This window comes from Stegostoma tigrinum, chromosome 36 (genome assembly GCF_030684315.1).
Source record: "Stegostoma tigrinum isolate sSteTig4 chromosome 36, sSteTig4.hap1, whole genome shotgun sequence".
Taxonomy (NCBI): domain Eukaryota; kingdom Metazoa; phylum Chordata; class Chondrichthyes; order Orectolobiformes; family Stegostomatidae; genus Stegostoma; species Stegostoma tigrinum.
Genome location: NC_081389.1, coordinates 17,945,452 through 18,017,540, shown reverse-complemented (window position 1 = coordinate 18,017,540; position 72,089 = coordinate 17,945,452). Strand labels below are relative to the sequence as shown.

General features: G+C 42.1%; 3 protein-coding genes across 3 annotated transcripts in view; 1 reads left to right on the top strand and 2 right to left on the bottom strand.

The window, feature by feature from the left end:
• LOC125446752 (sorbitol dehydrogenase-like) overlaps window positions 1-18,763 on the bottom strand; it is a 69,728-nt gene extending 50,965 nt beyond the window's left edge. Inside the window, exons 1-2 of the mRNA XM_048520524.2 lie at window positions 18,663-18,763; window positions 18,123-18,147 (exon numbers count right to left, since the gene is read on the bottom strand). Coding sequence (XP_048376481.1) covers window positions 18,123-18,147; window positions 18,663-18,763 — 126 coding nt within the window. The remainder of the gene's footprint in view (window positions 1-18,122; window positions 18,148-18,662) is intronic.
• A 7,746-nt stretch (window positions 18,764-26,509) lies between these two features.
• On the top strand, window positions 26,510-45,970 carry LOC125446829 (dual oxidase maturation factor 1-like). Its single transcript, XM_048520712.2, has 8 exons — window positions 26,510-26,643; window positions 33,353-33,521; window positions 35,758-35,815; window positions 38,918-39,052; window positions 40,076-40,289; window positions 41,091-41,305; window positions 42,784-42,962; window positions 44,596-45,970. Exons 2-8 carry the CDS (start codon window positions 33,375-33,377, stop codon window positions 44,614-44,616), a joined length of 969 nt encoding a protein of 322 aa, XP_048376669.1. The 5' UTR covers window positions 26,510-26,643; window positions 33,353-33,374; the 3' UTR covers window positions 44,617-45,970.
• A 938-nt stretch (window positions 45,971-46,908) lies between these two features.
• On the bottom strand, window positions 46,909-70,570 carry LOC125446852 (complexin-3-like). Its single transcript, XM_048520773.2, has 3 exons — window positions 70,207-70,570; window positions 57,814-57,901; window positions 46,909-52,345 (listed from the first exon to the last, which is right to left on the bottom strand). The coding sequence occupies exons 1-3, from the start codon at window positions 70,362-70,364 to the stop codon at window positions 52,121-52,123; spliced, it is 471 nt and encodes a 156-aa protein (XP_048376730.1). The 5' UTR covers window positions 70,365-70,570; the 3' UTR covers window positions 46,909-52,120.
• Between the last annotated feature and the right edge of the window lie 1,519 nt (window positions 70,571-72,089).

The window sequence follows — 72,089 nt, the reverse complement described above, 5'->3', positions numbered from 1 at the left end:
AATGGTTAGGGAGGCAGGGACTAGCTAGGCTGGTTTTGGGATGAGGTTGGGGGAGGGGAGATTTTGAAGCATATGAAGTCCACATTGATATCCTTGGGCTGTACGGTTCCCAAGCGGAATGAGGCGCTGTTCGTGCAGCTTTCGGGTGGTATCATTGTGGCGATGCAGGAGGCCCAGGATGGATGTAGAGGCTTCCACAACGGGAACAGTGGATACAGTATACAGGCCTCCTGTACATTGGGGAAACCAAGCGGAGGCTTAGGGACCGCTTTGTGGAACACTTACATTCGGTTCGCAACAAACAACTACACCTCCCAGTCACGAACCATTCCAACTCCCCCTCCCACTCCTTGAATGACATGTCCATCCTGGGCCTCCTGGGCTATCAGAGGAACAGGATAGCTGACGTTTTGGGTCGGAACCCTTCTTTAGACCCGAAACGTCAACTTTCCTGCTTCTCTGATGCTGCCTGGCCTGCTGTGTTCTTCCAGTAGTAGAGAGCCCACCAGCAGGTTATCAACACAATGGGAAGTGACAGCTGACAACATTTATACCTCTGAGTCGGAGATTAATTTCAAGTTACACCTTCCTGCACAGTATGCAGAAAATCTATGCTGACAAGCCCTACGCGATTCTGATGGAGCAAAATGAACCATCAACAGGGCCATCTTTTGGATGTTAAACCAAAGCCCCATTTGCTCACAGGTGGATACAGAAAATTTCAAGTTTTCAGTTCAAAGAAAAGCAAGGAAGATGGCTTGACAACCAGCAACACTAAAGTCCAGAGCAAAAACAGAAGTCGCTGGGAAAGCTCAGCAGGTCTGGCAGCATCTGTGAAGAAAAAAAAATCAGAGTTAACGTTTCGGGTCCAGTGACCCATCCTCAGAACTAAAATCCAGCCTACGTCTCTAGATACCAATCCAAAACAATGGAACATCCAGATTAGAGAAGCAGGAAAGCTGATGTTTCGGGTCTGGACCCTTCTTCAGAAAAACAGAAGGGTCCAGACCCGAAATGTCAGCTTTCCTGCTCCTCTGATGCTGCTTGTCCTGTGTGTTCATCCAGCTCTACACCTTGTTATCTCAGATTCTCCAGCATCGGCAGTTCCTGCTATTTCTGAACATTCACATTACTTCTAATTTACTGTTGATCTTGTATCAAGTCAGTATTTAAATTGTGTAATTTATATGCCTCGTTCAACTGCAAAGCCTGATCAAAACTTTTGTAGAAAACACATAAGATTATTGCAATAAAAGCAACATACTGCAGATGCTGGAAATCTGAAACAAACACAGAGAATGCAGTAGAAACTCAGCTGGTTTGGCAGCATCAATGGAGGAGGAAAAGTTAGCATTTCGCGTCTGGTATGACTTCTTCAGAACTTCGATATAAGCTTGTTACTGTGAGTTAAATCGGTATTCTTGTGAATTGTCCTGATGGAAAATCTTAGACAAAATGTGTCCATTTTCCAGCAATACTCACAAAGTTCATTATAAATAAACTTTTCTTAATATCAAAAATTTGTGTTATTCATGGAAAAAACTTTGTATATATAAATTGTTATGATAAGACCATGAGACATAGGAGCAGATATTAGGCCATTTGGCCCATCTAGTCTGCTCCGCCATTCAATCATGGCTGATAAGTTCCTCAACCTCATTCTCCCATGTTCCCCCCGTAACCCTTGATCCCCTTGATAATCAAGAACCTATCTATCTCAGTCTTAAATGTACTCAATGACCTAGCCTCCACAGCCTTCTATGGCAGTGAATTACGAACGTAGTTCGGTGCTGTACAATAGCACATCAAGGAAACAAGCAAGCATTTGAGATTGACTCTATCCAAACAAGCTCAGGACATCACTTGCATACACAAGATTATATTCATATGCATTTGAGGCACTAGGAACGTCCAGTAACTGAATAGATGTAACCTCTTAACTCAAAGTAACCTAATACACAAAGAAGCAGTTAACAACAAATGTCTTCAAGTGCCGCATGTGAAGTTTTAATGAATTTGAAGTACAGTCACCGTTATCATTTAGAAAGAAATGGAAGACATTCTGTATATTGCAAGAATCCACAAACAGAAACCGAATGTATAGCTAGTAATCTGGCATCTTTGGTAGAGTCAACTTATTTACATAAATGTGATGCAACTATTCACAAAGGCTGCTTTACCAGCACCTTCCAAACTCTCAACCTCTACCACATGGAATGGGGATGCCAACTCTTGCCCAAGTTCCCTTAAAAGCCACTAACCATCCTGACAAGGAAATCTATCACCATTCCTTCACTGTCGCTGGGTCAAAATCCTGGAACTCCCTCTTTAACAGTTTTGTGGGCGTCCCTATGTCCCAAAAGCTACAGTGGTTCAAAAGGGGTCTCACCTTCATCTTCTCCAGAGATGACCAATAAAAGCTGATCTAGCAACATTCTATGAATTATGTTTTTTAAAAAAATACGTTATAAAGGATGTGATTACTGGAGCCTTAGAATATAATTGCCTGATTTTTCAGAATCACTATAGATATATGAAAGGAAAATAATGCTTGACAAGTGTGATGGAATTTTTTTGAGGATGTTACTAACAGAATCTATAAGGGGAACCAGTGGATGTGATGTGTTTGGACTTTTGGAAGCTTTTGATGAAATCCACACAGGAGTTTAATAAAATGTTAAGCTGCATGGAATTGAGAAGAGGGTGAATATCCAGCATGGATGGAGGATTGTTTAATTTGCAGAAAGTAGAGATTGATAAAAATGGCCATTCTAAGTTTAGCAGGTTGTGAACAGTGGGATAGCACAAGGATCAGATCTTGGGCCCTTGCCTTCATAACCTGTATCAATGAATATGGGGACCAACTGAAATATTTCCAAGATAGCAGACTATACAAAACTTAGTGGGAATGTCAACTGTGAGGAGGATGCAAAGAGGTCTCGGGGGATTTGGACAGGTTGAGCAAGTGTATGGTACATTGAATATGATTTTGATAAGTGAAATGTCGTCTAGTTTGGCAGGTAGAATGAGGGTGTGAGGATTTCTTGAATAGTAAGTGATTGTATGTAAGTGTTGACATCCAAAGGGACCTAGGTGGGTGTATTCGGAAATCACTGTAAGTGAGCATATAGGTATGGAAGGCAAATGATATGCTAGCCTTTCTCACAAGAGAACTTGATTACAGGGACAAAGAAGTCTTGCTTCGAGTGTATGTAATACCTGTAGTACTTTGTGTAGATGCCTTGTCTAAGGAAGGATATACTTGGCATTGGGTGTGGTGTGCTGGAGATTCACCAGACTGATTGCAGGGGTAGTAGTACTGTCTGTGAGGGGATATGGAGGAGACTGGTCCAGTATTCTGTAGTGTTTAGAAGAATGAGCAATGTTCATACAGAAGCTTACAAAATTCTAAAAAGAGCGACATGTTAGATGCAGAAAGGAAATTCTGAAATTCATTTATTCATATGGTGTGGATATCACTGACCAATAAACACTAGCCAGTATTTATTGCTCAGAGGGCAGTTGAGAGTCAACCAAATTGCCATGGATGGAGTAAGGATTACAGATTTCTCTCCCTAAGAGGCATAAATGGGGTTTTCCTGACAATTGGCGAAGGTTCCATGGTCATTATTAGACTCTTATTGCCGAATTTTTATTGAATTCAAGTTCCACCATCTGCCATCGATGGGATTTCATCCGAGCCTACCCTCAGGACATTACCTGGGCTTGCTAGGTTAATAGTCTAGTGATAATACCATTAGGCCAACACTTCCCTGTGGTGATGTTTCCCTGGCTGTGGAGGTCTAGAACCAGGCAACACTGACTCGGAATAAACTACAGCACATTTGATACTGAGATGAGAAGGACCTTCTTCACGAAGAGGGTCATGAATTTTTGGAATTTTCTACCTCGAGGGCTGTAGAAACAATCATTGAGTGTGCTTAAAATAGAGATCGATAGATTTCTAGTTACTAAGAATATCAGGGAATGTGGGGGCTGTGTGAAAATATGGCATTAAGGTGAATAATCAGCAATAATCCAGAATAGCAGAGCAAGCTTGCAGAGCTGAATGGCCATTTGATTTAAGTTCCTATGTTTCTGGAACCCATTGTGTACTGGCAGTGTTGAATAAACTACAAGCAAATGAACTGTAACAGTTCCAGAGAGTGGCTTTCCACCATCAGCTCAAAGGTGATTAGGGAAAGTCAATAATTGCTGGCATAGCCATGTGGCGCTCACATCAAAGAAATGGGAAAAAAAATTGAGGAGGAGCGTTGGTCAGGTTCCAGAGAAAACTCCCTGCTTCCCTGGAAATAGTGCAAAATTCTTAATGCTAGCCAGATTGTAAAGGGAAAATCAGAATCTCTGTTTAATGTCTCATTTGGAGGCTGGTCCCTTGAACAATGCCACACACAGATCAAACAGGTGCGTGGGCAGATTGATTATTGCACAGATTAGATTAACTGACTCATGTGGAGAAAAGTACTGGTTCAAACATTATTAGCAGAGTGCCTTACTTTTATACTGTAACATTTTCAAAGTACCAGAAACAGAAAGCATTTGTTGAGCCCTCAATTCAAAGTTAACTATATAAACGATATTTAAAAAGCTGAATTAATGTCCTCATTGGTAGCAGATAGAATTTGCATTATTTATTCTCATACATGGCCCAGTGATTACTTCATTAACATCAAGATCAATTCAGTTGTGAAATTGTTCATTCTTACATACAGTATACAAGGATTGCAGTGCAGAAAAAGGCCATTTGGCCTACTGAGTCCACACTGCCCCTCCAAGAAGCACCTCATACAGACCCATCCTTTCCCCATAACCCTACATTTACCATGGCTAATCCACCCAGCTTGCACATCCCTGGACAATATGGACAATTTTAACATGGCCAATACACCTAACCTGCACATCTTTGGACTAGTGGAGGAATCCAGAGCTCCTGGAGGAAACCCACGCAGGCATGGGGAGAATGTGCAAACTTCACACAGACAGTCGCTTGAAACTGGAATGGAAGCTGGGTTCCCAGGACTGTGAGACGAAGGTGCTAATCCCTGAACCATCATGCCAGCCTATTGAGGGTTCGACAGAACCCTTGCTGTCTCTATCTCCATCCCCTCGGAAATGAGGTGGAAAAGTATTTTGGTACACTTTTTTTCATCTTGAACTGACCCAAGAATTAAATGCTGACAATTGTCACTTACGTTCCAGTTTTGGATTTGACAGAAAAGTAGGACCTTAAGTGTTGCTGGCCTAGTTTGGGTAAATTACCCCTCGCAAAACACCACCATCTTAGAGATTTGCATAACAACATCTGGAATGGATGGGATGTCATGTGAGGAAAGCTTGGATAGACTGGGCCTGTTCCCATTTATTTTAGAAGACAGACGGTGTGACTTCATTGAAGTGTATAAGAACCTGAAACTTCTGACAAGTTGGGTATGCATAGAACATAGAACATAGAACATAGAAAAGTACAGCATAGGACAGGCCCTTTGGCCAACGATGTTCTGCCATGGAATAATCCTAATCCAAAAATAAAATAACCTAACCTACATTCCCCTCAATTCATTGCTATCCACGTGCATGTCCGGCAGTCGCTTAAATGTCACTAATGACTCCGCTTCCACGACTACCACTGGTAAACTATTCCATGCGCTCACAACTCTATGGGTGAAGAACCTCCCTCTGACGTCTCCTCTATACCTTCCTCCTAACACCTTAAAACTATGACCCCTCGTGGCAGTCAATCCTGCCCTGGGGAAAAGTCTCTGGCTATCGACTCTATCCATGCCTCTCATTACCTTGTACACCTCGATCAGGTCACCTCTCTTCCTCCTTCTCTCCAGAGAGAAAAGTCCCAGCTCAGTCAATCTCTCCTCGTAAGACAAGCCCTCCAGTCCAGGCAGCATCCTGGTAAACCTCCTTTGCACCCTCTCCAAAGCCTCCACATCTTTCCTATAATAGGGCAACCAGAACTGGACACAATATTCCAAGTGTGGTCTCACCAGGGTTTTGTAGAGCTGCAGCATAACGTCGCTGCTCTTAAACTCAATCCCCCTGTTAATGAGAGCCAAAACACCATATGCTTTCTTAACAACTTTATCCACCTGCGTGGCAACTTTGAGGGAGCTATGCACTTGAAAACCAAGATCCCACTGTTCCTCCACACTGCTGAGAATCCTGCCTTCAATCCTATATCCAGCATTTAAGTTCGACCTTCCAAAATGCACCACTTCGCATTCATCCAGGTTGAACTCCATCTGCCATTTCTCAGCCCAGCTCTGCATTCTGTTAAAGTCTCGCTGAAGCCTGCAACAGCCCTCGATACTATCAACGGCACCTCCAACCTTTGTGTCATCAGCAAACGTACTAACTCACCTCTCAACCTCCTCATCCAAGTCATTTATAAAAACTACAAAGAGCAGAGACCCAAGAACAGAGCCCTGTGGGACACCACTCAGCACTGACCTCCAGGCAGAATACTTACCATCTACAACCACTCTCTGCCTCCTGTCAGCCAACCAATTCTGAATCCAGACAGCCAAATCACCCTGTATCCCATACTACCTGACTTTATGAATGAGCCTGCCGTGGGGAACCTTACCAAATGCCTTGCTGAAGTATGTTTCCTCTTATGAGTAGTTCTTGAACTTGGGGCACAGTAGTAAAATTAGGACGCATTCCTTTAGGGCAGAGATTAAGTGATGCTTTTTTCTCTCAGGCTTTGGAGCTGTGTTGGAAGGTAATGGAGGTTAGGTCATTAAATATTGTTAAGGCAGAGGTAGATAGATTCTTGTTCAGCAAGAGAATCAAAAGTTGTTGGGAGTTGATAGAATTGTGGAATTTGAAACAAACAGGTCATCCATGATTTTATTGAATGGTGGAGCAAACTTGAAAGACGAAGTGGCGTAACTTTTCTCCAAAGTTGTATTTTTGTATGTAGTAGACTGGCTGAGTTTATAGGGGAATGGATCTGGATGGGACGCTCTGTGGGTCAGCGTAGGCTTGTCGGGCCGAAGGGCCTGTTTCCACACTGTTGGGATTCTATGATTTCTATGTCACTTCCCCTTGGCTTCATGTTCTTCCAGATATAAGGCTGCAATAACATCTTATCATCACCTGAACAATTCCTAGCTGCAGATAACAACCAAAGAGAAGAATGTCTATAGTATAGAAGGTCCTGCTATCAGAGGATGCAGCAGAATATACATCAGTTGGAGTCCTGGGAAGAAAAATAGCAGATGAAATTTAATCGGGACAAATGTGAGCTGATGCATTTTGGAAGTCAAGTGCAGTTGGAAATTATACACTAAATGGCAGACCCCTTGGGAGTATTGATGTGCGGAGGGATCTGTGTGTGCAGGTCCACAGATGACTGAAGGTGTCAGCGCAGGTAGATAAGGTAGTAAAAAAGGTCTGTGGCATGCTTGCCTTCATTGGAAGGGGTACTGAATCCAAGGACAGGTAAGTAATGCTGCAGCTTTACAGAACTTTAGTTAGGCCACACTTGGAATATTGCAAACAGTTCTGGTCGCCACATTACCAGAAGGATATGGATGCTTTGGGAGACAGTACAGAAAAGGTTTACCAGGATGTTGCCAGGTAGGGAGGATTTTAGCTATGAAGAGAGGTTGGATTGACTGCGTTTGTTTACACTGAAAAGCAGGAGGTTGAGGTGCAATCTGACAGAAGTTTATAAGATTGTGAATGGCACGGATAGAGTGGAAAGTGTAAGGCTTTTTTCCAGGGTGGAGGGGTCAATTACTATGCGACACAGATTCTACGTTCTAGAGGAGGGCGAGTTTAAAAGAGATATGTGAGGCATATTTTCTATACAAAGTGTGGTGGGTGCCTGGAACACACTGCCTGAGGAGGTGGTGGAAGCAGACTCAATAGCAGCAGTAAGAAGTACCTGGAGAAATATAGGGATATGGATCCTGTCAGTGAAGAGTGTTTTAATATGGAAAAGCAAAATGTATCAGCGCAAGCGTGGAGGGCTGAAGGGGCTGTTCCTGTGCTGTATTGTTCTTGTTCTTTGTTCCAACTATATTTTTATGATTTTGTTTCAACATTCTTGTCCTAAATTGACCAACTCACTTCATTTGTGGTGTTTGCTAATTAGATATTACCAATAGTGTTGGATGGCCAAGCACTGTTCAATTCTTGATCACTATTTCCTAATTTCTCCTTGAATCATAATTTAATCATCTTCTAGTATGCGAAACAAAGGTCACTATGCATTTTCATGAATGCTAAAAGTAACTGAAAACCTTAGGAGTTATTTCTGACCCCAAAGTTCAGCATAGGAGTGGTAAGTGGACTTCCCATTTACAAACTCCTTAGAATCTGGTTTACATTGTAGAAAGGTCCATGTTATGCAAACTGAGGTGGATGCGAAACATCTCATGGGACTGTTTGAAGAAGAGACTCCACAACGAATTGTTTCAACATGGCTTTAGAGTCATACATGGTAGGGATTGGTAGGAATAACACATTGCATCCCATTGCCTCCCCCCAAGTGACCATAAGGAGCAGAATTAGGCCATCCAGCCAATCGAGTTTATTCCACCAATTAATCATGGTTGACGTCTTTCTCAACCCCATTCACATGTCTTATCCACATTATCCTTGATCCCCTTACCAATCAAGAACTTATATCTCCACCTTATGTTCACTCTGTGACTTGGACTCCACAGCTCTCTGCAGCAATGATTCATCACACAGTCACCACTCTGCGGCTGAAGAAATTCCTCTTCACCTCAGTTCTAAAGGGTTGTCCTTTCACTTTGAAGCTGTGCCTTCAAGTCCTAGTCTATCCCACTAGCGGAAACATTTTCTCCACATCCACTCTATCCAATTTCAATGAGATCCCCACTCGCTCTTATAAACTCCATCAAGTACATACACAGAGACTTCAAAAGCTGCTCATACGACAAGCCCTTCATCCCCAGAATCGCCCTTGCAAACTTTCTCTGAACCCACACCAAGGCCAGCACATCCTTCCTTAGATACAGAGCCTAAAACTACTCAAATGAGGTCTGACCAAATCCTTATGCAGCCTCAGCAGTACATCTCTGATCTTCTATTCTAGCCCTCTCAAAATACATGCTAATATTGCATTTGGGTATAGGAAAGTGCTCCTCTGATGTTGCCTGGCCTGCTGTGTGCCTCCAGCTCCACACTAACATTGCATTTACCGTCCTGACTGTCAACTGAAGCTGCATGTTCACCTTAAGAGAACCCTGAACTAGGACTCCCAAGTCCCTTTGTGTTTCAGATTTCTGAAGCTTTTCCCCATTTAGAAAATCATCCACGCTTGTGTTCTTCCTGTCATAATTCCGAACTTCACACTTTCCCACATTGTATTCCACCGGCCAGTTCTTTGCCTACTCACATAGCGTGTTCAAGTCCTTCTGCAGCCTGCTGCTTCCTTAACACTGCTTGGCCCTCCATCTAAAAACCGAAAGAACTGCGGATGCTGTGAATCAGGAACAAAAACAAAGCTGCTGGAAAAGCTCAGCCAGTCTGGTAGGGTCTATAAGGAAAAACAGAGTTAAAGTTTCAGGTGAAGGGTCTAGGCCCGAAACGTCAGCTTTTGTGCTCCTGAGATGCTGTTTGGCCTGCTGTGTTCATCCTGCCTCACATTTTGTTATCTTAAAGTTTCAGGTGTCCTTTTCCAGCAACTTTGTTTTTGCCCCTCCATCTATCTTTGTGTCATCCACAAATTTATCAACAAAGTTCTTTGTTTCTTTGTCCTGATAACAATTATATCATTTTGATCTTTTACTTATAAATTCTCTATCTGATACTACTTCTCTCACTAACACCTGAGGAAGGAGCGAGGCTCCGAAAGCTTGTGTTTTCAAATAGATCTGTTGGATTATAACCTGGGGCCATGTGATTTCTGACCTTGTTCACCCCAAACCAACACACGCATCTCCACTTCATGAGTACAGTTTTAATAATAATTCAACATATTTCTATTGCTGTTAATTTCTTTTTATCCTAGATTCAGTAAACTTGATTAAATACGATGTCTGTCAAATGAATTTAAAACCATCCCTCCAGATTATAAAGTCACTCTCGTCAGGGAGACAATTGGCAGGGCGTTCGACTGAGAGTCGCCATGTGTTAGGCAAGGGATGAAGTTGGGAGGGCAACACCGTCATGGTAATCTCAGTTAGTACAGAAATTGAACCTGCACTTGTGGTGATTGCCTGTATTATAAACCAGCCATTTAAGGTAACCAAACCCTGAACCATGGTCTAGTAATATAATCACTATGGAGCAAAATTAAATTCTTTTTTGGCTAAATTTGAGTTGCATCCTTTTTTTGGAGACTTTGTCGCCATGAGGCCCAGTGAGTTCTCTCGCCATATTTTAACAAATGTGCCTCATTAATTATCCACTACGGTCCTCTGGTTTCTCTCACATTCAAATTCTAACCCACCCTTGCGCCTGCTGGACATAGACTAACTCACCGTTTAGCAGACAGCCATTGAAGGGACTGAGATCCCTTGTGCCCATGGTGGACCTGGACGAGAACCGTCACTCCAGAGCTTGCCCTGAAGGGATGCTGACACATGCCCCCGATGGGGTGGGCAGGGAGATGTTACCGCCCTGCTTTGTGGGCAGGGTCTTGGAGATTCTTCATGATGGGATGGTGCTAACACTGGACCAGCAGGGGAGTCCCTGATACCAGACCGTGCCAGTCATCTGGAGGGCTGCCCAACAATATAGTAGGAAGGTCAATGCCCTCCTCCACTCTGCTGACATAAGCGCCACCATCAGTACCTCACACTCACTCTATCATTACTCATCTACCCACCTCCATCCAAAACTCAAGCCCTAACACTCATCAGTATGTTCCCTGACTCGTTGTCACCCATCCCAACCATTGACTCTGCATGCCCTCTATGCTGCTTCCTCACCCGCTGGGGTCATCTCTCTCTCTCTCTCCCTCCCTGCACCAACAGTAATCACTGTGCCACCCACTTACATCTCCCATAATACACACCTCTGTCTCATTCCCAGAGGCAAACAGCTCACAATAGGGCAGAAAGAATCAAGGTGGTGGTGTGCTACATGTCCATTGGTTCCTCCTTCTTTATAGGGATTGTATCCTGACCCTGGCCACTAGAGCAGATGGTATTGGAGGTTTTACTTGATACAGTCAGCTAGGAACCCCAGAGTCATGGCTGTACGGAATGACTTGGCTAAGGCCTGTCAATAACTATGACAAGATTCCTGGCTTTGTGTTTGCAACATTACTGTTGTGAAGGGAATAACAACCTTGATACACCATAAACCTCATTTAAAGTTTAGTAGAGTAAACGGTGACTTAATTGAAATATAGATCCTCAGGGGTCTTGACAGGGTGAACGTGGAAAGCATGTTCTCTTGTGGTTAAATCTATACCAAGAATCAACGTTAAAAAAAAGAGTTCACTTATTAAAGCCTGAAATAACAAATATATTTTCTCACAAAGGATTGTGTGTTTTTGCACTGCTCTTCCTCAAGAGGTGGTGCACGCAGAGTTTTTGAGTAATTTTTAAGGCAGTGATAGGTAGATTCTAGTTGAACAAGAGGGTGAAAGGCTATTAATAAGGAATGTGGAGTAATCTGAGATAACAAGGTGTAGACCTGGATGAACGCAGCAGGCCAAGCAGCATCAGAGGAGCAGGAAAGATGACATTTTGGGCCTAGACCCTTCTTCAGAAAATTTTCTGATCTGAAGAAGGGTCTAGGCCCGAAATGTCAGCTTTCCTGCTCTTCTGATGCTGCTTGGCCTGCTGTTTTCATCCAGCTCTACACCTTGTTACCCCTGACTCTCCAGCATCTGCAGTTCCTACTATCTCTGTGGAGTAATCAGATCAGTCATGAATAGTGGATCATACTAGAGGGGCTGAATGGCCTAGTCTTGCTCCTTATTTAATGGTTCATTACCAAAGACAGCAATTCAGAGAAACTACATATGAATAAAATAAAGTGAGTCAGCCTTACTTTGGGGTTAAAAAAAGCAAACAAGTGATTTTGCCAAGTATTCTTTAGCACAGATTCCAATTAATGCTGGCCTTTCCAGATGTGTTTATTCATTTCAAACCCCTGAGTCATTTTACTAATGAGTCAACCAAAACCATTCCACCATTGCGGTCAAAGGTAAATTGGTGGATGTAATTATTTCAGGTCAGATTATTTTTCCTGTGGAAAACAATTGTTAATTGTTACGTACCAAGCACACTAGAAGAACCAGTTTAAAACAAACGTGTACAGCGTAGTCACTGTTGCACCATAGTTTCCAAGTTAGTTACCTGCAGCATATTTACACATGATGGAATTTTCTAACCTGCTTTACACCCTTTCCCAGTCAGCACATTCAACAGTTGATTGTGTGTAATCATTTAACCAGAATCAGAAATACATGACTGTGGAAAACACGGCTTCATGCAATAAGGTAGGAGGGAACAAAATACTCACCCTAGATGCCAATCATCTCTGCACCATTAATTTCATCTTGAACTTTTCACACATACCTGACCAGTGGGGGTTATGTTGGCAGGTAGTTAAAATGCTGACAATGACTTAGCCATTGAATTCCAGCGTTCTTGCTCTATACTTGTGCTTCTGAGGTGAGTTTCTATTTGGACAAGCAGCTCAAGATCTATTACTCTCACTCCTCATTCGTCTTTCTTGAGTGGAGAAGATGGCTGAACAGTTGAAGACAACAAAGTATCTTTCCTCCCTATTTAATGACAGCATTGGGGATGTTCGCTGATGGTTGTGTAATGTTCAGTATTATTGACAATCATCAGATGCTGAAGTAGCCCATGAACACAAAATCTGGATGCATGCAGACATCGGTTGGGAGGTGAAAAGTGACATTTTCACCACACAAGTGCTAGGCAGAGACCGTCATCAACACAAAGGAATCTATCCACCTCCATTTGAAATTCAATGTTATTACTATCAGAGAATTCCTCACCATTAACATTCGGGGTTACCATTCACCAGAAATGTAACAGGACTAACTGTATAAATACATTGGTTACAAGAGCAGGTCAGAGGATGGGAATCCTACAGCAAGTAACTCACCCCAGAGCCTCAACACTGTCTAAAAGGCACGATTCAGGAATGTGATGGGATACTGCCCACTTGCCTACCTGAGTGAAAGATGGTTGTGGTTGTTGGAAGTCCATCATCACAGCTTCAAGAAATCTTATCAGGAGTTCCTTAGGGTAGTGTCCTAGACCCAAACATCTTCAGCTGTTTCATCTTTTACCTTCCCCCCATCATAAAGTCAGAAGTGGGGATGTTCACTGATGATTGCATATTGTTCAGCACCGTTTGTGATTGCTTAGAAGCTGAAGCAATCTGTGTTCACATGTAACAAGATCTGGACAATATCCAGGCTTGGGTTGACAAGTGGTGAGTGACATTGGCATCACACAATTGCCAGGCAATGACTATCTCAAATAAGACACAATCTATTCACTGACCCTTGACCTTCAGTGGTGTTACCATCATCAAATTCCTCACTATCAATATCCTTGGGGTTAACAATGACCAGAAACTCAACTGGATTCAACACAGTGATGACAAGAACAGGTCAAAGCCTCGGCATAACGAGAAGAGTAACTCACCTCCTGACTCCCCAAAGCCTGTCCAGCATCTACAAGGCACAAGTCAGGAGTGTGATGGAATACTCCTCACATGCCAGGATGGGTGCAGCTCCAACAACACTAAAGAAGCTTGACACTATCCAGGACAAAGCAGCTTGTTTAATTGGTCCCTTATCTGTCACTGTCAACATCAGTCTGTTCAAATGCGCAATTGCAGAGCTGTGCACAGGTTACATGATACACAGTAGAAAATCATTACAGTTCTTTTGACAGAACCTTCTAAACCTTGAGTCTCTACCACCTAGAAGAGCAAAGGCCAGCAGATACACGGGAACACCACCACATGTAAGTCCCCCAAAAGCCATGCACCATCATGACTTGGAACTCTTTCATCATTCCTTCATTGTTACTGAGCCATCTCTTGGAAATTCCTTCCCAGTAGTACTGTGGGTGGAATATGTCATCAGTGTGGAAGCAGGCCATTCGGCCAATTGAGTCCAAATCAACCCTCTGAATAGCATCCGGCCCAGGCTGACACCGACTTAACCTATCTCTGTAACCCTGCATTTTCCATGATTAATGCACCTAGCCTACACATCTCCGAACTTCACAGGAAATTAGCACAGCCAATCCACCCAAACTGCACATCTTTGAACTGTGGGAGGAAACCAGAACAGTTAGAGAAAACCTACACAGACACAGGGAGAATGTGAAACTCCACACATACAGTTGCCCAAGGATGGAATCAAACCCAGGTCCCCAGTATTGCTAACGCTAAGCTACTGTATGGACTGTAGCAGTGCAACATGGTGATTTCTCAATGGCTTAATTTACTTTAGATAAGAGCATAGAATTATATTTACAAGTTAAGAGAATGGGCACAATTGATTTTTTTATTCATTTATGAGATGTTAATATCACTAGCTAGGCCAGCATTTTATTGCCTGCCCCTTGAAGTCCTTGAGAAGATGGTGATGATCTGCCTTCTTGGACCGCTGCAGTCCATGTGCTCTACGTCGACCCACAATGCCTTTTGGGAGGAAATTGACCCAGGATTTTGACCCAACAACAGTGAAGGATTGGTGATATATTTCCAAGTCAGTGTGCTGAGTGGCTTGGAGGGGGACTTGCAAGCGGTAGTAGAAACTGAAAGAACTGTGGATGCTGTAAATCAGGAGCAAAAACGATGTTGCTGGGACAGTTCAGCAGGTCAAGCAGCATCTGAGAACAAAAAATCAGAGTTAACGTTTCAGGTCTGATGACCTTTCCTCAGAACTGGTTTTAAGGAAGATGCTGCCTAAGCAGTTTTGGGAAATTTCTGCAATGCATCTTGGAAATGGTATACATTGCTTATACTGAGCATTGATGGTGGAGTGAGTGAAGGTTTGTGGATGTCGTGCCAATCAAGTGGTCTGCTTTGTTCTAGATGGTGTCAAGCTTCTTGAGCGTTGTTGGAGCTGCATTCATCCAGGCAAGCGGGGAGTATTGCGTTATATCCTGACTTGTGGCTTGTAGGTGGTGGACAAGCTTCGGGGAGCTACTCACTTAGGAGAAGGTGAGTTACTCACTGTAGGATTCTCAGCCTCTGGCCTGCCTTTGTAGCCATTTTATTTGTATGAGCAGTCAATATAGTTAAGTGTGAGGTCATGTATTTTTACTCTGAAAAGGATAAAGTTGAATATTTTTAATTGGTGAAAGCTGGAAACTGCAGTGGTTCTTCGGGAGAGTTCACTAAATCAAAGTAATCAACTATAAAATAATGAAAAAGGCCAATGGAAACACAATCTTCAAGATACGACAAAAGTGTTCAATTATAAAGAGGAGGGAATGTTTCTGTAACTATTGAAGCCCTTCCCAAATCATATCAGGTGTCTTGTGTAAAGTTCTATGTACCGCACCTTGGAAATGATTTGTTGGCCTTAGAAGGAATGCAGTGTAGATTATTCAGAATGCACCAAAGATTTAAAGAATATTCCAACAGGCAAGGTTACGTAAACTACTAGGAACAAAGAAAGTGAAGGTTGATTCAGTTGAATTTTATTAAAGAATTGAAAAGAATTTGAAGGGTGGATAGAGAGAAAAAAACTTTCTCCAGTAAAGACATCCAAGACAAAGGGACATAACCTCAAAGTCAGAGCCAGACCACACAAAAGGGAAGTTCAGAAATGTTCTTTCAGAGGGTGGTAGAGTTAAGAATTCTGAAACTACAGAAAAACAGTTTGTGATCAATTTTAGTTCTGGAGTCAGTAGATTTTAGTTACACAAAGATACAGAAGGATGTGACATCAAGGTGGATGGATGGCGTTCACATACAGATTAACCACCATCCCAAAGAGTGATAGAAGATCGAAATGATTCAGAAAAGATTTAGAAGGATGTTGCAGGGCATAGAGGGTTTGAGCTATAGGGAGAGGGAGCTTTTTCACACAGAAGGTGGTGTGTGTATGGAATGAACTGCCAAAGAAGGTGGTGGAAACGAATACAATTACAACATTTAAAAGGCATCTGGATGGATACATGAATGGGAAGTGTTTAGAGGGATATGGGCCAAATGCTGGCAAATGGGACTAGAATAGTTCAGGATACCTGGTCAGCATGGACAAGTTGGACTGAAGAGTCTGTTTCCTGTTGTGAGACTCCATGATGCTAAGAAACTTGAAAGCCTGAATGGTACACTTTTTTCCCCTTATTCTTCTATCTCACACAGGGCACAGCTAATTAGATTGCTTTCTAACACAGTCAATTTTAAAATGCTGTGCATTACAAATTGTAAGAATTGCAAACCAACAAAAATACATCAATACAACTGGGCATCTTGGCCATTACTGCATGATGTGACCAATGGTCTATCTCCATTACAAGGGGGAAAGAAAACAAAAAGAGAAAGTATGGAAGTGTAGAGCTGTCACTGAATCAATAAAAACCAAAAGAATGCTATAAATCAGAAGCAAAAACAGAAATTGCTAGAAAAGCTCAGCAAGTCTGGCAGCATCTGTGGAGAGCAAGCTTGTTTTGGGTCAAGTGATGTTCTGAGGAAGCGTGTCTCGATCCAAAACATTAACTCCAATTTCTCACAACAGATGCTGCCAGACTTGCTGAGCGACCGAATCAAATGAGATTGAGAAAGACAAATGGAGGAAGGAAAGATTGGATTAAGAGAGAAAAAGAGAAAGAAAAGAAATGAATACCAAAAGCACAAACTTATGAAGCTTTTTTTGTAAAATGCCTTTTCATTATCTCAGGGGATGTAGGGATTTGTGGCAAAACCAGGATTAGTTGCCCATCCTGAGATAACAAGATGTGGAACTGGATGAACACAGCAGGCCAAGGAGCATAGACAACAAAGTGTGGAGCTGGATGAACACAGCAGGCCAAGGAGCATAGACAACAAAGTGTGGAGCTGGATGAACACAGCAGGCCAAGGAGCATAGACAACAAAGTGTGGAGCTGGATGAAAACAGCAGGCCAAGGAGCATAGACAACAAAGTGTGAAGCTGGATGAACACAGCAGGCCAAGGAGCATAGACAACAAAGTTTGGAGCTGGATGAACACAGCAGGCCAAGCAGCATAGACAACAAAGTGTGGAGCTGGATGAACACAGCAAGCCAAGGAGCATAGACAACCAAGTGTGGAGCTGGATGAACACAGCAAGCCAAGGAGCATCTCAGGAGCACAAAAGCTGATGTTTTGGGCCTAGGCACAGCAGGCCAAGGAGCACCTCAGGAGCACAAAAGCTGACGTTTCGGGCCTAGGCACAGCAGGCCAAGGAGCATCTCAGGAGCACAAAAGCTGACGTTTCGGGCCTAGGCACAGCAGGCCAAGGAGCATCACGGGAGCAGGAAAGCTGACATTTCAGGCCTAGACCCATCCTATCTGCAGGTGAACTGAATGGTTTACAAGCCGTTTTAAAGAGCAGGTAAAAGTTAACCACGTTGTTGTGGGTCTGGAGTCACATGTTGGCCAGACAAGGTTAGGGCAGTAGATTTACTTCCTTAAAAAACATCAGAGAGCCAAATAGATTCCTTTCCCCTCCCCTGCAACATCTGCACACTCCCATTACTAATATTAATTTTCAATTCCAGGCTTTATTTATTACAGTTAAACTCTTTCTCAGTGCTGTGGTGGGATTAGCCTGGCCTTGTGGATTACTGGCCCAGTACCACAACGCTACTGCACCATTAACTGCTTTCAAGAGGCTTGGTTCTTTTCTGGGAAGGTCAGTCATTGCAGGAATCACTAAATTGAACACTGGCTCTATCTTTCTGCGCTGACCTTAACAGCTTAATTTCTCAAAATGTGAAAGTTGAGGGTGTGCTCCTGCTTTCGGAAGATTGATGGTGGAACTATGCAAATTGCCTAGCAATCTATGGAGACTTGCAGCTCAGAGTACCACCACTAATTGCTGGGCAATTTATGCACTGTTGCACACAGTCTACGCGTTTACATACATGTAAGTACTGAGAGCGGGTTTTAAACTCAATGATACGTACCCAACAAATTCTTGGCAATTTATTTCTTGGCAGCCACTGGCACCTCTCTCAACTTCCTTCTCCAAACAAGACGTGCCTGTCACTAAAGAACCTTGAGAGAACAAAAGTTAGACTCTGGCATGTTTCCCTTACAAAGTTGTTGTTATTCTATTCATGGCTAGAAGTCTCAAAATTTTTATTACTTACCTCATCCCATTTTAATTCTGTTTGGTCTGAATTCTTGCTTGCCCCTGTAACATTTCGGGCAGTTCCGTGGAGGTTCGGCTCAGAGGGCAGGGGTGGGGGGAATGAAATGGGCAGGTGGAATGTCACAATTTGTCTTATGCTCAAGTTTAAAAAGAATTTGAAGGAATGTGTTGGGTGTGGAGGGCAGGACTTTCAGAGTATGAGATACAGAATTGTGTAAACATTCAAAACAAATTACATGTCATACATCCTACAGCATTTTAGGGTGACAGAGTTATTAGGGCTTCGAAGGAGACTGCTTGTTCCATTAAGCTCATACTAGCTCCATGGGGAGCAATCTAATCAGTCCCATACCTCCTCTCTAGCATTCCTTTATCCCATAAGTCTGTAAGTTTCTTTCCCTTGAGCCCAAATTTCTTTGAGGGGAATTTTTTGATTCTGTCTGCTTCTACCATCCTTATGGGCAGCAAATTTCAAATCATTGCCTCTCATGTTAGAAAGCAGTTCTTCCTTTATCCCCCTGTATCTTTTGACAAAAACCTTAAATTCAAAGGAAGGAACAGGCCATTCAGGCCATCGAGCCTGTTCTGCCATTTAATTTGATCCTTATTAATCATCTATCTCATGCACTATCTCTATATTCCTTGATTCTATTATCTCCGGAAGTCTATCGATTTCTGATTTGACTGTGCTCAATGAATCCACAGATTAGAGATTCCAAGGATTCATTATGCCCAGTCTTCCTCATCTCAGATATAAATGGTCTACCCCTTATTCTGAGATTTCAGGACCATAAGACATAGGAACAGAAGTAGATCATTCAGTCCATCGATTGTGCTCTGTCATTCAATGAGATCGTGGCCCATCTAATAACCACCCATCTCTAATTTCTACCTTGATCCCCTGAAAGATTAAAATTTCTCTGTCACAGCCTTGAGTATATTTGATGGCCCGTCCTCTACTGTTCTCTGTGGTGAAGAATTCCACAGATTCACTAGCCCCAGAAAGAAGAAATTCCTCCTGACTGCTGTCTTAAATGCATGAACCTTATTTTGAGTTTACTCATTAGTGATAGAACGTGTCACTAACAGTGCTATCAAGCAGCACCTGCTCAGTGACACTCAGTTTGGGTTCTGTAGTGATTGTTACATGGTCACTCAGCTGGGCCTCATAGAATATGAGTTCCCTGATTGTGGCTGTTAATCTGGTCCAATCAGGGACCCCTGGCTGAAGGATGAAACCAGGAGAGTCAGACATTCTGTTCACTCTGAGACCTGTCTCTGAGGTATCTGGATTGTTGTCAAGGACTTTCCACCCTCTGTGGAGTTATTTCAGATTCAACCAGGGCTACTCGGCTCCTGACCTCATTACATCCTTGGTTCAAACATGGACAAAAGTGCTGAATTCCAGAGATGGTGTGAGAGTGACAGCCCTTGACAACAAGGCCGCAATTGACTAAGTGTAATATCAAGGCGCCATTGCAAAACAAGAATCAATGGGCATCAGAGGGCAAAGTCTCCAGCATTTAGAGTCATACTTGGCATTTCAGAGGATGGTTATGGTTGTTAGTGGATGTACCTATTAGAGAAGGCGCAAAACTTGACCTACTTTTGATAAGGTGACTGAGGTGTCAGTGGGGGAGGGAGGCCCAGTGGTTCGCACTGCTGCCTCACAGCACCAGGGACCTCGGTTCAGTTCCAGTCTCAGGTGACCGCCAATGTAGTGTTTGCACATTCTCTCGATGTCTGCATGGGTTTCTGCCGGGTGTCCCATAGTTCAAAGATGTACAGGTTAGGTGGGTTGACCATGCAAAATTGCCGATAGTGTGCAGGGATGTGTGGTTTGGGTAGACTGGCCATTGGGAGATGGGATGTTCTTCCAGGAGTCGGTGTGGACTTGTTCGGCCAAATGTCCTGTTTCCACACTGTAGATATTCTATGAAGAGGGACATCAGGAGAACAAAAAGGGGACATGAGACAGCTTTAGCAAATAGAGTTATGGAGAATCCAAAGGGATTCTTTAAATACACTAAGGATGAAAGGGTAACTAGGGGGAGAATAGGGCCCCTTAGACATCAGCACGGCTGCCTATGTATGGAATCATGGGAGATTTGGAAGGAGGGAAAATAAATGCAGACATCTTGAAAAATGTCCTTATAACAGAGGAGCAGGTGTTGGATGCCTTAAAATGCAGAAAGGTGGATAAACCCCCTGGGCCTGATCAGGTGTACCTTAGAACTCTGTGGGAAGCTAGGGAAGTGATTTCTCCCCCTTGCTAAGATATTTGTATCATTGATAGCCACAGATGAAGTGTTGGAAACTAGGTTGGTTAATGTGATGCCACTAATTAAGTAGGGTGGTAAGAAATATCCAGGGAACTGGGAGAATAATAAGCCTGACATCAGTGGTGGGTAAGTTGATGGAGGGATTCCTGAGGGGCAGGATTTACAAGCATTTGGAAAGGCAAGCACTGATTAGGGATGGCGTTGTGTGTGGAAAATTGTGTCTCATGAACTTGATTGAGTTTTTTGAAGAAGTAATGAAGAAGATTGATGAGGACATAGCAGTGGAGTGATCTATATGGACTTTAGTAAGGCATTCAACAAGGTTCCTCATGTTGGATTAGTTAGCAACATTAGATCTCATGGAATACAGGCAGAACTAGCCATTTGGATACAGAGATAACAAGGTGTAGAGCTGGATGAACACAGCAGGCCAAGCAACATCAGAGGGGCAGGACGGCTGATGTTTCAGGCTGGGACCCTTCTTCAGGGTCTTTCTGAATAAGGGTCTAGGCCAGAAACGTCAGCTTTCCTGCTCCTCTGATGCTGCTTGGCCTGCTGCGTTCATCTAGCTCTATAACTTGTTATCTCAGATTCTCCAGCATCTGCAGGTCCTACTATCTCTGAAACATCTGGATACAGAAGTGGCTTGAAGGTAGAAGACAGAGGGTGGTGGTGGAGGATTGCTTTTTTAGGCTGGCGGCTTGTGAACAGCACCACAAGGATCGGTTCTGGGTCCACTGCTTTTTGTCATTTATATAAATAATTTCGATGTGAACATAGGAGATACAGTTGCTACGTTTGCAGATGACACTAAAATTGGAGGCACACCGGACAGTGAAGGTCACCTCAGAGTACCATAGGATCTTGATCAAATTGGCCAATGGGCCGAGGAATGGCAAACGGAGTTTAATTTAGATAAATGTGAGGTGCTACATTTTGAAAAGGCAAACCAGGGCAAGACTAATATACTTAATAGTAAGTTCCTGGGAAGTGTTGCTGATCAAAGACCCCTTTGCGCGCAGGTTCATAGTTCCTCGAAAATGAAATTGCAGGTAGATAGTGAAGAAGGTATTTGGTATGTGTGCTTTTATTGGTCAGTGCATTGAATATAAGAGTTGGGAGGTCATATTGCACCTGTACGGGACATTGTTTAGGCCACTTTTCAAATGCTGCATTCACTTCTGGTCTCCCTGCTATAGGAAGGATGTTGTCAAACCTGAAAGGGTTCAGAAATGATTGACAAAGATGTTGCCGAGGTTGGTGGATTTGTGCTTTAGGGAGAGGCTGAATAGGTTGGGGCTATTTTTCCTGGAGCATTGGAGGCTGAGGGGTGACCTTAAAGAGGTTTATAAAATCATGAGGGGCTTGGATAGAATATAAAGACAAGGTCTTTTTTCCAGGATTGGGGAGTCCAAAAGTAGAGGGCATAGGTTTAAGGTGAGAGGGGAAAGATTTAAAAGGAACCCAAGGGGCAGCTTTATTACTCAGAGGGTGGTGCATGTATGGAATTAACTGCCAGAGGAAGTGGTGGAGGCTGATACAAGTACAACATTTAAAGGCATCGTCATTAATATATGAAAAGAAAGGGTTTAGAGCGATAAGGGCCAAATGCTGTCAAATGGGACTAGATTAATTTAGGATATCTGGTTGGCATGGACGAGTTGAACTGAAGGGTCTGTTTCTGTGCTGTATATCTCTGTGACTCTACGAATCTAGAGGTCAGTGAGCTCAGCTCTCGGACATCTCTGCAGGAGCTCCTCAGGGTACTATCGTCAGCCCAGTGTTGCTACATCAATGACGTTCCCTCCATCATAAGATCAGAAATGGGGATGTTCCCCAATGATTGCACAATGTTCAGCACCATTCATGACTCTTCAGATACTGAAGCATCCATGTTCAAATTCATCAAGATCTGGACAATATCCAGGCTTTATCTGACAAGTGGCAAATAATATTCATGCCACACAAATGCCAGGCAATGACTATCTCCAATAAGAGACAATCTAATCATCGTCCCTTGACATTCAATTGTGTTACATCACTGAAACTGCCAATGTTAATATCCCAGGGGTTATCATTGATCAGAAACTCAACTGGGCTCATTGCATAAACACAACAAGAGCAGGTCAGAGGCTAGAAATACCATGAACAGGAACTCAACTCCTGACTCTCCAAAGCCTGTCCACCATCTATAATGCGCAAGTCAGGAGTGTCTTGGAATACTACCTTTTCTTGCCTGGATGGGTGTGGCTCCAAAAACGTTCAAGAAACTTGAAAATATACAGGGCAAAGAAGGCTGTTCAATTGGCACTACATCCACAAGCATCCACTCCCTCTACCACTGAAGCTCAGTCGCAGCAATGTGTACTATCTACTCGATGCACGGCAGAAATTCACCAAAAATCCTTATTTAGCACTTTCTGACCCGTAACCCACTTCGATCTAAAAGGACAAGTGCAGCAGGCACTTAGGAACACCACCACCTCCAAGTGTCCTCCAAGTTACTCACCATTCTGGCTTGAAAATGCATTGCTGTTCCTTCATTGTCGCTGGGTCAAAATTCTGGAATTCCCTCCCTAAGGGCATTGTGGGTCCATAGGGACTGTAACGATTCAAGTAGGCAGCTCACTACCACCTTCTCAGGGGCAACTAGGCATGGGCAATAAATGCTGACCTAACCAGTCACATCCATGTCATACAAGTACATTTTTAAGAAAATTCCCTTGGGTCCAAGACATTCCCACATGGGGTATTACATCGCTTGGTTTAGATTCACCAGCTAAGGGGCCATCTAAGTTACTTCCAATTTGTCATTCCTATAAAAGTGTTGTAAGTTGTAATAGGGTCATCCCTCTTTGAAACTCTACAAATTAGAGACCTTATCTCCTCAATCTCTCCCTGTTATTCAATATCATCATTCCAGGAGTTAATCTGGTGAAGTTCCATTACATTCCCTCTTTAGACACTAATCTAGGTATGGTCTTACCAAGGTATTAGGCACAACTGCAGCATAACATAAAATCCCTACTGTGCATTTGGAGGCCATTCTGCCTGCATTAACACTCGCAAGGGGATCCCACCCAATCCCCATAACCCTGTATTAATCATGGCCAATCCACCTAGCCTACCCATCTTTGGACTGTGGGGAGGAATCCAGAGTGCCCGGAGAACACCTGCACAGACATGGGGAGAATCTGCAAACTCCACCTAGACAGTCACTCAAGGGTGGAATCAAACTGAATCCCCTGGTACTGTGAGGCAGCAGTGCTAACAACTGCGCCACTGTAAATTAAGACAGCTTAACTCCCTTACATAAATCCCCTTGTGATGAAGGCCAACCTACCATTTCCCTTCCCAATCATTTGCTGCAGCTCCATGCTGACCATTAATGTTGGGTAAACAAGGATCCCCAGGTCCCTTGGGACATTTGCACTTCTCACCCCCCTTCCCATTTAACAGAAACTTTGTCTTTTTGCTTTTTTTTTCCAACCAAAGTAGATAACTTCACACTCATTCACATCACATTCCAGTTGGCATGTTCTAGCCCATTCACTTAGCTGCCCAGATCCTCTTAAAAACTGTCTTCCTGCCTCTTCTACTCTTAGCTAATGGGAACAGTATTTTTGGTCAGTGCTTTATGTTTAAGATAAAGTGTGTCATTGTATCTGTTTTGTGTTGACATACAATAACTCATTAGTCTTTCAGTGAGGGCTGAGTGTTTATGTGAATGTTGGGAGAACTCCATATCCTTCCTCAGATAATGGGATCTTTCACACTGACGTAGACTGTCAGTGCTGTTAATGGTTTTGTATCTTATCTGAGTCACAGCAACCTAAGTAAAAGGAGATAAGGAGTAAGTTGCATTTATATTGCGCCTTTCATTATCTCAAGATGCACCTGATAGCCATGAAGTACATTCCTTGAGGCACAGGCACCATCCTGCTGTTGGAAATCCAGCCACCATCTTGAATATTTTCCACAACAGCTAAATGATAATGACCGGGTAATGTGATATTGTTTCGATCCAATTACCCTTCATTAGAACTTGCCATATTGCACCTGAAATATTAACTCTATTTTTCTCTCCATAGATGCTGCTAGACCTGCTGAGTTTCTCCAACACTTTCTGTTCCTGTTTGTGATCTCAAGTATCCACAGCTGTTTCTTTTATTTTGTGTGTTTTTATGACATCAATTGCATGATAAACATTGGGCAGGGCCCCTGACAGGACACTCCTGTTCCTCTTCAGTATTACATTAACCTGAGAAGCAACATGGCATCTTTGTTTAATGTCTCAAAAGGACAGGAATTTCATTGGCCTTTAAATGTTTGGTGTGCCCTCGGCTTGTGGGACTATGGAAACCTTCATTTTCTTTTGAGTCATGTTTCTGGTAGATCCAATTACATACCGGGAAAATGCCAGATTGCGAAGACAGTCATAGCAACTGTAGGCAGGTTTAGATTTACCGTAAAACTCTTTACTGGTACCCAGGCTAGAAGGAGGTTAAAGCATGATTAGAGTGTAACAGCTAACAATAGCAGTTTGCATTTGCGAAGCCTATTCAGTACGATTAATGATCTAGGCTACATTACAGAGGTCAAGGAAATGCTTGCAAAGCAGCAATAGAAGGAGATGGCCAAAGCATGACAGGGAGAGAATTAGCTAGGCAACAGGACATAAGAAGGGACTGTTTGAATGGAGGATTGATGGGACTAAAGAATTTGTGACAGCAATACAAGAGAATAATAGGTAAAGTTAGAGTTGCCATTGACCTTCTCTCTTGTTAGAAAGAGATTACTGGTGTTGAGTTTAGCCCGAAGGTCATCAGGCAAGGGGCAAAGGGAAAGTCAGGGTCGTAAGGTCCTGGGGGAGTGTTGCTGAACAGAGAGACCTTCGGGTGCAGGTTTACAGTCCCTTGAAAGTGGAGTCGCAGGTAGAGAGGGTAGTAATGAGGGTGTTTGGTACGCTTGCCTTTATTGGTCAGTACATTGAATATAGGAGTTGGGGTGGTCATGTTATGGCTGTACAAGACATTGGTTAAGCCACTTGTGGAATACTGTGTTCAGTTCCAGTTTCCCTCCTATAGGAAGGATATTGTGAAACTTGAAAGTGTTCAGCAAAGATTTACAAGCTTGTTGCCGGGGTTGGAGGGTTTGAGCCAAAGGGAGAGACTGAATAGTCTGGAGCTATTTTCTCAGAAGTGTCAGAGGCTGAGGGGTAACCTTATAGAGGTTCATAAAGCCATGAGGGGCATGGATCGGGTGAATAACCAGGGTATTTTTCTCAGGATGGGGGATTCCAAAACCAGAGGGCATGGGTTTAAAGTGAGAAGGGAACACAGAGGGTGGTATCTGTATGGAATGTGGTTGATTCTTAACTGCTCTCTGAGCAATTAGGGATTGGCAAAAGTGATGGCATAGCTAGTGATACTGACATCCCATGAATAAGTTAAAAAGTGCCCTGTATCGCTTCATCAGATCTTAACTCCAGCTGAGTTTCTCCAGCACGTAACGTTTCTGATTCAGATTTCCAGCATCTGTAGTTCTTTATTTTCTTAAACAGTAATCAGTGTTTTGGATAGATGCCTGGTGTGGATTCACATATCCATCTAAACATCTAAACTCTTGAGGATAACACAAACTTCCAGCGAGAATTAGTCTTTAATCTTCAAAGACCACAACCACTTCATCGAACAATATACCTTCTCCCACTATCATTTGCCTGTCTCAATTATCCGGCTATAATTGGGCCGATTATCACATTTCCGTCAAGATGAAAAGGCTAAACCATATACCCATTCATTACAAAAGTGTATTATGAACTGCGAAAACTGCTTTCTTTGGCACTATCCACATTCATGTTATTGTTCACATTTCTCCAGGAAAACCATTATTTGCATAATTGTCACGACTGGGCGAGGCACTGAGAGGCTAAATTTAAAACTACTTGAGCCAGCCGCAGAGTCAGTTCTTTGCAGCGACTTGCAGATAGCTCCCAGCGAGAAGTCGAATTGTTGGAACTTTTGTAATTTTTTCGTCGCCTTTGCCCAGGTGAGGTGTTCCTATTTAATTGTAATTTTCTAGTTACAGACTCGGCAGCATCAAATCCAAAACAGTCATTAGTGTTACAAACTGTTCTTCCCTGTCGCTGCTAAGTTTTAAAAACAACTTAAGGATTTGTAAAACGAATGGTGTGCAAGTATTAGAATGGGGAAGTTTAGCCACATATTTGAATAACAATTTAAAGATTACGCTTGCATATGACACTGATTTTTAAACAGTTTCTTTTAAAAGCAGTGCTGTGGTGAAGAGTGATCTAAACTCAAAACGTTAGCTTGCACTCTCCCCCTGGATGATGCTCTTTGACCCCAACTCCAGTATTTGTTTAAAATAAACAGTGCACGTTTTCTTCTCCTTAGCAAGGATTCCTCCTGAATAGTAATTCGCAAATCTAAATGTTAGCTTTATCCTAGGGTTTGAAATCTTGCACCATCTCAAAACTAAACTGCACCTGTCTGCACTGAAGACGGGTCACCGGACCAGAAACGTTAACTCTTTTTTTTCCCTTCACAGGCACTGCCAGACCGTCTGGGCTTTTCCAGCAACTTTGTTTTTGTTCCTGCACCTGTCAAATTCAAAACAGATTAGTAGCTGGATTAGAGGGAAGGAAAGCCAGAAATGTGTTTTTTTTTACTCAGTGTGTGTTAAGGATCTGCAATTCAGCGTCTGAAAGAGCGCCATATTTTTTAACAAACATTTAATAGCTGATGAAATGTGACCTGCAACGTTGCTGGGCGAGTGAAGGAGGGTGGGATCAGGCTAGGCAGCTCTTGTTGACCAGAACGGACATGATGGACTGAACGGCCGCCTTTTTAAACAAAAATAATCGCAAGGCGCTGGAAATGCTCAGCGAGGCGCTGTAGCATACGTGGCGAGGGAAGGTCCAGCGTACATACAAACTCTTCTGGATACTTTCTATTCAACCTGTTAGGGATGTCATGACATCCACGTTGGGACTTGAACCCAGGGTCGCTTGGCTCAGAAGAGGCGCATCATAAGACCCATTTTTCCACCGAATTTCAGCTTTCTATGATTTACTTATTTTTTGTTGTTGCTTTGGAAGGTATGTGGATTGACAGAGCCCGGATTAGTAGCTAGTATGCGCTTATATTTGGGGGGTGACTAAGAACCGTCAACAATGAACATGAAATGTTGTTTCACAGGCGTAGGGTGTTAAAAGTGAGAGAGACCCCTGATCACTCAGAGCCATGCGACCTCTCGAGTGCAATACAGTCCACACTCTTCCTTGCATTAAGACACTGTGCTCCTGATAAAATTAAAATTGCTACGAGTTTGGATCAAAGGCCATTCGGCCCTTCCAGCCAGCTTCGATATGATCCTGGCTGGTCATCTAGGTCATTATTCTGTTTCTGCTTTAGTCCCATACCCTTTCATCCCTTTAGCCCTGAGAACGATAGCTATGTTTTGATCGAAAAGCACCAATGCATGGCCTCTAGGAACTGAAACTTAATTGTAATGCAAATTGGAAATTGAAAGTTATTACAAGAAACCATCAGAAACTCTCTTTGACTGAAATGATCTCTTAATGAAGAAAGTATATGATCCTTACCTATTCTGCCCCCAAATGTAGTTCCAGACTGACAGCAATGTGGTTGACGTTTTTAGCTGCCCTCTGAAATGGTGAAGCAAGCCACTAAATTGTCAAGAAAGTGGGTCATTACCACCTTCAGAAGGGCAATTAGGGATGGACATTGCTAACTTTGCCAGCAATGTCCGCATGCCACTTTTTAAAAAGTTTTTGCAATTAAAGAAGGTAATTTATTGACCGTTGTACAAAACCGGCTAAAGATACAAAGGGCTAAACAATGACCAAATGGCCTAACGCGCTGCATGCTTTCAACTCGAATATTAAAGCAAAATACTGTAGACGCTGGAAATCTGAAATAAAACAGTATACACATCACGGCAGGCAGCACCTGGAGGGAACGAAGCAAAAATTCAAATTTCAGTCCATGGCCAATCATCAGAACTTGAGAAGGGTTGGTGAGCTGAAATGTTTTAATACTGTTTCCCCCACCGCACAGCCCAGCTGATGGGCATTTTCTGTTCACATTTTCCTTATCAACTCTGAAACTCTTGACAATATTGTAATAGGAAGACTATGGGCGCTCTCTTTTTACAAGATAATGTATGGCTTAGAAAGGGTGGACGCTGGGACGTTGTTTTTGTTAGGAGGGGAGACTAGGACCCGTGGGCACAGCCTTAAAATTAGAGGGGGTAAATTTAAAAGGGAAATGAGACAACATTTCTTCAGCCAGAGAGTGGTGGGCTTGTGGAATTCATTGCCACGGAGTGCAGTGGAGGATGGGGCGTTGGATGCCTTCAAGGCAGAGATCGACAAATTCTTGATCTCACAAGGAATCAAGGGCTACGGGGAGAGTGCAGGGAAGTGGTGTTGAAATGTCCATCAGCCGTGATTTAAATGACGGTGTGGACTTGACGGGCCGAATGGCCTTACTTCCACTCCTATGTCTTATGGTCTTTGAAACCCCCACCTGGAGTGTGCATTTAGAATAACAGGCAACTCCTTCCAATGCACCAGTGTTAGGAAAAAAAAATTAAAGTTTCGGGTCCAGTCAGGAAGGGTCACTGGACCTGAAACGTTAACTCCGTTTTTGGTCTGCACAGATGCTGCCAGACCTGCTGAGCTGTTCCAACAACTTTGTTTTTGTTCCTGATAGTTCTTTCGAAATAACAAGTTGTAGAGCTGAATGAACACAGCAGGCCAAGCAGCATCGGAGGAGCAGGAAAGCTGACGTTTCGGGTCTTTAGGTTGCTTTTCACCAATGTGAAGATTGGGAGACTCTTGGTCATGCAGAACCATGCGGTAGCATTGCTATACTGACCACAAGCTGCACTCTGAAAAGTGATTTCCTTGCCTTGGGGTACTGCTCCTGATAAAAGTTAAAATTGCTACGAGTTTGGATCAAACAGTATGTTTCTCCTTGCGGTGATAAGGTGCAGGACATCGCACAGCGATTACAAAAGCTTCTGAAGTGGGATGGTGCATACCCAGAGTAGATGGAGCATGATACGAGTAGAATTGAGGCTCTTCGTCAGACATTGAGAATGAGGATGAACCTCTGATACTGAGTATGTACCCGTGCCAGCTGAAATGCAACAGCTCACCGCTACCTTCTCGAGGACAATTTGGCTGAGCAAAATATGTTGCTTTTTTCGGCCGCACCTACATGTGATTAAATTTTAAAAACAATGCATCCTAGATGATGCCAACCACTGGACTGTAACAGGGAGAGCAGGGTTGGTTTTGTCAACAAAGTGGCTGGAAGCATAGGAAGGGAGGGTTTCAGATTTCTGCAGTATTGCTAAAACCTGCCGAGGCTATAAACTGGAGTGACTTCATGAAAGCTGTAAATACAGCAGCTCAGACAGATTTAAATTAGGTGGTGTTTAGGAAGTGGGATATCAGCCATGCTGATATTGAATGCCAATGTAGACTTGATGGGCTGAATGGTCTAATCCTCATCGCTCTTATGTTCCTGCATGTTGCAGAATTGACATATAAACTTGAAAGAAGGGTAGTTGAACATTATGGGGTTTATACTTTAGCATGGAGTTCGTGTTTCATTAAAAAGTGAAAGATCTGCAGATGCTGTAAATTAGAAACAAAAACACAAATTGCTGGAAAAGATCAGTAGGCCTGTGGCCAGAAAATAGAGTTAACTTTTGGGCTAAGTGACTTCTGGGGAAAGGTCACTAGACCCGAAATGCTAGCTCTGATTTCTATCCACAGGTTCTGCCAAACCTGCTGAGCTTTTCCAGCAATTTCTGTTTTTGATCATGTTTCATTAGTTACGCTTATGTTAGAACCTGGCCTAATTCCAGCAATTGCAAAAGGCTAACAGAGTTAAACTCCACAGCTGAAAAAGAGACAATAGCAGTGGAAAAATAACCATATGAGACCTAGTTATTCTTCCATTTTTCTCAGTCTTTTGAGACCTATTATGGAGAAACATTGAGAGTGAGATGTTACCCAACTCCATAAAGGAATTGCTGACAATTGTGATCGTGTAGAATGAGTGAGAGTGAGAACCAGGGCAGGTAGCCAGTCACACATCCTGGTATTAACATAGAAATGAGCTTATCCTTCCAGGTACAGATCCGAACAACAAGTTAACTTTGTTTCTTCCAATTTTGAAAGTGAATCTAAGTGATCCACCTCACTAGCATTGCGACAATCTGAAATTACAGTCGTATTGATACCGTAAAAGGCTGTTCTTTTGACCTCATGTATCAGATTACATTCAATATGTTTAATAAATCACCTCCGCATCAGCCTCTACTTTTCTAGAGGAATATCATTCTTAGATTGGGAAATAGCTGTGTTTCCTGATTTTTTTTTTGAAGTGTCATTCTTCATGAAATCACACAGAGGCTACAGCACAGAAAAAGGCCATCAGCCCCAATTCTATATAATTCAGCTTTCATGCTGCACCCAAACGTCATCTCATACTTTCCAGATCCTTCTATCCCTTTCTACCTCATGTAATTACCGGGCTTCTTCATAAGTATATTCATGCTATTCACCCAATTCGTTCCTGTAGCAGCAAATTTCACACTCTAATCCTTAATTGTCAGGTAGTTTCTCCTGACTTCCCAGTTTGATTTATTGCTATTTTTAAATTGTTTTGTTTTGGAAACTCCCACAAGAAGAAATATCATCACTAAATTTATCATCCCACTTCTCAGAACTACAAAGAATCTTGAAAACTTAAATCAGGTCACACATCCTCCTTCTGATTATTCTTAGAAAAATGAATCTCAACTTTTTTAATCTTTCCAGTAAAGTACAATCTTTTAGTTATGAATCCCGTTACTCCATGTCTGATATGACCAAGTTTCTATTCATGTTTAACATAACTTATCCAATTTTCAATTCTACCTCTATATGAAGGAATCCTACTGACTTCTGTTTTAATAATTTAAGTTCCCTATTAACCTGTATCACTACATTTAATAAAAACACTGAAAATGCTGTAGAAACCCAGCAGGTCTAGCAGCATCTGTGTAGAAATAGACTTAATTTTTAGTATCTGATATGACTCTTCTACAGAACGCCTTACATTTAATACGTAGTTTCTTTAGTCCCTGTATTCCTCTGTTCTGTACATCATTTTGAGCTTTCATAAAGAGTCCCCTTTTTCCTTTTTGCCAAATATATGGGGATGTTGAGGTAGCAAAAATGGGAGAGATGGGCTATTAATCCAAAGGCACAATTAATAATCCTGGAATTGAAAGTTAATTTCAGCGATGGTGACATTAAGACGACATCAATTGTTGTCCAAACCCAATTTAGGGAAGGGAATTTGTCATCCTTACCTCGTCTTAGCTACAAGTGATTCCAGCACCATAACAAAGTGGTTGACTCTTAACATTCCTGTGAAGTGGTCTAGCAAGTCACTCAGGTCAGGGATAATTAGCGATGGCCAACAAGTGGCTGGCCTTGTCACTGATACCCACATCTTATTAATGAATTAAGAAAACACAACTCTTACTAATCCATACACATATTTTGCAAGTTTATTAATGTTGTAATCCTGTATCTTGTTCCAGTCCTCCTTGTTATAAGTACAGCTTTTCTTATGGTGTCATCCATAAATAAGAAAATTCAGCTTCTGATGCTGAGTATAATAGTTTATAGAATTAGTCAATAGCAGTGGTTCCACCACTGATCCTTGTGAAACACCGCTTTCCATTTCAACTAGTCTTAGTATCCACTCTTAATTGTTACTGTTAGTTTCCTGTTTTATAGTTAGCTCTAAGCCAGTTTCCTACTTGCTCCCTTACTTCTTACATCCCTACCTTAGTCATTAATGCACCTGCAGTAACTTTATTGAATTGAAAATACAGACACGATTACATGTACTACATTATCCCTTCTGTTATTTTGTGGAAGAATTCAACAAATTTGGGAAAATTGCTGAAGAAAAGTCTCATTTTGTCAAAGCCTTTCATTCTGCTCTCATCAGAACAATTCGCAAGAGTACCAATTTAAGGATAAATCAAAACTTCCTCTCTGACAGGAGAGTGCAGATTAATTGGCAATTCAACTGATTGATGGAGGCATTGCCATGGAAAATGCACCAGTTGGTGATTGACATTTAACTGCTAGGTTTTGTCTAAATTTTAAATCAAACAGGTTGATTCTGATTGGTCAAGGTATTGTGCTGAATATGCAAGCCTATACTACCAATCCACAATTTGAGATAACAAGGTGCAGAGCTAGATGAACACAGTAGGCCAAGCAGCATCAGAGAAGCAGGAAAGCTGATGTTTCGGGCCTAGACCCTCCTTCTGAAGAAGGGTCTGGGCCCGAAACATCAGCCTTCCTGCTCCTTTGATGCTGCTTGGCCTCTGTGCTCCTCCAGCTCCTACTATACCCAATCCACAAGTTTATTCATTTTCAAAATGTGCTCCACTCCTTTTGTATTATCAGTTTTTCAATGGTTTTTCAATTACATCATTGATTAAAGATTCCATTATGCTTCTTGGCATAATCCATTGAATATCTGTAATTGTTTGCCCAATATTCCTGTGAAGAATGACTCCAAGCAATAGCATTCCTCATCAAAGCAATTTCTTTTAACTGTATCTAATAAGTTGTGTGGCTTCACTCTGGCACACTCCAAACTATAACATTTTCAATTGACACTTTCAGGTGTATACAAAGGACAACTGAGATGACTTTTTATGATGGTATTTTCCCCTTCTATCCAACGTCAAGAACACCAGTCGTGTTCAACACCATCCAAATTGTGGTGATCATTATATTTTTAGTCTTCCTGGTGGCCTTTCTTGTCATACTGATAGGTATTCGTGGGATTGAAGTAAGTACCTATTTTACTCACAGTTTTAATTCCAGAGCACTGCAAACACTAGAAAACGCATAACAACAAAAGTAATTTTAATTGAGGAGTTTAGGTGGTTTGCAAACAATTGTTTTTGGAGCAGAGGTGGTTAACCAGACTTTTAAAGTGCTGAAAATTATGAGAAAATTTGACAGATCAAGCAAAGAGAAATTTAATCTATCATCAGCAAGCTTGGTAAGAAGAATTAAGATAAATAACCGGAGGGAACGTGATGCAACTTTTTTTAATGCCATGAGTTGTTGTGATCTGGAATGAGATTCAATATTAACTTTCAAAGGAGAATGCAAAGGGAAATCCCTGGTGTATGGGAAGGAACAGAGTGGAGAAAGGTTAATTGGATAGTTGTTTCAAATATTCTGCACTGTTTTGATGGGCCAAATGACCGCCTTTTTCTGTCCATATGATTCTACAGCACCAATATCTAAATGCTTTCAATCCAACGTAGGCGCAGACACGAAATACATTTTCAACATCATTTTCTGGTAAAACTACCAATTGAGGAATTTTTTTCTGTGTAACATTTTTTTTTCTTCCTGAGCCCAGCTCAAGTATGCCATTTGAATTCCAAATAGAGAAGGACTTAGCTCATACTGCAGTCTGCATCCGAGTTCCCACATAACGAGGCAATGGCATAGTAGTATTATCGCTGGACTGTTAATCCAGAGTCCTAGCTAATGTTCTGGAAACCCAGGTTCAAATCTGGAATTAAAAGTCTAAAGATGACCGTAAATTCCATTGTCAACTGTTGTAAAAGCCCATCTAATTCACTAATGCCCTTTAAGGAAGGAAACTTCCATCCTTATCTGGTCCAGACTGTATGTGCCTCCAGACTCACAGCAATGTGGTTGACTCCCATCCTCTGAAATGGGCAATAAATGCTGGCCTAGCCATGTACTCGTCCTGTGAATGAATAAAAAGAAAAATTGGCTATTTTAGGTGGGACTCTACCTGGCCCTGGTACTTTAGCAAGATGGTAGAGGGGAACTGACGAGAGTTTGTCTGATTCTGTTTACAGCAAAAGAGTCATTTCAAAGGCAGTGCATGAGGCTCACTCAAAACAACTTGCTTCCATGCACCCTATTTGAACCTTTTTTCCAAAAACGGTGAGAAGTATCTAAAAAGGAAGTGGGGAGAAAACTTTTCTCAGTGTTTTTTCGCTGCAAATTCACACTTACCAGTTAGCATCAACAGCATTAACCTATAATTCCCCTTGATAGAACTTAAGGTCATAAGATGTAGGAACAGAAGTAGGCCATTCAGCCCATTGAATCTGCTCTGCCATTCAATGAGATCATGACTGATCCAATAATCCTCCATTCCACTTTCCTGCCTTTGCCCCATGGCCCTGGATTCCCTTTCTCATTGGAAATCTGTCTGTCTCAGCCTTGAATATGCTTTGCAGCCCAATGTATATAGCCTCTGTTGTAAAGAATTCGACAGATTTACTACCCTCTGAGAGAAGAAATTCCTTCTCATCTCTCACTTAACTGAGTGAGCCCTTGATCTGAAAAAATGCCCTCTGTTCCGAGACTGTCCCACAAGGAGTAACACCTCTCTGCATCAACCATGTCAAGTCCCCTCAGAACTTTGTATTACACTGGCATTCATTTCGCACAGTACACAGACATGGTCCAGTTGGAGTTAGAACCATGTTGTGTGATTTTCTCAACTCAAGCTTTTTTTGCCTTAGTCAATCTGTTTCCACAAAAATCAAACCCCAGATCAGAGCTTCCCTGGCTTCATGGTCCAAAGTCCTGGGAATTGAGAATTGAGAATATTGAATATTTAGAATGCAAGAGGTAACACCAGTTTATTTATCTTAGTACAATTTCAATATCCTGCGAGGATCGATACAATCCTGCCTCTAGGGGCTAACTCTAAGCTGACTCGTCAGAGTCCATGTACTGTGCACATGTAAATAAAGGGTGACTTGGTGATGAGATACTGGGCTCTGTGCCATTATTTCAGTAGGGTACCCAGTTGTCTCAGAACCTGGTGGATTGTTCCAGTGGAAGGACAATGGTTCAGCCATGTCGTTGAATAGCAGTGCAGACCCGTTGCACCAAATGGCCTCTTTTTGCTTCTACATCTTGTTGTCTTATGGTTGCAATATTGGTGAGGCACAGTGCTTACATTCTTTGCTGGTGGATGCTGTTTTTTTTTCCCTATTGCAAACTGTCTCATCATTTTCCAGAAACTACACTGGTTCGTGAGGGTCACCCTGAGTCTCTTCATTGGTGCCGTCATTGTTGGTGAGTATTATCAGATCCATTCTTAAGGCCACTTTTCATTGCAAAAAACACCTTCCAGGAGAGCCCAACAGTGCAGCAGTGTGCTGTATCACTTTGTCCTGCTCTAACTCAAGTTATGGCAACAAATAACTCTAAAGCAATATTTGAAACTGTGTAACTTTAAATTAGACAGCATTGTGCTTTGGTAAGAGAGGAACAAGCCAGAATGTGAGGAATGAGCAGCAAACAGTTAAATACTATGATGTTATTGCCGGTTAAGTGCAATAGGAAGCAACTGGTTCTGAAGACAGGATCTTCAATACACAAAAGGATGGGTCATGTGATATTTCTACTGGTCCCCTTCTGTTCAGTCTGTGTGAGAATTTCAAAGCTGCATGGTGCCTCAGAGTGAGATGTCAGGCATTTTATTTTTCAATAGCCACTATTTAAATGTGGTTATTGTAGAACTGTGAGACCAACAATTCATTCTTAATGGGAAACCTGACAAGTAACTGTCCAACTCCAGTGAAGGGAGCACTGCTCAGTTAATTTGAATTCATCTTGACCTATTACATCAGAACAGACAGAGGTGGGACGCTGGATACAGGTACGAAACATTTGCTACTTTTCTTGTTGCGACTTTTAAAAAGAAGGGTGGCCTGTAGTGATTGGATTGAGGTTCATGTGGATCCATTGACTAGAGATCTTTGATTAGGATTTGTTAATCAGTGAGGCCTGGTTGATAGATATAAACAGGAGATTCAGGGATCCTCACTCTCGGGCAGGCCCTGCGGTGACTGGTCAGAGTCCATGTACTACGCACATATAAATAAAGAGTGACTCAGTGATGGGACACTGGCCTCTGTGCCATTATCTCAGTCAGGAACCCAGTTGTCTTAGAAACTGACAGAATTTCATCGATCTTTTTCTCCCAAGTCCAGGAGTTTCAGGATGTTGGTGTCTGGACAGGAACTGTAGCTGTTAGGGATTTGTACAACCAACTTGGGAATGTAATTATTCTTTGGCTGGTGTGTAAAAGAAAAATGCGAACCTGGACTGATGTCTGCAAAAAGCTAAAGCAGACCGCAGGGTAATATTGCAGTTGGCCCCTTTCTGAAGTATAATATTTGGACACAATAGCAATTCCACAATGTGAATATTTTTAAGTGCAAAGGTCTGTTATTAGAGTTTTGTTTTACTTGAGCAAAACTAGATATCATTGAGCTAGGAGGTGTATGCATGTGAGACTTCAATTGTTAATTAAATATTAGACTGAGTAAAGTTTAGTCTCGGATCATCTGTTTACTAATAGGCTTTTGTCAACAACAAGAAATTTAATAGTGTAAAACACCATTTCAAGCTTGACATAGATAAACGAGCCATTAGTTGTAGAAGAGGTATTGACCTCATGGAATTATTGCTAGATTATTAACCTAGAGACCCAGGTAAAGTTCTGGAGATAATAAAGTGTGAAGCTGGATGAATACAGCAGGCCAAGCAGCATCTCAGGAGCACAAAAGCTGACCTTTCGGGCCTAGACCCTTCATCAGAAGGGGGATGGGGTGAGGGTTCTGGAATAAATAGGGAGAGAGGGGGAGGCGGACCGAAGATGGAGAGAAAAGAAGATAGGTGGAGAGGAGAGTATAGGTGGGGAGGTAGGGAGGGGCTAGGTCAGTCCAGGGAAGACGGACAGGTCAAGGAGGTGGGATGAGGTGAGTAGGTAGGAAATGGAGGTGCAGCTTGGGGTGGGAGGAAGGGATGGGTGAGAGGAAGAACAGGTTAGGGAGGCAGAGACAGGCTGGGCTGGTTTTGGGATGCAGTGGGGGGAGGGGAAGAGCTGGGCTGGTTGTGTGATGCAGTGGGGGGAGGGGACGAACTGGACTGGTTTTGGGAAGCGGTGAGGGAATGTGATCAGTGTGGACTTCACCAGCTTCAAAATCTCCCCTTCCCCCACTGCATCCCAAAACCAGCCCAGTTCATACCCTCCCCCCACTGCATCACACAACCAGCCCAGCTCTTCCCCTCCACCCACTGCATCCCAAAACCAGTCCAGCCTGTCTCTGCCTCCCTAACCTGTTCTTCCTCTCACCCATCCCTTCCTCCCACCCCAAGCTGCACCTCCATTTCCTACCTACTAACCACATCCCACCTCCTTGACCTGTCTGTCTTCCCTGGACTGACCTATCCCCTCCCTCCCCACCTATACTATCCTCTCCACTTACCTTCTTTTCTCTCCATCTTCGGTCCGCCTCCCCCTCTCTCCCTATTTATTCCAGTTCCCTCACCCCATCCCCCTCTCTGTTGAAGGGTCTAGGCCCGAAAGGTCAGCTTTTGTGCTCCTGAGATGCTGCTGGGCCTGCTGTATTCATCCAGCTTCACACTTTATTCTCTTGGATTCTCCAGCATCTGCAGTTCCCATTATCTCTATTGTTCTGGAGATCTAGGTTTAAATTCTACCAGAGTACAGCTGGTGAGGTTTGAATTCAAAAGAAAACTTGGAATTAAGTGTCTAATGATGACCATGAGACTTGTCAATTGTTGGGAAAACCCCATCTGGTCTATTAGTGTCCTTAAAGGAAGGAAACTGCCATCCTTACCTGGTTGTGATGTGAGGTGGGCAAAGTCAGAAGCCATACGACACCAGGTTGTAGTCCAACAGGTTATGTAAAATCACATGCTTTCAGAATGCTGCTACTTCATCATCCTTCACCTGATGAAGGGGCTGTGCTTTGAAAGATTGTGATTTTAAATAAACATGGTGGACCGTAATCTGGTGTCATGTGACTTCTCATCTGCCTGGTCTACATGGGACTCCAGATACAATAATGTGGTTGACTTTTAACTGCCCTCTGGTCAATTAAGCATGTGCAGTAAATTCTCGCCAAGCCAACAACACCCTTATCCTGTGAATGAATAGAAAAAAAACTTGCAAATTAACTAACATTGAAAAGTATAGAAGGAAATTCAAAACTACAGGAGAAACGTTACAGGGGAAGGAAGAAAATAGGATGCTTTAGTTGAATCAGATTGTTGAATGCACCTGAGAAGACAAGGATCAGCAAAGTACATCGTCCCATTTGGTGAAGAGCAAGCCTAGTAATTTCCTTTGTATTTCTCTTTCAGCTGTCAATTTCACCAATGACTGGGAGAGAGGTTATGCCATGGTGAATACAACATATAAATCCTTCAACAATGAGAATGTCAAAGCAGAAGTTGGGATTCACATTGGGTTGAAAGGAGTAAATGTAACTCTGAAAGGTAGAGTTTTTGTTTATTTTTTCTCTCTGCCTTGTTTGCTGCATGTGATAGTGCAATGGCTGTGGTTTTGGACCATGAACTGAAATCCCACCATTGAAAGCTGTGATGGTGAATTCAAAAGACACGCTGGTTTTGTGGGCTGATGCAAAGGAAAGAGAAAATTGGTTGCAGAAGCTAGCAGACAGTTGTGAGAACCTTACCAGTTTGCTAATGTGGAGAAGAGGACTAAACTTACCTGACAACATGCAACTGGCATCCCACACCACATGGTGACTCTTGGTGCTCTCTGATGTTGCCTAGCAAGCTCCTCTGTGACAGAAACAAACATATACAGCCAAATATCACCTAATAAGACCATCAGAGGAGAAGTAGGCCATTCAGCACATTGAAACTGCTCCATCTTTCAATGAGATCATGGCTGATCTGAAACCTCAACTCCATTTTCCTGCCATTTTCTCCATAAGCCTTGATTCACTTACTGATTAAATATCTGTCTATATCAGCTTTGAATATACTTAATTTGGAACCTTGGGAAAATGAGTGTTGGTAAGTACAGCCTTGGCAGTGCAGCCCAGGAGCAAATGTATTTTAAAATATTTTGCCTTCATTTTCCTTTTTGAGCTGATCCACAGAGGTTCCGACCCTCCTCCCTCCAATCTCTCAATCTCCCAGTCTCTCAGTCATAAATGTATTTAGTAATTGAGTATAATTCAAGTGCTTGTTTAGAAATGAAGGTGAGTTCCAGGGCTCTTATGATGCAATGATAGTGTCCCTACCTCTGAACAAGATTGTCTGGGCTCAAGTCCCACTTGCTCCAGAGGTGTATGATAACATCTGAATGGACTGTTTAAAAAATCTATAAAGAAGCTCAAGACTTACACTAACTAAAGTTGTCAATAGGCTTGTGCTCTAGATCATTTATTGAGTCATTAAATAACTCGTACCACTTAGTTGCAAGTCAAAACAATTAATGTTAGGCGGAAAAGTGCTAATGAGAGTTAATAAGCCATTATATGTCTGCAGGACTCCCCGAGACTCAACTCAATGAAATAATCAACTACAACGAAGAGTTTCTTTGGCAGTTTGGTCTCAACTATGAAAGCCAATATCGCAAAGGGCTGGAGAGGGGCCTTCCAAACCCAATTCTGTACATAGCAGAGAAGTTTACTCCCAACAGCCCGTGTGGCGTGTATTCACAATACAGGGTCTCTGGACAGTATGCCTCTGCTACAATGTGGTGAGTTATAGAACAAGTATTAAGAGTGAAACGTTGTCACATCTTCTGCCTAAGGCTATACCTACATCTTAAGACTTAACCATGTCGTCTAAAGACTCAGTTGTCAACACCATGTTAGCTAACTTAGCGATGGAGTTGCAATGGGTGGTGCAGTGTCTCGCCCAGCAGCAAGTTGAACTTGGCACAAAAGTGTCAAGTTGACAAAACAAAACAAACATCACTTTGACCATAAGTTCAGAGTTTTTCTAAACAAACAAAGGCCCTACCCAGCCAGTCTTGATATGAGCATTTTCCCATGGCCAACTCACCTAACGTATACGTCCTGGGACACTGCAAGCAATTTAACATGGCCAATCCACCCAAACTGCACATCTTTTGAACTGTGGGAGGAAACTGGAGCACCCTGAGGAAACCCATGCAGACAGTGGAGAATATACAAACTCCACACAGTCACCTGAGGCTAGAATCAAACACAGAACCCTAGCACTGTGAGGCAGCAGTGCTAACCACTGAGCTACCATGCCACCCATTTCTGAAATCACTGAATGTCCTAGCTCTCACTAGGTTCTGTCCCTTGATCTAACATTTCGGCCAAGTGATTATATTTTCTCTAGATCTATCATATTGTATCCTTTAATCACTTGAAGTGCTGTGATTTGATCACCCTTCAATCTTCTTTTCCTGGGAATGTAAACCTAGTTTCTGCAAACTAGCATCATCATTTGATGGCTTTTAGCCCCATCTGCACAAAGATGTGAAAAGATTGAGGAAGTGTTTGAATACGTTTTTCTTATTTACCAGGGTGGCTCTGTGTGCTTGGATGCTTTCCAATATCCTCCTGTGGCTGTTTGTCTTTTTATATGGAGGATACATGATACTGGTAACCGGCTTTTTCATGATTTTCTCATTGATCTCATTTGGTACCACGAGACATACGCCACTCTGTGCCATTCAGTTTGATGATATGAAATTACAGAGCGCCCTTGGGCCATCCTTCTGGCTAACTTTAGCAACAGGTAAGTGTCAAGGTCCAGCCATTCCTAGGGAGAGGGTGGAAGGGGGACCAATAAGATGTCAATCCATTTAATTCTACTGTAGACTAATCTAGTGGAGAAACTAATAACACATGCCACGTTAATAATCAGACACTCTTAGTTACATGGTGACATTGTGGCGAAAGATAGCAAAGTCCTTTGGAGAGCAGATGACTCCAAATGTTAAAGCTGTCTGATCTGCCTCTCTCTCTATTCTCTGTAAGACCACAGCTTATAAACCTGCTAATTCTATGAAGCATCCATACAACCTACACTTGCAATGGCTTCTATTCCTATTTATGTGCATGTTATCCAAAATAAGTTCAAAAAGGTGCTGGGAACAATCAGCAGATCAGATGGTATCTCTGGAGTGAGAAACAGTTGAAGTTTCAGGCCACCTTTCATCAGACCTGGAAGGAGCTGATACTTTGTAAATCAGTGCAAAGCCAAAGTAAAGGGTGTGGAGTGAGAGTCTAGGACAGAAGAGGAGGATGAGTGGATGGGGTAGGCACAATTGAGCCATCATTCCCTACTGAGGTTTGATTTCCTCTTGTGTGTGTGCATGCGTGCACATGCAGTTCTCTTCCCCATATAACTTTGCATGCATCCAATATGTACACTTTCCAAAACCACCTGGGGGTATGTAATCTTCTGGGAAAGATACAATTTGAATTAATGGTCCAGGCTATTGAGGAGTGGGAATTGGAGGAATCAGCCTCTGTAGGTGATTGGAATTAGACCGGGAGCTTGCTGAGATCCTGAATGATCTCACAGGGTAAATATCCATTGGTAATCTGCTCCCTTGTTAGAAACAACATTTCTGAAGCTTCTACCCTGAGCAAACCAGTGAATCACAGTCAATTGACAAAGCTGGTGACTATTCTGGATTCCGCTATTTCCTGAGAGAAGAACCATTTCCAGATATCTGACTTCAGGCTATAACCCTTAAATCCCACCTGGAATAAACTGCCAACTCGAACACATTCAGTCCCCTGCATGATTTGCTAATCTGCAGTCGATTGAGGGGTTGGAAGCTAGAGAATCACAGACTTGGGGGGTGCAATTTGACTTTTATTTTAAAAACATTCATTCGCAGCATGTGAGCATCACTGGCTTGGCTAGCATTTTTTGCCCATTCTTCAAGGCCCTGGGTAAGGTGGGAGGGAGCTGCTGGCTTGGACTGCTGCACCCACAGTGCTGCCATGGAGGCTGCACCAGGACTTTGCCCCAGTGACTGTGAAGAAACAGCGATATATTTCCAAGTGAGGTTGCAAGGGTCTTGGAAGGCTAATTGTAGGTGACAGTGATCCCATATCTGCTGCCTTTATCATCTGTAGCTAGTAGGGGTTACAGATTTGGAGGATAGAAAATGGTTGAACTTCATAGCATCTTTTAAAGACATGAAACTACAAATGTTGGAGATAGCTGACTTTTTCTTTTGTATTTCTGTACTTCTGCAGCTTTGCTCTGTTTGATTATTGGAGTGACCATTGTGGCCATGAGCATCTTTGCTCCGACCAGGATGAGTAAGATCTTCCTGGTGGATGCCAGCAACAATGAAGAAGACAGCTATGAGACTAGCTTTTATAACCAGACTTACAGTGATGCTGATAAAGTGAATCAGAGTTTGCCATTGGAAGTGAGTACACAAAGTCTCAAGCCCCTCTGACTCCCTACACTCTTCTAATACTCATCAGTTGCGCATCCCTGGTCATAATTGTTCCACTGTAGGTGAACGTGGGTTTAGCTGAGCCCCACACTCTGGATTTTTCTCCCACACTCTTTACCAAAAGATGCTGTAAATCAGGAACAAAAACAGAAGTTGCTGGAATAGCTCAGCAGGTCTGGCAGCATCTGTGAAGGAAAAAGTCAGAGTTAACAGTCACCAGACCCAAAACGTTAACTCTTTTATTTTCCTTCACAGATGCTGCCAGAACTGCTGAGTTTTTCCAGCAACTTTGCTTTTGATCTCTTATGTGGCTTGGTGACAAAACAGCGTTTGATTGCACACCTTAGAAGTGCCTTGAGGCATTTAACTAACAATATTACAAAGGAACTGTATAAATACAAAGTAACAGCTTTCACGCCAGGAGGTAACTGTTTTCCAGAAATGGAATTATACCAGCCATATAAAAACTGAAAATGTGAGCAGGTCAGAGGCTGGGGACTTTGGTGAGAGTAACTGACTTCCTGACTCCACAAAGCCAGTCCATCACCTTCAAGATACAAGTCAGCAGTGTGACAGAATACTTCCCACTTGCCTGGATGAATGCAGCTCCAATAACATTGAAAGCTTGACACCATCCATTACAAAGTAGCCCACTTTCTTGACAGCCCACCTAACACCTTCAACCTTTACTCCATCCACCACTGACACTCAGTAGCTGCAAAGGTACCATTATATGACACACTGCAGAAATTCTCAGGGTGCTTAGACAGCACCTTCCAAACACATGACTTCAATCTAGAGATACAAGAGCAGCAGATACAAGGGAACACCATTACCTGCAGATTCCCCTCCCAAACACTCACCATCCTGTTGTGGAAATAGGTCACCGTTCTTTCACTGGCACTGGGTTAAAACCCTGGAATGCCTTCCTAATAGCATTGTGAATATATCTACAACCTTCCCCCTCCTTCTCCTTTGGACTTCACCTTACGAGTCTTCAAAGTGTGCAGCCCATTGAATCCAAACAGACCCTCTGAAGAGCCACCCTGTTCCTGTAACCCTGCATTTCCCATTGCCAATCCACCTAACCTGTACATCCTTGGACTCTATGGCAGTTTAGCATGGACAACCCACTTAACCTGTACATCCTTTGTTTGGACTGTTGGAGGGGGAGGGGAGATCTAGAACACTTGGAGGAAACCCAGGCAACTTCCTGAGGGTGGAATTAAATCCAGGTCCCTGGCGCAGTGAGGCACCAGTACTAACCACTGAGCCACTGTGCCACCCAAGTCAATGTCCCACATTATTTCATAAACCTCTATAAGGTCACTCCTCAACCTCCTATGCTCCTGTGAAAAAACTCCCAGCTTATCCAACCTGTCCTTTATAATTCAAACCCTCCAGTCCCAATAACATCTTTGTAAACTTTTTCTGCATCTTCTCCCATTTAATAACATGCAAAGCGCAATTAGAACAGTTTCTCAATTCCAGTACATTTCCAGTTCCAGCTTGCCCCCTACACACAAACTGTAACGCTTTTCCAACATTTCAGATAATTTTGATCTCTCAGCACAAATTAAACATTTGTTTCTTGCCACTCTAGGAGCTGGAAAAAGCTGTGTAATCGAGGGAGAAAATCTGCCATGAGCTATCATCGCCTCATGGTCTACTTCTGCCTAGTGAACAAACAGAAGACTTGTTTGCTTTATCATCATGTGGAAGTTTATACCATGTCTACACACCTAGTCCCTTTAAATTCTAACACTAAAGATCACCACCTAGCACAGGATCACAATTTTTACTTGTTAGTTCTGCCTTGTTACTGTTTTCATACAAAGATGTAACCGCAGGAGCACTCAAAGGAGAAATCAAATGCACTGCAGCTGAAAGCTAAATCGGAGAATGTGGAAACTTTCTGGCTCATTTTACATCAAGTCAATGCAGGGTTAGTCAATGAATATGTTCAGGACTGAGGTCGATAGATTTCCAGATCCAAAAGTTATCAAAGGATATGGAAACAATGCTGGAAAATCACATCCAAGTAGACGATCAGCCATGATCTAACTGAATGGTGTGGAATAGGATCAAAGGCTGAAATAGCCTCCACCTGCTTCAATTTCCTATGCTTCATGGAGGATTGCACTGAATACAATTGCATCTGGATGTGAATGAAATGCCCACTTCCATTTAAGTGAATGGCCAAACTTTAAAGCAAATGATAATGAGTGAGCATCTCGAATCATTGAGAATCAGGCATTGTTCTGTGGGCCAGAGCTGTGATACAGAAGTGCGTTTTCCCCGTGTTAAGATTAAGTGCCGGAACTGAAGTTGTACCAGTCTCTCTACCTGATGAACCATGTTGTAAATGCGCTGGTAGCAAGCATTGGGAGAAATTTTGACCTCACTGATCAATATCCAGAGTCTTCCTCCTCTCCAGGGTGTGAGTCAGCCATCTAACTTGGGGTACCAGAAGTTATGAGTGGATTCTTTGAGAGAAGCACTTTGGGGTCCTGCAGTTATCAGAGTTCATAGTCCTTGGGAAAGGAGGGAGAGAAAAGAGCTGAAACTTTCACAATTTGTGTCAGCTTGATAGTGTATTTTCTGTACCATCTTGTAACTTTGAAACTGAAATGCTCATTGTTGCTAATTTTGGTTTGGACATATGTGACATCACATTTAATAGCTTCACCTTATGAAGGAAGGTGGGTAGAGGGGAGAGAGAGAACTTAGAGGTGAATTTGTGGAACTGCAACAGTGCCTAGATTCCAACTCCATTCACTGTCCTTCCCTGACAATGAAAGTTAAGCAAGCCTCACATACGCCTCCAGTGCAATCATAATCTAATCATCTCATTTCCCATAAAGCAGCTTCTCTTTCTTCTTTGTGAAGTCTGTTTTATTCTGGACCATGCTTTCTGGAAACTATGGGTTGAAATTCCAAAGTCTGGTTTTTATGCTTTTTTGTTTCCTATATCCCTTCCGGGGTGGGGGGTGGGGGTGCGGAGATGCGGGAGTGTCTTGTTTTGCGACTTCGTTCTGATTCACTCTAATGGACAAGATTTCCAGCATTTTTCCTTTTGAATGAATGGATCCTTGCTCTGGCATTGTAATGGAATGGCAAACACTGACCAAGCCTTGAGTTACAGTTCCTAATCTCACTGATCCAGACTTGGCTCGTGAATCTCCTGTTGTCTCAATGCCTCATTACTTTGTATTCATGCAACAGCTTCAGAAAAACTGTTATTGCCGTTTTTGATTCCAACAATATGTCTTGAATCATTGCTGGATGTATATGTCCCAACTCCCTTTTGTCACCTTTCACCCATTTGTTTTGGTTCTTGACTGCTCTACTATGAAAGGAATAAACAAGAGGACTTAGACTCTTTCGAAGATTGCTTGAAAAGAGGTGGCATTGCCCTTTTTACCCAGGATTTAGACTCAATTTTCTGCATATTTTCTTCACCAGCATTCTTAATTCTAACACCTTCTCCCTGTAAATTGGTGAAATGATGTCTCTTCCTGGAAAACAGTCATGTGTAAATGACTAAGCAACGCCCAGAACTGGGTGGCATGCAATTCCTGGAGAAGGGAGAAGGAAAGCTGACGTTTCCTTCAGGAGGGCCTCGACCCAAAACGTCAGCTTTCCTGCTCCTCTGATGCTGCTTGGCTTGCTGTGTTCATCCAGCTCTACACCGTGTTACCTCAGATTCTGCAGTATCGGCAGTTCCTACTATCTCGCCATGCAATTTCTTCTTGTTCTGCAGGAATTTGACAATTACTGAAATGGAGAACATGTTTGACAGGTAGAGAGACAGGATACATTCATTGCATTGTCAGATCTGGTACTGTGATTTGTTTGTAAAGAGTTCAATTTACTTAAAGCTTGTGTAATAGATGAATAATTTTACAAATATTTGCAACATGAAGGAAATATTTAACAATTTTCATAGTGGAAGGATGAAAATGAATTTTGCTCTTTCAATGTAAAATATATGTACTCAGAGTGTTTACTTTTTAATTTTTTTTCATTTGTTAAGTGTCAATATAAATAAAGATCAAATTCATTTGCAATGAATAGTGAAATGTTTACACACTCCGCGTTTTGAACTATTCCCATCATTTAAAGAGAAAAATAACTTATGCAACAACTTTATTTTAATTCCCTCGCTGTGGGCCATGCAAATTGCCGTGTGGACGCTATTGTCCCGCATTTAGAGGCCCTAACAGAAAAGACTGTCCCTGCTCCCTGAGGGTGGGGAGAACAATGACAAATCTTCGGGTGCATGTTAATGACATGCACTACTCCTTCTGAGTTCCCTGGTGATGACTAATGACCCAATTAGGTTTTAAAGCTCTGGGCCTAAGCCTGCTATAGATCGGACTTCAGATTCATGCACACATCAAGCTTAACAAATTGGATATTTTGAATTAATATGCTGGGACAAGTTATTAACACACTGCTGGAGCAGAGTGGCCTTCTGGCTCAGAGGTAGGAGCACTACTACTGATTGTCAAGAAATCCCTCCCACTGCAGAGTTTATTTAATCAAGAGGGAATTAAGATCATTCATTCAATTAGATTAACAAGGAGTGTGTTTCACTTTTTTACACAAAGGCTGGTTGACAATGTATAGGGGCAAGGTGATAATTTACAAACCACCCACCAGTGGAATGGGGGTATTGAACCAATTTGGACCATGCTGGCTGCCAAACCAACCAGCCCTTCGTGGAGTCCAGGTTGTTGCGATATGTGCATGGTACCTTACAGCTGTAGACAGTCATAATCGAGGGTCCAATTTTGATGTGTTGCTTAGCTGACCAGGAATCTCTCCCACTCTTGCTGCCTGCCATTCATGAGTGTTCGAAGGCTTTGCAGGTTGATACTCAAACTGGTTGCTTATGAACGCAGCTTCCTTAGTTGCTAAGGCATAGAGTTGTATGGCACAGGAACCCACCCTTCTATCCAACTTGTCCAGCCTATTCAACCTCTCCCTATAGCTCAAGCCCTTCGACTCTAGCAACATCCTTGTAAATCTTTTCTGTATCATTTCAAGTTTAACAAAATCTTTCTTATAGCAGAGAGAGAAGAATTGAATGCAGTATTCTAAAAGTGGCCTAACCAACGTCCTGTACAAAGTCCTGGAGCAAGACTTGCACACAGAGCTCCTGGATCAGTAGTCATAAATATTAACTCATTATTTTCTCTGAGAACAAGAAAATCTTGCTCTTAATTGGCAATTTACATTTGTGCACAGTAGAAAAAATGTTAATTCATCAAGATAAGTGGATATACTTTCCTCTCTACACGGGTCTTCCCAAACTGGGTCGAGGTAGGTCATAGGATGAGATCTCGGTGTCGCAAACTTTTTGCAGCACTTGTAGCTGTGAATTGAAGGTCAGCCTGCTTTCTGACAGCGCTGAGGCCCCCTGTAAATGTTTGCAGTTAATTTTTATCGGTGGGTGTGACCTAATGGACAGCTGTAAAGGGCTGATTGCTGCTGCTGCAAAAAATCTAACGGATAGATAGGTATTCACTTTTCAATTAGAGAAAGTACCATTCAACCGATCGTACCCACACTTCTGAGGAAGAGTCACCGGACCCAAAACATTAACTCTGTTCTCTCCTCCGCAGATGCTGCCAGACCTGCTGAGCTTTTGCAGTAACTTTGTTTTTGTTCCCACACTTAACTCCAGTCATCCACATCACCTCCAGCCTAGAACTAACCTTCCCAGCAAGGTTCAACAGCTATCTACCTTCAGATATTTCAGTCTAAAGGTCATAGGAAGTCTAAGTCATTAACGGGGGTCACACCAGCAAAAAGTCTGGAAACCATTGACCTGGGCTGTGCCTACCATTGATATGTTCCTTTGCTCATTAAGTGGCAGTTCCCAAACTGCCAATGCTGTTCCCAAGTAGTGTCCAGAGATTGGCTTTCCTTGCATACTATCCTGCCAGTTAAAAGCTTTTGTTATCTAGTAGAAAGAAAGGAATTTGCAGTGCAGCGCACAGGCCTATTGACTCTGAACTAAGGTTTAAAGCATTGGAGTTAGGCAATTTCAAATCTATTGCACTCTCGATAAAAGTAGCAGATGCTGTAGGCAAATTTAACAAAGTTAAGAGTGACAACTAAAGAATTCTACAAAGTACTTTTACACCTGCTTGAATTTCTATTTGTATTTAACACCATGATAAACCTTCCTCTCTGCACCTGATTTCTAGATCCAATAGTGGAAGTCAATTATAGGCCTGGGTTCAAGTTCCAACTGCTCCTAAGGTGTGTAATAGCATCTCTATACAGGCTGTTTAGAAAATATCTTGCCTCAAACTCACTTTGCATGCATCTGGGAATGTCAAGCTAATCTTCGTATTGGTGACCATAGTAACTGTCGTCAATTATTAGACTAACCATTTGCTTCAGTCATATCTTTAGGATTGGAAATTTCCCATCCTTACTCAGTCTTTCCAACATGCAATTTGTGGTTGTGGTTGGCCATTAAATGTCCTCTTAAATTTCCTCCTAAACTAGGAGTCCTAGTTTGGGATTCTCTCAAGGTTATTGTGCAGGTTCAGACAGCAGTTAGTAAGGCCAATGCAATATTAGCCTTCATTTCAGGAGGACTAGAGTACAAGAGCAGTGATGTACTGCTGAGGTGGTATAAGACTCTTGTCAGACCACATATTGAATAGTGTGAGCAGTTTTGGGCCCTGTATCTAAGAAGGATGTGCTGGCATTGGATGAGGTCATTACAAAAATGATCCTAGGGATGAAGGGCTTGTCATATGAGCACCTGTTGAGGACTCTGGGTTCATACTCGGAGTTTAGAAGGATGAGGGGGATTGAATTGAAGCTCACAGAATACTGAGAGGACTGGAAAGAGTGAATGTGGAGAAGATGTTTCTGCTAGTGGAACAGGTTAAGACCTGAGAGCACTGTCTCAGAATGAAGAGACAACCATTTAGAACTCATGAGGAATTTCTTCAACCAGATTGTTGTGAATCTAATGGAACTCATTGCCACAGAAGACTGCGGAGGCCAAATCACTGAGTATATTTAAGACAGAGATAGATAGGCTTTTGATTAGTAAGGGGATCAAGGGTTGTAGGGAGAAGACAGGAGAATGAGTTGAGAAACGTACCAGCCATGATCAAATGATAGAGCAGACTCGGTCAGCCTAATAGTGGCCTAATTGTGCTCCCATATCTTATGGGCTTTGCACCATGAAAAAGCAAGGAAATTAATTGCAAGGTTAATCTGATGAAGCCATGTGACTGAATGTTAACATGTAGCATCATAATCCAGGCAAGGCAGTTAAATGGTTATATTAGTGGGCTATCTGGAGTCATAGATTGATGAGTCAGAATTTCTGAGTTCAAACATCACAAGGATGATAATTTGAATTCAAGTTAGATAGAAAACAAGTGGAAATAAAAAGTTGGTATTGGTCACATCTCATTGGGTTTAATAATGCCTTTTTGGGAAGGAACACCATCACCTTCACTTTCCTTCGGCCCACTGTAACTGCTATTGAATTGCTGAAGAGTTCAAGGAATCATGGAATCCTACAGTATGGAAGAGGCCATTCAGCCCATCGAGTTCATGCCAGCCTTTGGAAAGCATCTCACCCAGACCCAGACCCATAACACCCTACATTTCTCATGGTTAACTCATCTGGCTTACACATCTCTGGATGCAATGGACAATTTAGCATGGCCAATCCAACTAACCTGCACATCTTTGGAATTCACAAGGAAATCAGAGCAACTGGAGGAAACCCATGCATTCACAGGGATAACGTGCAAACTCCACATAGGCATACGCCCAAGGCTAGAATTGAACCCAGGTCCCTGGCACTGTGAGCAGCAGTGCTAACCACAGAGTCACCGTATCACTGTTTTTTGTAAGAATCCTTACAGTGTTGAAGCAGGCCATTCAGCCCATTGAGTCCACCTTGACCCTCTGAAGAGCATCCCACGCAGACCCACACTCCTGTCCTATCCCTATAACCCTGCATTTCCCATGGCTAATCCACTCAGCATGCATATCCCTGGACACAATGGGCAGTTTAGCATTGCCAATCCACCTAACTTGTCCATCTTTGGGCTGTGGGAGGAAACCAGAGCACCCAGAGGAAACTCCTCACAGGCAGTCAGCCAAGGCTATAACTTGAACCCGGGTCCCTGATGCTATGAGGCAGCAGTGCTAACCACTGAGCCACTGTGAAGCCAATCAGTTGTTTTGTATCAGACAAAGAAAGCAATTTTACTGATCAAAAAGACATGGTATCAATTCCTTTTGTCTTGCACTCATCAGGACAAACACAAGAATTCTAAATTTTAACATGAACAACAATTTATACTGCATGAGAAAAGGGGCCTGATTGGTTGGTAAGTTGATATTTATTCATCAAGGCTTTACCATGGAGAATGCACTGGGGGTCTACTGTTTTCCCGTGCTTTTGTTTAATTCAGAAAAGACTCTTCCCTACATGGTACAGGATCCGTGCAATATGTAGCTCCTAGCAAGCAAGCATAGCTGATTATCTTTGTTGTTAGTGTAATTCTTAGCACCTCAGGATTAACGTAGTTGTTGCAGGACAACCACAATGAGTAATAATTTAAAGAAAACCATTTAATTATATAATTTACTGGTTGTCAAATTTTGACCCATTGCACCTTCTGCATCATCTAGTTGGAGCATCAACTATGTAACAAGTCTTTCATTGACAGTGCGAAACAACTAAGCAATTTGCAGATTAGGTCAATTTCGCCATGTTCCTATAATGCTCCCTATGACCCTTATTGGACAGTGAAATACACCAGGGCTATTGAGAAGAGAAACATTGATTCACCATGCCCCACGTTCAGGTAGTCAAGCCAAAACCTCACTCAGCATTACAAATTAATGCAACTCAAAGCAAAAGAAACCAGACATTGGAGTAAGCTAGAAAATCTCACTGGTGTGTAAATTGTACAGTCAAGATTTTGCAAACTGCACCTGATTTGTGTCTAAACAATTTTTGCATTTTATTCACCATGACCTTTTGCTTTTTTCAGGTCACTGTCTCATAGTCTGTAATTCTCGTTATCCATTATGTCACTGTGAGTATTATGGAAACTGATCCCCCTTTCTCACATGAGGCAACACTTCTCTGCCGTTTGCTTGAAGTCTTGCAGAGTTGCTTGAGCTTTGTCTTTCAAGTGGTCGAGGTCAAGGCTCTGAATGTTGGCCAACTGCCCCAACACCGAGTCCTTCTCTGCCTCCTCCTCATTATCCTCTTCGATCATTTTCGCCAGCTCCTTAGGCAGTTCCACATCACCGCCAGCCAATTGGATCTGGCTTTCATCTAATTCACTCTGGGAAGAACAAAAGTTCATTGTAATATCCACTGCGCATTGAAGCCTACTTGATCCACCAAATTTGTGTCTGCCTCGGAATTCACATCCTGACTATTTAATCCCTTTTTCAAATATAAAAGCAAAATATTGTGGATGCTGGAGATCTGAAATAAAAGTAGGAAGTGACGGAGAAACCTAGTTCAACTCTTTTGGCTCGAAACATTAATTTTGTTTCTCTCTCCACAGAATATGCCAGAATTTCTCCAGCACTTTCTGTTCTTATCTGTAAACATACATGAGAACATATAAACAGCTGTAAGCAACAGCAAGAGGCTCATTGTAATGGTTATTAATAGAAGAAATAAGGCAAACAGTAGCTTTGACAGGGGATTAAATTCAGTAAATTACTATCCACAACAATTTCACTTGACATTCAAGGTCAAATTACAAGGTTGAGCTTGTTTCTACTTCAGGTTCTGGAATACCTTTTAATTAATATCTTAATTGCAGGATCCTGAAACCACCCCCTTAACAATACATCAAACCTGCCTGTGACAGCACTCAAGCAAACTTAAACTTTCAGCTCTTTCAATTATTCTGATACACTTTTAATTTGGAAAAGTTTATTTTTTTCTCTGTCTGATTGAACTATGGCAGTTGTTCTTCTGAACTCTCATCTCTTTCATTCTAAGCATCACCTACGTTGTCTTCTGGGTCTCTGTAACTTTGTTTCCATGAACTCAGGAAGAGAAAGAAACCCAGGGATGACTGAAACTGGTTAGATGGAGTTCTAGGGCAAGTGCTACCCAGGGTTTTCTTATGCAGCTCAGAAGAACAACTCCACTTATCTTCTCATCCTTCCCAAGGTAACATCCACAGGTTGTGATCATAGGGCATGATATCAGTAACAAAAGTGCTGCTGCTTTCATAAAGAATGTTTTGTCTGGCATTTAAATAATCTGTTTAATTTAATTGTTTTGAATGGTTTTATGCTTTACCGAAATAATTGAAGCATCTTACACAAAAGTATAAGCATGTTTTCTATCTTTCTCAACCACCCATTGTGATTGATTTAGACTAATGTATTCCCCACACCTCGAAACTAATTATTCTTAAGTGTGTATCTGAATGTTTACTTTCACATAAGGCAGAACATAATCAGGAGTAGGCACTTTAAGAAGAATGGGTTGAAGAGTGGATGACACAAAGATCAATTTGGCTATAGATTTAGTGAATGCTTGCGCCGCATCGCCTCCTTTTTCTAATGTTTTTATATTTATTTATGTATTCATGTTATCTTTATAGGCATATCTGAACTAATAGAGGCTCCTTCTTGTACCCTAATTGGGTAGAAAGAAACCTACAGTAATTACCAAGTTAGAGGGAATGACTTCAATTCATTATACATTAGTCAGTCAGATGAAATGTAAAGCAGCTACACTGAAGATGATACAGCAATAAGGATAATCCCAACTGGCTCTGAGGAGAGGTTACATTAACACAAACTAACATTATTTGGAATTATGGAAGGATCTCAGTCTGTTACATCATGTATTAAACAAAAAGTGAAGAATAATACTTCAAAGGAATACAGGCCAGGAGGACAAGGGAATGGCAGAATGAAGTAGTGCAGAGGTTGCTTTGTTAAAAAAATTTCCTCAAATATCCATAATTGTTTAGAATAACCTATCAGTTAAGGGAAGGGAGCCAAAGACAATCCTGGATTCAGTAGGGGGCTGTAGGGTATGTTGGGAGGCATAAATGAGGCACTGAATAACTTTGAATGTTGTAATATAAGGTCATGGTTCAGAAGGAGTTCGTGACCACGGTACATTGAGCTTCCACCCACTCGGTTGATGTCTATGGACAGAAACAATGAGTTCAACACTGGTCTTAGTAGGAAGATGTATTCTGTGCAGCTCCTGAGAGTTCTGAGAATAATGCTTGACTTTTGATGTTGTTTTGCACTTGTCTCTCTTGTGCAAAACACAATCGTGAAATAAGAATAGTGTGTCTTTGTAAATACTTCATAGCATGATGCATTTTATACCAATCATCATTAGACAGGCCCTGGACAAAAGATAGAGAAAGGAAGATTTATGGACACAAACCACCTCAAACACCATTTACTCTAAGTCACATACTGAGCAGAGGTGGCAGATACTATGAGATGCCAGTAATGGCAATCAGGGTATAACCACATGATGAACAAGGAGACAGGGTGGTAAAGAAGGCATTCGACATACTTGTCTTCACAGCTCAAACTATTGAGTAGAGGAGTTGGAATGTCATTTTGACGTTGTACGTGCGTTGATGAGGCCACTGTTGGAGTATTATGTACAGTTATGGTTTCCCTGCTACAGGAAGAATATTATTAAATTGGAGAAGGTGCAGAAAAGACTTATGAGAATGTTACCAGGACTAGAGGCTTTGAGTTATAGGGAGAGGCTGGATATTCTTGGACCTTTTTCACCGGAGCATAGAAGGTTGAGGGGTGAATTTATAGAGGTTTATAAAATCATGAGAGGTATAGATAAAGTGAATAGCCAAGATCTTTTCCCTAGGGTAGGAGAGTTCAAAACTAGAGGGCATAATTTTAAGTTGAGAGGAGAAAGATTTAAAAGAGATCTGAGGGGCAGATTTCTCACACAGAGGGTGGAGCTTATGAGGAATGAACTGACACAGGAAGTGATAGCTGGGGGTACAGTTGCAACATTTAAAAGGCATTCGGACAGGTACATGAATGGGAAAGGTTTGGAGGGATATGGGCCAAATGCAGGCAGATGGGACTCATTTAGTTTGGGAATCTTGGATGGCATGGATGAGTTAAATGGAAGGGTCTATTTCCATGCTGTATGACTCAATGACACTGCGAGCCCAGCAGACAATCCTAAATTGGTTGTTCATGTAACTCTTTGCACACATTATGTAGCAAGTGTTGAATTTCAGTGCAAGTGTGATGCTAGATACATTGCACTTGTCTCAAAGAGTGAATCATATCCAACGGTGTCTCCCTTTGACCGTTTGTAACAAGCAAAGGTATTGGCCCAAAAAGTCCGTGCTTGAAAACACTACATTAAACTTTAGGTGCGATTCTGCAGTTGTCAGCATTTGCCACATCGCTCTCAGATTATGAAAGAAAACAAGCTATTCCAGCTGCTCTTTTGGCAGATATACTGGAAAAGACACTGTGGACTCTTTGGCATTGCCAAGTCTACAGTCCAGTATGGCGGTGAGATTGAAGACCTTGTAAAGAACTGTGAAATCGAAGATTATACAGGATTGTCAGGCCTGTAAATCACAGCTGTTATCAGAAGGCAAAACAGAGCACATTGTGTGGCGGGAAGCACAGACTGAAAAGAAGGAATCCCTAATAGATATTGCTGAGGTAACAGAACAGTCAACACCAGTAACAGAGATGGAACAAACCATTGACCATTCCCTGTTCTGTAAAGCATGATGGTGCTGAGTGAGCAGTGGCTAACATGACTGGGCACCTGAAACATTCTTACATCACCAGTCAAACAACCACCAAGGGTGACTGAAGATGTCCAACATGATCAACAATGGGAGATAAGCTTCATACAACTCCAAGTGAGCCAGATGAATGCCCACAGAAACAGGTGAAGGTAAAGAATTGCTAGGTGTAAGCATCCAGGATATTGCAAAAATGAGAACACCTCTCCTATTTGGAAAGATATTGCCTACGCCAGAAATACGAGGATGCAAGTCCTTGTTTTGATTGAGCAGCTTGTTTCCATGATAGAAATTCACAGGAATACTGCTTCCTTGAATGGCCTGTTATGGAGGAACTCTGATGTACCTTAAAAAGTTTGTCAGGAGATTAAGGATTTTCTAACTAAAAATAGCGGTCCAATTATAAGATTTGCTAGGAATAAAGTCCTCCATGAAGGATATCTTGTAGCAGAGAAATGATCCATAATTCTGAACCGAAGTCATAGACTTTCAGCAGAAAATCATTTCTCCAAGTCCAAAGAGAATGCTATCTGTGAACATTGTGAAATGTTCAGACTGCATGCATTTGAGAAGTCAGGTTTGGGAGTGAGTGGGGATGCTTGATATAATGTTGTGGTAAATTTAATTAAGTTATATACATTTATGTAAAATGGCTTAACTGTTCAGTAAAATCTTATTGGGAGATGTTGTGTAAGATCATTGTTCTGAAGGAGTTAATATTCATGTTACATTGAGAGCGACCTATTCTACAGCTGTCACTCTGACTGCAGGTGGGATCTGAAAGTTCAACAGTAATTGTCATAAGGAGTAGATTTTGTACAATTCCCAAGAGTTCTAGTAATTCTGCCTGACCAGTAATGTACTGATTGCTCTTGTACAATAAACCATTGAACATTTCTGGTCTATAAAATGTGGTGATGCTGTGGCTTTAAAAGGTGTGTTTTGTCCTGGTTTTCTTTTAGAGAGAGATTGGGGAACAGGTTTGTGAGAAGATAAACAACTTGGGAGGCCTTGGACTTTATTGTAGAAGAAAGCATCTTGAGTGGGTGTGGTCAAGCTCTCACAGATGCAGGATTTTAAATTAGCTTTAAGCAGTTGTTGGAATCTTTGAAAAAGTGAAAGCTATTGTTCCTTCCTCTCAAATCCAGCCAAAAGCTGGGGATTGTCTTCCTCAGCTGTTGGGTTGTACGTGAGAGAAAATCTCTTTTCTGAATTTGTCTTTGTGCCACTGGGTGTGTTTATGGAATGTTACTATATTGGAACAGTTAATTAGTAATAATTACTGTGTTTGTTACTGTGTTGAGTTTTCCAATAGTTAAGTTACTCAAAATTCTTTCTTTTACTGTAATTTAACTATAGTATTTGGATAAATTATATTTTGCTTATTACATTTCATTGAATCTGGAATATAGCCCTTTAAATTTGCCTTTAATATAAGAAAAAGTCAGGGTCTAGACTTTCTCCTTAAAATACTTTGAATGGGTCTGGTTTGGTCTGGTCCATTCAAAAGACTCTATGGTGATGTATCCTGTCCCATTGATCATTAGACAGGTCATAGATTAAGTGCAGAGGAAGAGGATTGGAGGCATCAACCTATTCCAAACAAGCCTTACTCTCAGCCAGGTCCTGACAGAGGGGCAGATACCATCAAGTAGCAGTAGTGACAACCAAGACATTAACACAAATTGCTTTACCTTTTCTCTCACATTCTTATGATGACGTGCATTGTTCAAGAAACTTAAATCAAGAACCTTTAAGCACTCTAGGAATGATAGATACAGGATTTGAGGAGTTGTAGTTTCTTATGGTCACAGTTAATATCTGCATGAAAACTGTGTGCAAGAAGATTTAACATGGCATGAAGTTCACATGAAATCAATTAGTAAAATAGGCCCAACGGTAATAATAAGGTATTAACAACAACAGCAACACTATCCTAATAATCTTGAGAAAAATTGAATAAAATTATCGTGTTGATGTTAATATCAAAACAAAAATAAGCAGCTTACCTTTGGGAGCTTGTATTTGTCTCTTAAATGTGTTCTCAATGTTGCTCGTTCTGCCTTTTTTTGAGCAAAATTGGCATCACGCTCCATCCTGTAATTAAATGTATATTTAGAGCCACTTGATATCCAGTTTGCAGAGCGTACAGTTTAACAAAAGTATAAGGAGGATTTGGCATGGTGCTCCGATGTAACTATTCTGACTGTGTCCCAGCATTAAATCTAGATTCAAATCTGTGTAGTGCGTTTCCAATCTAATTTAATTCAAAGCCCAGGAACAGCCATTGCACCCAACAAATCTAGTGTAGCCTCCTCTTAACCCTTTTTTATTTAATCCCATCAACAAATCCTTTCAATACTCTATCCGTCAAGTGTTACCCAGCTTCCCTTCAATTAATCTAGACTAGTTCTCTCAACAATTCTGTGTAGTATTGAGTTCCACGTTCTCATGAATTTCTGGCTAAAACATTTCTCCCGATTTCAACAATAGAGTTAATCTTCACAATCTTTGGGTATGATCCTTAGTTCTAGCCTCTCCTGCAAGTGAAGTTATCTTTTTGATTTTTTTTACTTGATTTAATTTATTGTAGTCACGTGTGCTGAAATACAGTGAAAAAACTTCTTCTGTGAGCAATACAGGCAGAGGGCAGCAAATAAGGACATAGAGATCAAAAGGGTCTACATCAACATTATCAAAGCCTTCTATCATTGTAAAGACTTCAATTAGGCTGCCTTCCTTTTTCTAGGCAAAAAACAGAATCCCAGCCTGGTGATATTTTCCTGATTGGTATAAGCTTTCAGTTTTTGTATCATTCCGAAGAATCTTGTGTGCAACGTCTCTTCACCAGTGCCTGGAACTGAATTGTGCTACCACTGCAAATCTGGCAGGCAGCACTCTCCCACCTCTCCTATCCCTACACATTGAAGACTGGGACAATATGGAGGGGAATTGCTTGCTGGAAATCACAAGCCCAAATAGTTTCTTCGAAAACATAACTAACAAGCTATCAGGCTTGTTGGCGAGGCAACTGACTGTGATCCTTCCTTGCCCACTCCTTTATTGGGAAATAATTTCAAATACAAGCTAGACAAACACTTCATAATGACAGTACTTTGGTGATGACAAGAATTGCCCTCATGGGTTGAGATAAAAATTTGGCAAATGTTGCAAACCTGACCCTCAAACCACAGGTCAAATCAGTTGCACTGGATACAAAATAAAACATTGGGAGTGTTTACTACAAGTATGAGGAAGCAGCCTGTCAGTGGGACCAAGCCTATGAATGTCAGGCTAAACATGGCAATGATTGGATATCAGAGGGCTTTATTTCTTTACTGTGTCTTGGCTGGCCTAACAAAAAAATGAGAGACCAACCGTGTGAGGACTGGGGGGTCTTTAAGTGGATGGCTGTGGTCAATTTCCAGTTCATATCTTAACCCCTGTCTGGCCTAACATTCCACCCTTAATGCTCAATTGGTCTCATAACCATAAAGTTGCCATAGTCTTACCAAATTTTGAGTCTGGTCTCTCATTAGGGGGAGACGACTGGTGGTGGTTTAACGTGAGGGTCAACACACCTCAGGTCAGGGAAGAGGTTACGAAGGAGCGTCTGATGAGGGAATCAAACTCACACTGTTGGTGTCACTCTGTATCACAAACCAGCCGTGCAGCCCCTCATATCACTGACTGACCTTTCTACCAATTGTTCTGTTAATACTAGGATCGACACGGCGATACAGTGGGGGTGGGGTTAATCCTGTCACACCCTTCCCATTCCACTTTGCTCTGAAACCATAACATCCAACCCACTGTCTTTCGGAGTCAGAGGACAGTGAGTGAAAGTTGAGAATGAAAGGAGAATCTTGCAGGAAAACATTGAACAATATGCTAATCTGTGCAAGTTGCAGTGGGTAGCATTTAAGCAAAGTTGTTAACTCATTTAGAATAAATGTGCTCATGACTATATTACAGATACAAAGTAGCTCAAAAAAAGGAGGAAGTGTAGTTGGCATTGACTGCAGAGACTGGAGTGTACTAACAGCTACAATGAACTTTTCAAATTATTTCCCCTTTAGAAATACTTGAAGTGTTTCTTTAAAAGTCAGGCCAAGAAAGCTGCTAAACGTCACAACCATATATAGATACTAATGTATCAAAAAACATTGTAAGCATATAAAAAACTGACGAAGGAGTTTTGAAAAAAGAAACAAACAGGTTAACGATCTGAAAGCGATGTCAGTTCTAGTGAGTTGTGGTGGAGACAGTAACCTGTTCTAACCTCTCTTTAGATGCTGATTAACTTGCATTTGACCTGTGGTTTGAGGGTCAGGTTTGCAACATTTGCCAAATTTTTATCTCAACCCATGAGGACAATTCTCGTCATCACCGAAGTACTGTCACTATGAAGTGTTTGTCTAGCTTGCATTTGAAATTATTTTCTTACTCCTGACTCAACGAACCGTATGGACTTAGTGATACAGTGGAATGACTGAACAATTTCCCCCTATAATTCAGGAGGTGGTATTATTGGTTGTTTTCTATGATAATTTTCAGACATTAAGTGATCATAGTGAAATGAATGTGGATATTCAAAGATTCATTGCACAGTAGCATCATGCTAAAAGTTGTGCAATTTTGTTATGTCTGACTGTGTTGTAGGCTCCAAGCCAACTGTTAAAAAATGCTGATATTTTCAAAGTGTGCTTCATTTCCTTAACAGAAGTTCAATGTTTGACAACCACATTTCACTGGCTTATATTAAACAGCAAATTCGAAGTGTCTTTTTCCCCCTAAACTTTCCCTTCATGTTGCTGTCACACGCTATGCCTCAGCTAAAATATCAAATGTGCAACTTGCATTCACTTAACCCTTTGTGTCCTTCTCTGTAATATGTTGGTTGGGTGATCAAAGTGACTCATTGTTAGTGTGAGGGGGTATTTGTTGCAGACAACGGCAATCTCACCTGTTGGCGGGTGAGACTTCTGTCATATACTTTGGGAAATGCCTGCATATTAAGTGCCTCTCAGTCACTTCTCCCAAAAATAGAAGGATCAAGGACAACCAGCACTGGAAATGATGCCACCAACAAACGACTGCCAATTGAGAACCAGTCTGTGACTCAACAATGTGATGAAGAATGATTGCATTTGTTGGTAATTCATCGACCAGAGGCCCAAAATCAATGAAGAACTCCAAGCCAAAGTGAAGTGATGGCAGGGTAGAGGGATGCAGAATGAAAGCCACAGATGGTGGAGGGTAATCAGCAGCCAAATTGGTGTTAATAGAATGTGAGGCTGGCTGAACACAGCAGGCCAAGCAGCATCTCAGGAGCACAAAAGCTGACGTTTCGGGCCTAGACCCTTCATCAGAAGGGGGATGGGGTGAGGGTTCTGGAATAAATAGGGAGAGAGGGGGAAGCGGACCGAAGATGGAGAGAAAAGAAGATAGGTGGAGAGAGTATAGGTGGGGAGGTAGGGAGGGGATAGGTTAGTCCAGGGAAGATGGACAGGTCAAGGAGGTGGGATGAGGTTAGTAGGTAGATGGGGGTGCGGCTTGGGGTGGGAGGAAGGGATGGGTGAGAGGAAGAACAGGTTAGGGAGGCAGAGACAGGTTGGACTGGTTTTGGGATGCAGTGGGTAGAGGGGAAGAGCTGGGCTGGTTGTGTGGTGCAGTGGGGGGAGGGGACGAACTGGGCTGGTTTAGGGATGCGGTGGGGGAAGGGGAGATTTTGAAACTGGTGAAGTCCACATTGATACCGTTAGGCTGCAGGGTTCCCAGGCGGAATATGAGTTGCTGTTCCTGCAACCTTCAGGTGGCATCATTGTGGCACTGCAGGAGGCCCATGATGGACATGTCATCTAAAGAATGGGAGGCGGAGTGGAAATGGTTTGTGACTGGGAGGTGCAGTTGTTTGTTGCGAACTGAGCGGAGGTGTTCTGCAAAGCGGTCCCCAAGCCTCCGCTTGGTTTCCCCAATGTAGAGGAAGCCACACCGGGTAGAGTGGATGCAGTATACCACATTGGAAGATGTGCAGGTGAACCTCTGCTTAATGTGGAATGTCATCTTGGGGCATGGGATAGGGTGAGGGAGGAGGTGTGGGGGCAAGTGTAGCATTTCCTGCGGTTGCAGGGGAAGGTGCCGGGTGTGGTGGAGTTGGAGGGCAGTGTGGAGCGAACAAGGGAGTCACGGAGAGAGTGGTCTCTCCGGAAAGCAGACAGGGGAGGGGATGGAAAAATGTCTTGGGTGGTGGGGTCGGATTGTAAATGGCGGAAGTGTCGGAGGATGATGCGTTGTATCCGGAGGTTGGTGGGGTGGTGTGTGAGAACGAGGGGGATCCTCTTAGGGCGGTTGTGGCGGGGGCGGGGTGTGAGGGATGTGTTGCGGGAAATGCGGGAGACACAGTCAAGGGCGTTCTCGATCACTGTGGGGGGAAAGTTGCGGTCCTTGAAGAACTCGGACATCTGGGATGTGCGGGAGTGGAATGTCTTATCGTGAGAGCAGATGCGGCGGAGGCGGAGGAATTGGGAATAGGGGATGGAATTTTTGCAGGAGGGTGGGTGGGAGGAGGTGTATTCTAGGTAACTGTGGGAGCCGGTGGGCTTTAAATGGACATCAGTTACAAGCTGGTTAATTGGTGTGGTGGGGAGCCCTCTCAGAGAGCCTCTTTCTGGTGACAAGTCCTTTGTTCAGAAACAGAGTTCCTTCAGACAGAAGATCTCCTATGGTAGCTCACAAGCAAATAACAGCCAAACCCCTTTCCAGGATTCTTGCTTGATGATTGTCCCTTCTGATGCTAATTGAAGACCTTTAGTGGGTATTAGTTATGTCAGGATAGCAAGGACATCAACAAGGCTGCCGATTCTGAACTTTAATGTGGCAGGATGAGAAGAAGACAGGATACTCACTTGGTTCCCTCCCACAATCTGTGTGTGTGTGTGTGTGTGTGTGTGTGTGTGTGTGTGTGTGTGTGTGTGTGTGTGTGTGTGTGTGTGTTTGAGAGTGTGTGTGTGTGCGAGTGTGTGTGTGTGTGTGTGTGTGTGTGTGTGTGTGTGCACGCGTGTTAGATGATAGCCTTGAAATCACCTTAACTCAGTTACTGTATGACGTGATAATTTACTTAGGCTTTTACCAGCAATACCAGAACCAGTCAGTGCTCAGCACGCAACGCTCAAACATGAACCATCTTTTTCAGATAAATGTACAGTGTTAATTTCACAAATGAAAGTCAATGTCTGGGAAATGTCACTTGTTACTATATAGACACATTAATAGGCAAATACAATCAAATGTAGCCTGATAAGTCTCCTCCAGCAGTGCAACACGCATCAAGCTAAGCTCTACATTAGGGCTAACTCATTGTGTCTTCCTGTAGCCAACATAGGTTCTTTAAATAAGCAGTTTTTATTTCTTTTTAAATAAGTAACTAATTCCATTTGGTAGGATCTTAAAAGACACACATTAATACAATATTTTGTTAAATAAATGGTGAGTTTTTTAAAATGCAAAACTTTTATGATTGGATCAAAATAGAGTCATAGAGTGGCACTAAAGCTCAAAACCAGACCCTTTGGTCCAACTCATCCATGCCAACCAGATAGCCTAAATTAATCTACTCCCATTTGCCATCATTTAGTCCATATCCCGCTAAACCCGTCCTATTCACATACCCATCCAGATGCTTTTTAAATGTTGTAATTGTACCAGCCTCCACCACTTCCTGTGTCTGCTTATTCCATACATGCACCACCTGCTGCATGAAAAAAATGCCCCTTATGTCTCTTTTAATTTTTCCCCTCTCACCTTAAACTAATGCTCGCTAGTTTTGGACTCCCCTACCCTGGGAAAAAGACCTTGGCTATGCCTGCTATCTATGCCCCTTATGATTTAATATACCTCTATAAGGCCAGCCCTCAGCCTCTGATGATCCAGGGAAAATAGTCCCAGCCTAACCAGCCTCTCCCTATCACTCAAATCTTTCATTTTCATAACATAACAGGGAGATGAGAATTGAATGCTGTATTCCAAACGTGGCCTAACCAATGTCCTGTATAGTTGCACCATGAACTCCCAGCTCCTACTCAATGCACTGACCGTAAAAGGCAAGCATACCAAACCCCATCTTCGCTATTCTGTCTACATATGATTCCACTTTCAAGGTAGGTAATATTGCCACAAAAATATGGTAACTATTATTTTCAGAAATCACTATCAAAACTGTGATTCCCTTGAAATAGCTCATGCAAGGAAAGCAAATATAGTCTTGAATAGCAGTCAGGGAAATGTTGATCTTCAGCTCTGATGTTGATGAATTGTCCACATTCATGTCATTTCCATTTGTCCAAGGAAATTGCTGATGCAGATTGATCTTTGCCACTACTCATAGTTAGTTCCCAATTCCATTCAATGAGAAAATTTTAGCACCAGATTCTTCATCTTCATACTCCACTCACATCCTAGCCTAAACTTATGTGCATTTACAAAAATCATGGCAATCAATTCTCCATTTATTAAAAGAGACTCATGCAGATATTTTTCTTGCAGATATTAATTTTTGAAACCAGAAATAAGAATTACTTTTGGTAGCTCATCCTTTATGTTAACAATCACAAGGATTATCCACTATCAGATATAGTGTTGTATGAAGCAACCCATTATAACGATGGAAATTGAGCCTACTTGTAAAGTATGGATACACCTACAGCTTTATAAACTGACATTCACTCAAAGTGGCAGGGAACAATCATTGGAACCACACTCCTCTATGATTTTAGAGCAACAAAGCCATTTTATCATTGGGAATAATTAAGAAACTATAAATGTGATGAGAATTACTAGTCTCATTGGAGTTAATGAAAAAGTTTAGTGCATCATTTTGCTCTGTATAAATCAATGCTGGAATTTTGATATCATACCTACAGTTTTCTCATTAGGTAGATGATGTGATGTATCATACTTCAAAGCCCATACGTGTCATTTGGTCAGCAATTAGGAAGTATTACATTTCCACTTAGGATAACTTGAAATGAATTACTTGCAACTCACTGCTAAAATAACTGTTGGCATTTCTCCCAGCCATCTTATCCCCATAGCACTTCTTAAAAATGTAATCCTATGACTGCATAAGATCCCTGACAATAAAGGGCAGGAACATTAATGAACAGCTGGAATATTAGCTTGACAATATATTTCCATACTTTCAAGATAGAATTTTCCATGTAGCCTTTTAGAATAATTCAGGTCAGTGAACAACGTAGAGTCACAGGGTCATACAGCACGGAAACAGATCCTAAAGTTCAAACTGTCCATGCCAAACTAAACTAGTGCACTTGGCCCATATCTTTCCAAGTATTTCTTATTCACATAATTATAAACTTCCACTGTACAAAACATTTTGTATAAAAATTGTATCCTACCTTGTATGTTGTGTCATAATCAATCACGATGATCTAGGATACTGTTACTTCAGTGCAACTGTATTCATTCGCAACAAAGGCAAATGTAGTAATTTGAACAAACGAGAATAACAGGAATATTTGATATGTTTTTCATGTGTAGAGAGAAAAGCTCTGTTTCTCTCTCCACAGATGCTGCCAGTCCCTTTGAGTAAGTGAATCATTTTTTAATAAATTCACTCACGGGATATGGGCATTGCAAGCTAAACCAACATATAATGTTCATCCCTAACTGCTCAGGGGGCAGTCAACCACACTGCTGTAGGTCTGGAGTCACATGTAAAACATAGAACATAGAACATTACAGCACAGTACAGGCCCTTCAGCCCTCGATGTTGTGCCGACCCGTCATACCGATCTCAAGCCCATCTAACCTACACTATTCCATGTACGTCCATATGCTTGTCCAATGACGACTTAAATGTACCTAAAGTTGGCGAATCTACTACCGTTGCAGGCAAAGCATTTCATTCCCTTACTACTCTCTGAGTAAAGAAACTACCTCTGACATCTGTCCTATATCTTCCAACCCTCAATTTAAAGCTATGCCCCCTCGTGCTCGCCATCACCATCCTAGGAAAAAGGCTCTCCCTATCCACCCTATCTAACCCTCTAATTATTTTATATGTCTCAATTAAGTCACCTCTCAACCTTCTTCTCTCTAATGAAAACAGCCTCAAGTCCCTCAGCCTTTCCTCATAAGACCTTCCCTCCATACCAGGCAACATCCTAGTAAATCTCCTCTGCACCCTTTCCAAAGCTTCCACATCCTTCTTAGAATGCGGTGACCAGAACTGTACACAATACTCCAAGTGCGGCCGCACCAGAGTTTTGTACAGCTTCACCATAACCTCTTGGTTCCGGAACTCAATCCCTTTATTAATAAAAGCTAAAACACTGTATGCCTTCTTAACAGCCCTGTCAACCTGGGTGGCAACTTTCAAGGATCTATGTACATGGACACCGAGATCTCTCTGCTCATCTACACTGCTAAGAATCTTACCATTAGCCCTGTGCTTTGCCTTCTGGTTACTCCTACCAAAGTGCATCACCTCACACTTGTCTGCATTAAACTCCATTTGCCACCTCTCAGCCAAGCTCTGCAGCTTATCTATGTCTCTCTGCAACCTACAGCATCCTTTGTCACTATCCACAACTCCACCAACCTTAGTGTCGTCTGCAAATTTACTAACCCATCCTTCTATGCCCTCATCCAGGTCATTTATAAAAATGACAAACAGCAGTGGACCCAACACCGAGCCTTGCGGTACACCACTAGTAACTGGTCTCCAGGATGAACATTTCCCATCAACTACCACCCTCTGTCTTCTTTCAGCTAGCCAATTTCCGATCCAAACTGCTATATCTCCCACAATTCCATTCCTCTGCATTTTGTACAATAGCCTATTGTGGGGAACATTATCGAACGCCTTGCTGAAATCCATATACACCACATCAATCGGTTTACTCTCATCGACCTGTTTGGTCACCTTCTCAGAGAACTCAATAAGGTTAGTGAGGCACGACCTTCCCTCCACAAAACCATGCTGACTATCCCTAATCAATTTATTCTTTTCTAGATGATTATAAATCCTATCCCTTACAACCTTTTCCAACACTTTACCAACAACTGAGGTAAGGCTCACTGGTCTATAAAAACTGGACAAGAACAAGCAGGGACAGCAGTTTCCTTCCTAAAATAAATCAGATAGGATTTCCCAACAACTGGCAACAGTTTCGTGTTAATCATTAAACTCTTAACTCCAAATTTCTATTGAAAATAAATTTCACCATCTATTGTGAAGAAATTTGAACCTGCATCCCCAGAATAGACAATATCACTAGGGAATTGCCTCCACTTTCCAGTTCATGTTGTCAGGAATGGAATCACAGACTGGATGGGAATTGAAGAGGCTTAAAATTTTGTCTGACAAATCCATCACCTTTATCACTGTTAAGATGTTTCAGATTCACCTCAAAGCTAAATTGATACATAACTAAAACAATTAGTCATATGGTCATACAGCATGGAAACAGACCCTTCAGTCCAACCAGTCCATGCCAAACACAATCCCAAACTAAACTAGCCTGATCTGTCTGCTCCTGGCACGTAGCCCTCCAAACCTTTCCTGTTCACGTGCTTATCCAAGTGTTTTTTTCAAATGTTGTAACTATGCCTGCGTCCATCACTTCCTCTGGAAGTTCATTCCAGGCATGCATCATCCTCTGTGGAAAACATTTGCCCCTCATGCCCCTCATGTGCAGGTTAGGTAGATTGGCCATACCAAGTTTCCCACAGTGTCCAGGGATGCATAGACTAGGGTGGGATGCTGTGTGGAGGGTCGGTGTGTATCTAATGGGCCGAATGACCTGTTTCCACACTGTGGTGATTCATGAATCATTTTATCTTTCAGCCTATTGTCACTAGGCTAGAATGCGTTGCAAATGTTAATCCCAGATTTCATAGTCTGCCTATTGATATTCAATCATTAAATCCTATTCGGTGAAATATGACATCCTGTAGGGGAGCATAGGATAATGCAGCACAGGAAAAGGCCATTCATTCCATCATGCTCAAACCAGTCCTTTAAAAGAACTATCCAATTCATCTGCTTGCTGTGCTCTTTCCTCAATAATTTTTGCACTCTGCAAATATTCATCAATTCCTCTTTGAAAGTAGGCCCTCGCTCTCAGATTTACCAATCCTGTCTGTAAATTTACTGTAAATCTCCGTTCCCTCTCCTTCGCCCTGGTTCGTTTGACAATTTCCATTTGTCTACTTCTTGGATTTACTTCTTAAAACTGTTTTCCCAACTTCCACCATCAAACCCTGGTCACAATGCTAAAAAGGAAGAAGGGGACTGACTACATGACTATATTCAAACAAAAACATCCAGAATGAATCAGGCTTTTCTAAAAAAAACTTTGCCCTTCTGATGGCTCCGACAGTAAATGGACTGCCTGTGTATGTACAGGTTGGCCGCACAGCAGCCGCAGGAAATTTATTCACAAACAAGCCGTATGTCAAATGAAATCACAATGACCCACAGTAACTCCGGTTCAGGCATGTTAAATCTATAGTTTTAAACATCGTTTGTTGGAAATGTCTCAAATAAACCCCACTTCGCTGTTAGCAATCTGGGCTTTTGGAATAATTCCAAATTTATTTGAAATGCAACTGTTAACCCTTTTTTAGTTAACATTAGTCATGATGTATCAAATGTCTGTTACATGCATTTTACGTGCGAGCAATGCCTTTTCTTTAAAAAAACTGCAGAAATATACTACATGGATTATTGTAATGAAATATGGAGTTTTTTTTAAGAGAAATTGTAAAATCACTGGATAATTGCAAAGTATGCCATGCAGTACACCTCAAGGAGTCAGGAAGCTAATCTTTCCCAATTACATCAGATCTGAGGAAGGGTCACTGGATGTGAAATGGTAACTCTGGTTTCTCTCAAATGCTGCCAGACCTGCTGACCTTTTCCTGCAATTTCTGTTTTTGAGCTAATCCTTGGTAATGCTTTCCTGGATATTACAATGCTGGGAGACAGGGAAAAAAAAACACAGCTTTGAATCATAGAATCATCCAGTACCAAGAGGACCATTCAGCCCATCAAGTCTATACTACCAAAGCTACACTAGTCACATTATCTTGAATGTTAAGACATTTCCAAGTGCTCATACAAATATGTTCTAAAAGTTGTGAGATTGTCCACCTCATCTATCCTTCCAGGCAATGCATTCCCAACCTCCTCTTTTAAAATCTCCTCTCAAACCCTTGGCTTTAAGCTTAAAAGTGTGCATCTTGTGATGGCTTGATTGACGAACTAGGAATTACAAAACCTGATGTGGGTGGAATGATGAACAGATGAGAACGCCCCCACATTCCCACCTCCATAATTTTGCCTTGAGAAAGCAGCAAAGCATTTACCCAGAGAACAGTCAGCCATCTGCAGCCTTCAGCCCTGAGCCTGCTAAAAGCAAATGAAGGCCTTGGAAAGATGACGGGTTCAAATTTGTGAGCAAAGTGGGATTGTTCTCTTTGGAGAAAACTGGATCATGGGAAGACATAATATTCATGATGACAGGTTTGGGGGGTGGGAGAATGACATTGATAGGGTGTGATGGGCAAATCCTGCAAGTATCAAAAATTATCTACTGAAAATAACTGGCACAGATAAAACACTTAGAGGATCTTTGAGCTTTTTTTCATCCAAGTTTCTGTGGCCAGGAGCACAAAATCTTAAGATAATTCCAGATGATCCCAAAGGTCTCTGGAGGAGAGCCATTTGGTCAACAATTCCAAAGATCAAGCATGTTGGATTGAATGCCCCTTCATTTTGAGGCAACAATTCTGACAAAAATTCTCTATCGAATAAAAAAAATTCTGAAAATGACACCAAAGCAACAAATACTAAAGGTTACAAAACATTTCAGATGGGGGTTTCACCCTCTTGATCTGGTGAAAGATGTTGAATCATTTAACTTAACCATTTAATAATTCAATCATTCGTTAAAGATTCAGACATTCAATGAGTCAGGTTCAAATTTGCAAACAACCTATCTTAGATAATTGACTGTTCACTACAGGGGAAGGAGATTGATGGTGAACCCCAATAGTTTAGTATGTAAAAATAAATACAATTCCAGGTGCCCATTCTTGTACACCTTTACATTATTGACTAGAATCTCATCAGTTGATATTAGGGCTATGGTGGCACTTGAATTATTCCTCGCTGTCTAAATGAATACAGAGAACGGAGTACAAAGGCAAAATCTCTGCAGGAGAAAGTGTGTAAAAGTGACTATATCTTAGCACCCTAATGAATAAGCCGGACATTGGGCTCTCTACATTGTCGTTGTTATGTAAATGTTATCCTGGGGATTACAGTTTGGGAGCACACTCTTGGCTAGGGTCCAAAGAATAAAAAAAACACTTACTTTTCTTCTACCAGCTGCCGTTGGTATTCCTCAAACTCCTCTCGTGTCATGCCTTGGGCTGCAGCTTCCGACTTTTCTCCATCGCCCTTATCGTCGCCAAGTCCCCCCGTCAAGTTTTTCAACTGTCCGCCTACCATGTTCTTGACGATGAATGCCATGGCGCTGCCTGAAAGAAGTTGCTCGCTTTCAGGAAGGTCGTTTGTTGAACAGCTCCCAGCGCGGAGTGTGCTGTGTCTGCCTGCCTGCTTTGGTAGTGGTTGGGGGAGTCGGATGAAGTTTCAGCACCACGCTCCCTGGACAGCGCTCCACGGAAAGGACAGCTTGCAGATTGGTGGGCAGCCCGCTCTCTCCTCCCTCGCTCCCACCCTCGCTCCGGCAGCCAGTCACCGCTCTTCATTGCGGATATCAAACCTGGATGAAGTTTGTTGTTTGGTTTGAAAGCCCGATAGAGCTACCCCACGTGTGACACGCTGCCGGGTACAAACAGCAGGAGGTTAGGCTGTCACTGATGTCTCTGAGAAGGAACCAGAAGGATGTACAGACTTGTCAAGGCAACAGGCACATGTCCAATCGTTACCAACATTTTAAGTGCTTAAAAACTATAGATCAATTTTCAGCACAAGGGTAAAATCTAATGGAATTATTTTGGATTTTCTTTTGTTTCTCTTATTCTTAATTTTGACATGTTGGGAACTTAATAATCCCTCATATCCACAAACTATGTACGTGATTAAGCATTTCTGGTATCAATCTGCTGCAATTAAATTCGTGTAATCTTGTGTAGCAGAGTAATGAATTTAATCCTTCAGACATCTCTTGAACAACTTTGGCTCTCCAATTGGCAAAAATAATGAGAACATAAAATGCTAATGACCAAGCATGAGCTTTATTCCAAACTTTTATCAAAAAATTTCCCAAAGATTTCTTTGAATAAGCAGCGACACCAAATAAACCTATCGCTTGTCTGCTACCACATGCCCTCTGCAATGACAGGGCAGTTGCTAGAGGGCATGAGAGTTGAGGAAGGAATCTAAAAGATTCTGGGTCAGTCTCCTTGACCCACCTACTCTTCTGGACATTTCGGTGTAGAACACATCCTTCATGCATATTCAGCATTTTCTACCCATTCAAACTCAATTACTTTGATGAAGGTTAATAGGCAAGGATAACTCCATTAAGTGGTTATTGATATTTCACTGAGTAGATTGAAGGGAGACAAGAAAATGGAAGTCATGTGGCAAAGAGCAACACTGAAAGAAGGGTCACCAGACCCGAAATGTTCATTCTGCATTTTTTACAGATGCTGCCAGGCCTGCTGAGGTTTTCCAGCAACTTCTGTTTTTGTTCCTGATTTAAAACTACTTATTTTCAAAAGGCTTGTATTTATTTATTTTCACAAATTCAGGAGGTCACAGCTCATTGTACAGCCAAAGAATTTTTATTTTGGGGGTAGGGCAGATTTACACACGGAAATGTTCCACAAAAACAGTAAAAGCCAAAACAACTGCGGATGCTGTAAATCAGGAACAGAAACAAAGTTGCTGGAAAAGCTCAGTGGGTCTGGCAGCATCTGTGGAGGAGAAAACAGAGATAACCTTTCAGGTCCAGTGACCCTTCCTCAGAACTGATGGTGGCTGGGAAAATGTCAGTTTATATGCAGAAAATTGGGAAGTGTGTGGGGTGGGGTAGTGAGTAAATGATAGGATAGATCCCGAAGAGACAGAAAGACAGTTGGACAGACAAAGGTTTTGCTAACGCTCAGGCTGGGAGGGTGAGTAGTTGTTAATAGGGACTGATAGGGGCTAACAACACAAGCTGGAGAAACAACGCCTCATTTTCCGCTTGGGGACCCTACAGCCCTCTGGACTCAATATTGAGTTCAA

Excerpts from the sequence above, each read along its gene's own strand:
- LOC125446852 (XM_048520773.2), bottom strand. The coding sequence starts at position 70,364 with ATGGCATTCATCGTCAAGAACATGGTAGGCGGACAGTTGAAAAACTTG. Across the intron at positions 57,902-70,206 it reads CGGCAGCTGGTAGAAGAAAA|GATGGAGCGTGATGCCAATT; the intron begins GTAAGTGTTTTT and ends ATTTAATTACAG. Across the intron at positions 52,346-57,813 it reads ACAAATACAAGCTCCCAAAG|AGTGAATTAGATGAAAGCCA; the intron begins GTAAGCTGCTTA and ends TGTTCTTCCCAG.
- LOC125446829 (XM_048520712.2), top strand. The coding sequence starts at position 33,375 with ATGACTTTTTATGATGGTATTTTCCCCTTCTATCCAACGTCAAGAACA. Across the intron at positions 41,306-42,783 it reads CTGGCTAACTTTAGCAACAG|CTTTGCTCTGTTTGATTATT; the intron begins GTAAGTGTCAAG and ends GTACTTCTGCAG. Across the intron at positions 42,963-44,595 it reads ATCAGAGTTTGCCATTGGAA|GAGCTGGAAAAAGCTGTGTA; the intron begins GTGAGTACACAA and ends TTGCCACTCTAG.